We start from the raw sequence: 72,089 nt of genomic DNA, 5'->3' as shown, positions 1-72,089 counted from the left end.
TGACGTAACTTCGTTCCCCCGTGTCATCCCTCCCTGTCTAGCTTCCAGTGCGCCCGTCGGCACGAGAAAAGAGAGAAAGCGCTGGGAGCGTGCGTCAAACCCCCGTAACTCCGCTAATTCTTGACGAATTCGAGAAATTTTTGCGGAAATCGATTCGGGAGGCAGTAAACTCCGATACTGAGGTCATTAGATCATTACTTGGAAAAGTGGTTCATGACCCCTTTAAAGCGCGCCCTTTGAGCCCTTCGCACCATCTAGCTAGTGGTAACGAAAACACGCTGATGTACCACCGATCTCTGAGTACCGCCACCGGCAAATGGTGTGTATAAATAGCACGCCGTTAGTACGACGTAGAACGTGCCGTCTGTGGTGGAGTCGTTTCGCGCTGCGCGCTGGGGATCGAGGGGTCGTAAGTTCGACTCCCGGTGACGGAACTTTTTCTTTTTTTCTTTGCCATATGTTAGTCTTTATATTTTACAACGTCATATCCGTGACGGAAATGCGTCAGCGGAGCCGTGGTGGACCCCGGCATAAAACAATTTCTGTTAAAAACTTTCGCGTGACGACAGAGCTCGTGTGCGCATTTTTCTATGCTCGGAGGCCACGGGCTGAAAAGAAGGCAGCCCTACTGTGCTTTCGAGTTGCACAGATCCTTTTTTTTTTACTGCACTATTTGTTTGCGATAGCATAAAAAGTACAGCAAACCGATTCCTCGAACTCGAAGGGCGATACCGCATGCGCGAAACGAGGCAGCTCGCGAACGCACACAAGCATGAAAGAGAAGCAAGGAGAGCCTTTCGTATGGACATTCGACCCGCGCAAGCGAAAAGCTAGAGGCGAAATAGCAGCCAGCGCCTCTATCGCGTTTTGTAGTGTTCTCGTAACAGCGAAGCTGTTTAGGAAATCGTTCCTTGTTCACTCCGTACCAAAAAGCTATCATAATCATAAACGGGTATGTGCCGCAGAAACTCGGTAAATCCCAGTACACTCAATTTCCACTTAATATGAAGAGGGCAACAGTTAGCCCGACAAATCGCTGCGAAGCAACGGCGACGAGCCGAAGTCCCCGAGTACGTACAACGAGAGAATACTATAGGTAACGGGAAAGGCAACGCCGGCTGCGAGAAGACCCCGAAGCGATGGAAGGCCTAGGCCAACGACGACGTGCCCATAGATCTATCAGAGGTGCGAAGGCTTGGTTTCAGGTTCTGACTCTGGAGTTTGGACATCCGTGTCGTGTCTGTGACTGTCTGTGGTTTAACTCGAACCTCTTTGCGCAGAGAATCAGTGTAGAAACAACCTAGCATCATCACCTAGCAACGACCTAGAAGCAACCTAGAAACAACCTGCATCACCTAACTAAGGCCTAGGAACAACCTAGAAGCAACCAGATTAGTCTTCAGAATCGTCCAGGTTCGCTGTTTCAAGCCTTGCGTAGCTTAGTGCAAGCTTCGCCTGATTTTTTTTTTTGTTTTTTGTAAAGGAGTCTCTTTGGCGTTTAATGGAAAAAAGCACGAAAAAGAAGACCCGATAATCTTTTTTACTGATGCGTTGTCTCGATCTTTTCGACCTTTTACATTTATCCAATCAAAGGCGTGCGCTCTTCGTCGTGCTCGCCCTCAATAGTCAAGGCGAGCACCACTACGCGTTGATGCGGTCGGCAGCGATTTAATGATTTCATTGCGTGATTAAAATATTGAGTCTATTGATATTGGTGTTTCGACTTATGCTAAAATCATCCCCAGCCATCAGTCTACGCAACCCACAACAAGAACAACAACAAAAATGTCCCCACTTCCCCGAAGGGAATCGTGAGGAAATGCGAATGCATTTCTTGCGCCGAGAGTACACGGCGTAGTAATTTTAATGGAGTAAATTAACGAGGCACACACCAGGTACGACTTGAACGGCGCCAGACGAGGGTTGTCGCCGTTCTCGTCGTCGGGGCCTCCTCTTCCAAACTTGTTCCAAAGAACCCGAAGCGCGTTCAAACGACTCTAGTCCTTCTTGATGTTCCCTATCACGCTCAGATTGTTGTGGAACCACAACCGATGGCAAACCTTGCAGCTGTGACCAAAGCTGTGGTCCTCGAAGTCGCATCGCGGGAGCTCCGCCGAGCTCCCGCGATGCGAGCGCCCTCACACGCCAGAGCGCGCTCCTTCTCTCCAACCACTCTCCGCTACTCCGCCCGCACCACCTGCTCCGGTTGCTAGGGGCGAGGATAAGCGCGCGCGCCCACAGCTGTTGCTATGGGAGAGGGAGTGAGAGCGGAGAGATAACACCTGCCGGCGCGCGGACACTGACAGACGCCTGACATGCCCCGACTAAGAAATGCATTCGCATTTAAAAAGTTATAGCTCCAATCCACGCTGTGAAAGTGGTTGGACAGCGAAGCTGTAAACGACACCCAGGGTGCTATTCTAGACACAATTCCGCCATATTGTCAAAATTTGTAATGGCGGCATTTTAAGCCATGCAACCAGAGAGGCCGTAGCAGCTCTCTGGCCCAATCAAAGTTGACCAATGGCGGAATTTGACAGTGTCCAGAATAGCACCCCCAGAAAGACACCCTAACGCAGTCATGTTTCGGCAACTCAATTGACTCGCAAGATAGTGTAATCGCACCATAAAAGGGAAAGGGGACATTAGTTAAGCCACGAATGTGCTTGCCACGAATGTGCATTAGTCAAGCCACGAATGTGCTGCATGATAAGGAGTACTTGTCATAACTAATAAATGACATGTAACGTAGAAAATTATTGTGGTAATCCTGACACGAATGCTTTTTTTTTTTTGTTGCGGCCTGCTCTGTTACGCACGTGCGAAGAATCATGTATCTGCTTTATATGCCTTTTCTGACTAAGAAAGAACCATTTGTGAGTGTAAGCGCTGTCTTGTCCACTTCTACTGTCCACGTCATCGGCGAGTTAAATCCTAATTTTTAAATACCGTACTACACAAGGCTATGCTACGCTTTACCCTTTTCCTTTCCCTCATCCTCACTTCTCTTTCCCACTCCTTTTAATACTGTAGTGCACATGGCTATGCTATGCTGTACCCTCCCCTCCTCCTTTGCTTTCTCCCAACCCTCAATTTCCTTTCTCCCTTGCTATACCATACTATATACGGCTATGATATGCTTTACCTCTCCCTCCTCCTCATCCTCACTTCCTTTCCCACCACCTTGCTGTACTACACACGGCTATGCTATGTTCTACCCTCTCCCTCGTCCTTTCCCTCCTCCTCACCCTTACATCACTCCTCACCCTCATTCCCTCTCCTACTCCTTGCTATACTATACCACACATGGCTATTCTATACAATGCTGGCCATGTTATGCTTTACTTCCTTCCCTCCTCAGCCTCACAGCACTCCTCCCCACCCTCACTTCCCTTTCCCGCCTTCTTGCCATACCATACCATACCATACATGGCTGTGCTTGTCATGGTTTTGCCTGCGTGAAACCATACATGACTATGCTATGCTTTACCCTCTGCCCTCCTCCTTTCCCCTCCTCACCCTTACTTCTCTTTCCCGCACCCTTACTATACCATTCTATTCGTGGCTATGCTAAGCTTTACCCTCCCCTTTCTCCTTTCCTTTCTCCTCACCCTCACTTCCCTTTCTCGCAGCCAATTATTATACCACACTGCACATGGCTATGCTATACACGGTTTTGCCTGCGTGATGCCCTACATGGCTATGCTGTGCTTTACCACGGCCGCTGGATTTTTCATCCAGCGGCCGTGGCTTTACCATCTCTCCTCCTTTCCCTCCTCGTCATTTTCACTTCCCTTTTCCGCACCCTTACTATACCACACTGTGCATGGCTATGCAATACATGGCTTTGCCTGCGTGACGCCAAATATTTTTTATTTTATTTTATTTACAAATACTGCAGGCCCTATTCGGGCCCAAGCAGGAGTGGGAACAGCATTAACATAAACAATAACAACAATACTGATTACAACAGTCGCTAAATTACCGGTAAAGCAAACGCAAACTACAATCAACATATGCTTCGCAATTCCAAACACACAACATTATAACCGTGATAAAAACATGCACATACAATAATTCAACACATGAGGTAAATTCTCTATACATAAAAAAATGAACGTGGGAATCAACTGCCAACATAGCTGTTCAGCATAACATAGCTTTACATGTCAAACGAAAGGTTATTTAAAAACTGAACAAACGATTCTGTTGTATTAGCGTTAACTACTTCTTCGGGTAATTTATTCCATAGTGATATTGCATGCGGAAAAAGGGAATGCTGGTGTATTTTAAGATTACTAAATGGCTGTTTAACGGTTTTGTTGTGGTTTGTACGACCCGACCGCACGGGGGGCTCAGTTAAGTAACTTTCACGAGGAATTTTATAGTGACCGTGGTACAGCTGATATAAAAATTTCATACGAGATACATTTCTGCGATGAGCTAGTTTTTTCAATTTTGCCCTGTCGCGAAGAACGGACACGCTTGAAAAACGCGAGTATGTGGTGTATATAAACCTCAAGGCCAGATTTTGCACTCTTTCTAATTTCCCGATTAAGTACTTTTGATGCGGGCTCCATATCAGATCCGCATATTCTAATTTCGGTCTGACGAGAGTCTTGTATGCAGTTAATTTTACGGTTGATGACGTACGACGCAATTTTCGTTTCAAAAATGCGAGCTTTTTTAGCGCGTTGCGTTGTTATAACATAGCATATGGCTATGCTATGTTATACTCTCTTCTATCCTCCTTTCCTTCCTCCTCACTCTTACATCGCTTCCCCTCATGCTCACTTCCCTTTCCCGCCCGCTTGCTTTACATGGCTATGGTACATGGTTTTGCCTGCGTTACGCCAAGCGACGACATGAGATGGCAGCATACTCCCTTCGTCCTTCTCCCTTTACCCCTCCTCACCCTCACATCAGTTCTCTTCACCCTCACTACCCTTCCCCGCCCCCTTGCTACACGTGACTATACTATACATGCTATACATGGAATATTCGTGCATGTGCAGTTCACCTTATTTAATCCAAACTGTCTCCTTTGAGAACACCATTGGGAACAGTATGGGAATTTCTTGCGACAATTCTTGTGATGGCACCTTGTGACAAAGGGTCACAAGGTTCAGTTGGCATTGCTGCTGGTCATAGACGGTCAACCGACTGTAAGTGTATGATAATACAATATAGCCTCCCTAGGTGTAACCCATATGGACAGGCTGAAACAATTTCATGGTTTTTGTTTTTTTTTTGGTTTTTTGGTTTTTTTGTTTTTGTTGGTATTTGTTGCTAGCTGGTATTTGTTGAAATACCTTATTTCCCAATTTTGTAGGGCAGACATAAATAATACACATTAGGGGCATTGAGAAAACGCATTTTTAACGCACTCTGTCGCCATTGCCGTTGTCAATGTCCTTTTTCGTGTGTTGACCCTTATAGCGGCAAATATGATTTTCTAAAGCCATATTGTTCTTGATGAAGCGGGAGAAATAAAGAGCATACGGAAATAAGATGCAGGTAACACTTCTCCTTCAGTACATAGCGAGCATGGCCGATTCGTTTTTTTTTTTATCCGAAGCATTATACGAAAAGATCTCCACAATGTCACTCAGTTTTCTTCCCGTCTCGTGCTCTTCCTTAAAAATGCAGTTTCTTTTTTTTTTCTAATAGATCCTGAAAGCTAAATGTAAATCCCGAAACAAGACCAAGTAATGGCTTTTATCTCAGAATATCGGAAGGTTATTATTCAGAAGCTAATGAATTATTTCAATATGAAAAATGAATTAGAGAAATAACCTTGGTGTTATCAGGAGTGTGATGCGCTAAATTTAGGAATTTATTGTGTATGGTCACGCTAGAATTGTATAATATATTAATCTGTACTCTTGCACAGGAGTGACTGTTGTGCTGTCCTTGCTTTCCTTGAGCGTGGTTCTGCACAACGCCTTCGTCGCCTGAGCGCGGCCACCCATCGACAGTTGGACATCACTGCCAAGAACTCGCTCACCTTCAGTCAAGCTGATTCTGTACATGCTGCCTACATCTGCATGGAAGATATTCTACATTCTGTGCCACAAGATCCGAGCTTTGGGTGGCACAGGTCCGAGTACAAAAGGCTGAAACATTTTGTCTGATTTTTTTTTCAAAATTACAGATCAAGTAGATAAGAAACTGGGGCCTATTGAAATAATATCCAGGGTGTCGTAGGCAATGATGTAACAGGTTTATTCATCCTACCAGATGGAAAGATTGCTTTAAGTGCAGTTTTTTTTTGTTTTACTCGGGGCGATCAATGAGTTGGACAGGTTGTGCATTCACATTTGCGTCATCTCCTTGTGTGAACTCGTAGTGTTGTGAGACGTTGTGCATAGTTCTGGTATCACCATTCTTCTTCGTTGTCGTAGATGCTGATCTGTTTCTCTAGTATTTATTTCGTCTATTAGTGCTCATAGAACCTTTGCTTTACCGCCCTTGTGAGCCCTAATGGGACTCCCAGTCTTGCTAAGTGACACAAATGAATGTAATTACAAGTTTACAAGTCACGTGACACAGCCATGATGTGGACTCTAAAGGGCAACATTCCACAATGTCCAGACTAAGTATCTTCAACGCAGCAAAAATGCGCTGCGATGTTTACAGAATGATATTTTAACAGTTCACATCGATTTAGTGTTTGCCTTTGGTGTCTCTCGAACGTAGGTGTGTTCACAGTGCTTATCTTATTGCGTGCATTGTAAAGATTTAAAGAGACACTACGGAGAGTGAAGACTGCGCTATGCCCCAATATTGGTTTATCACATTTAGCAAACTTCAACAGATGCCAGACTTTTCTTGGGTACCATTCGTAAACTAAAGACTGGTGGCGACGCTATTAAGACACAAAACCCCGCGGAAGAACTTGACAAATTGTCACAGCGTCCTCCTATAGGGATAATGAGATGGTGACGTCACCGGAGTAACCGAATATGCGGCATATAGTGTATGTCATCAAGGGTATTTAATGTTTCCATGGTTTCGTGAAACATGGTCTTCATTTACCTACACTAATATTAGGTACGTTTGAGTATAAGAAATGGTATTTAGGACTCGTCTACTGCTCCTGTCTATCGTCCCATTAAAGTACGTCTTTGGAAGCTTAATCTCAGATATGAAAACATGAAGGTCATTCATGTTGTGTGTCACTCATTCCATTGTGATATTTTTAGCTGTGAGAAACAAAGTAACTTATAGCCAGGCCCATAGCCAGGCCCGTAGCCAGGAATTTTTTTCGGGGGAGGAGGGGGGGGGGCACTTGCTGAAAACCTTGACTTTTTGAGAAAAACGCCTATTTTTATTATTTATTTTTGGTAAAAACACTGCTACGGGCCTGCTTATAGCATCAAGCGTAACATCGCTATGTTTGCGTCTCACATTGCGTCCTTTATGCTACCAACTGAATGTTTATTTGGAAAGCATTGACGTATAAATAGGGGGCACTTGCCATTGTCTTCCGAAGTCCCTGTTTAAGTTACGCGCTCGCATTTCAAGTACTGAATTACCAACTCGCCCAATCAGCCATTTTAGCGATGGAACCTCAGAAGAATCGAAGTTGTCTGACAAATCTGTTTTGGGCCCCCCTTTTTCATAACAGTGTGTACGTGTATCTTATGAGCTTTGAAGAAACATGAAGCCGATTGTAGACGTTCACGATATGTTTCAGATTCGTAAATGTATGTCCTCAAAAAAAAAAGAAACTTGAGACAAATTATGCATTGAATGTTTGAGCTGTGATTGGAGAGTCGGTAGTCATAATTTCGTTAATGTTAGGCGCTGGTTAGGGCTCGTTAAGACTGATTACAACGGCGTGCTGTTTAGTTTCTACGGCTGTGCCATCATCTCCCTCACGTGATATGTAGCATAATATCTTTCGAGGCGCGATACATTTGTTCGGAAAATGCGCGCCCTCAGTAGGTGAACTTATCTAAACGCGCAGCTAATTTGAAGATCAGAAACGCTGGGAAACGGCTTGGCCTCAAAGGCCTCCGGCCTTCGACACAGCGCCTGGTGGCACAGACCCCTACTGAGGCCACAGCATGCAAGCATCGTCCCGCGTTCCCTTCAACTTCTTCGTGGAGGTGCAACCCTGTGGAAGCTATGCAAGATGATTCGGTCGGCAAGTTATGCAACTCCACGCGTCCAGTAGTCGGTTTTCTTCGTTGTAAACGTGGCCTCCGCGATTGGCTCCGGCTGCGCGCCACCGGAACTAATCGCGGAGGCCCCGATACGAGAAGAAAGAGACGCTAGGCAATGCAGAACAACCTATTGACAACCGTATACAAATGATTTTGGTTATTTCTAAGGCACAAAGCATCTTCATCTATTATTCAGGCTAAAAACGAACAACAAAAAAAAATCACATTACGAACCGTAAATTCACTGACCTAATTCTTTGTTCAAACGCATCTACTGCAAGAAGTCTCGCTAGCTTCCATAGCTTTGCAGCGCAGTATAGAGGTCATTCCCACAAAATGTAATATATTTAACAAAACGTAATCTGCTTTTACTTTTCACAGATATTAAAACTGCAGAGCCGTCCTGGGAGAGGTGGCGTGGTAGTTGATTGCGTAACACATGGCTAGCAGATTAATATTCATAATTTTCCCCAAGAGTTCCTATGAATGAAAATTCTTACATTTGTTAAAATACTGTACCTGGAATTGCTCATGTGTGAAAGGAAGTTTCTTGCGTACACCTTCGGATTTGTGTTTTACACGCACTGGTTCACAGGGTTTTATTGAACTGGCGCATTAAGTTAGTGTTGTTGTTGCTGCTGTTGTCGTTGTTGTTGTAAGCGTGTTTGCGTATGTACTTATGGGGAAATGAGAGCTGTAAACTGCCCTGCAATAGTGTGCATTGGGACAATCATCATCACAATCACCCCAGTCACCATCATCGTCAGCAGCAGCAGCGTACTTTCTGCCCACTGCAGCACGTAGCCCTCTTGCACGAGCTGTTAGGGATTTTTTGCCTGTAAATACTTAATTTATTCCCTCCATCTAAATCCCTGTCGTCCTCAGCTGCGTTTCCCGTTTCTTGGTATCCATCCTGTCTGTCTGACTGACTATCGGTTACCTGTCCTATGCAATCCGCCGCGATGGTGTTGCGGTTACGGAGCACGGCTGCTAACCCGAAGGTCGCGGGATCGAATCCCGGCCGCGGCGGTCGCATTTCGATGGAGGCGAAATGCTAGAGGCCCGTGTACTGTGCAATGTCGGTGCACGTTAAAGAACATCAGATGGTCGAAATTTCCGGAGCCCTCCACTACGGCGTGCCTCGCAATCGTATCGTGGTTTCGGCACGTAAAACCCCAAATACTTTTATTACCTGTCCTATTCATTACGCACCCGCCCAGATTTTTTTTTTTTGTTAACGTAAACTACGATATCGCCTACCCCTGTCTGTTTTCCGACCCTCTCTGCTGTCTTCCTATCTTTCAGTGTAGAATTTTATTTCTTCCCAGCACAGTCGTTTGGTTGCTGTTTCTAAGCAAGCTCTAATATGGCCTGCCTTCCATGTGTGCTCTGAAACAACAATGAAGCGTGCAGAGATCAACTGTAAAGAATGTTAATAAGCAAATTTGTTTTACAAGTTTCTTGTGTTAACATGGTACATCAGTATTCACGCAGGTTTTGGTGCAGAGTTATTGAGTGAAATCTTGTGCAGTGAACGTGGCATGTCGCTAAACATCGATATGTATGAACACTGTCGATAAAGTTCATTAAAAAATGTAAAAAAAATATGAAAACCATCTCGTGTCATCCATTTGCGCGCGTGTCGATGCAGACTCTTCATTCCAGTGCTGACTCATTGTAAATAAGAATAGTTACATCAGAGCAGTTTAATGTCACAGCGTAGTGGTGTTGTCACAATACAATCAATGTTCTTCGATTATTTTGTTGTTCATAAAATTGTTTGAACAATGTAATCAATAGTAATGTGTACTCGCTCATCCTACGCTATGTTTACAAATGTATACCTTATCCTTTTGTAGTTGTTTTTGGCAATAATCTCGCCCATGATTTTGTTACTAAAATTGTTTTATTGTGTGTTCTTCTATCGCAATGTATAATGTATAATTTTGTATGTAATTTTGACTTTTTTGTGATTTTAACCATATATGGTCTTGTGCAAACATATAGTATTTTTCATGTGCCTTCCCTGCTATAATCTCTGAAGAGATTGGCAGTATTGTTAAATAAAATAAAATAAAAAAATACAATACACTACTGGCAAATGTTGTGAGACCCCGAAACATCCAATGAACTCCATCTTATTAAACCTCGGCTAGGTGTACCTACACCAGCAACAATATATCACGACGAACTGACGTTTTGTTATGTACATACTATGAGGATAGGACACAGACTTGGCACACATAATTTTTTTTTACTGACTGGTAGTGAACTTCCTGCATGTGACAGCTGCGGCGAAAGGCTGACCGTTCTCCCGGAGTGTCGGCAGATGTAGGCTCAATTTAAAAAAAAAAAAAGCATTTTCAAATGGCATACCAACGGCACGTGCACTGCACCCGGCAATGTTTCTTGGCATATAACCCCTTTTCGACACACAGTGCGTTCCAAGTTTTCTTAATGGTACTCATTACTTGTGAGTTATCGTTCCTAGAAACTCGCTGCACTGCCTCGCTCTTGGGGCTGCTCTTACCTAAGGCCTTACCAGGTTAGCATTTGAATGGCACATGCCTCTCCACCTTTGTGTGCGAGGGCTTTGGTGAGGCGATGGTGCTGTCACAGACCTATTTGCAGTTTACCACGCCTACAGAAGCAATCGCTTCTGAACATGGCACACTCCATCAATCGTCACCATTATTTTATTAGCTATATGCATTTTTACGTCCTCGCCCTTGTGAATGGTTTTAGACCACTGTACAGCCATGGTTCATCTACCATGAATATTTTAATGTCTCATTGACGTCAAACAATAGTTTTTGGCGCTCTTTGGTCAAATGTGGGCCTTGCGACATTAAAACCCAGATATCGTCATCATAATCAATACACTCGACTGGGAAGGAAAAGAAGATGGCGTTCGCCTTCGAGTCGTGTTATGCGAAGGCATAAAGGACCTTGTGACACCTTTCTCTATCTTTCTCTCTCTACGCACTCTAAGCTAACTATGAGACTATCAAATCACAGAGTCAGGTTGAATTAATCGAAAACTCGAAGCAACAAAGGACCACAGGTGGCCAAGATTAATCCAGAAGCAAATACTATGGTTGCGCTGATTAAAAACGATATCGTGAACAGCCAATAAGCACAAGCTTGAGTTACAAACTCGAAAATTCGCTTTATTTTATTTGATCACTCATATGTGGCGGCTCATTTCCTTCTGCTACTAAACACCCGGACGCGGGTTCGATTCTTTGTCAAGTATGTCGCATTCCAATGGAGAGGGAACGTAGCAGTATGCTTATATTTCGGGCTTCGTCGGTGCGTTAGAGAACCACATCAGGTCAAACAAAGTAATTGGAAGCCAAGCCCAGTACTACTGCCTTTGTCAACATCCTCCCCCCCCCCCGCCCCTCTCACTTCAATTTACTTTGGTCATCGTGATAAGCATAAATATTTTTTTTAACATTGAAATCTTGCCTTTAGACATAATGTAAAAAAAACACGTCAGAAGTGTACGTTCCGAACAAATTTGAATCGAGTATAAAGTCTGCAAGGGAAACATGAGATCTTAACAAACTGAAATCAGCGCTAATAAAGGACACAAAGACAAGACGGACAAGGACAGGGACCTGTCCTTGGCTTTCTTGTCTTCGTGTCCGTCTTCATTTGCGCTAATTTGGCTTTGTTAAAATGCAGGACTAATTAGCACAACAGTCTGTCCTACTGAAGGAAACATGAAATGGGCCGTGTATTCAGCGATCAATAAGGCCATGACGTCGGCCAGGACTCAGGCCCGTTGCTCGAAGGTGGCAGTGAACCAAAGTTCCAAACTACAACCAACTTAACACTCTCGCGCCTTCTTAACAAAAGCGTTTCCGATTAGACCTCTTTTATTGCGCTGTTACCGATAAATAACGAAACTGTATCCCCAAGTTCGGCGATCAAGTCCGGTGTGCCTACGCGTCTCGCATCGAGCGTCAGAAGCGACGTTGTGCCGTAGGCGTCTGCATCGGCTCTGAGCTGGACATGGCCGTCGGACCGAGCTGCACGGTTGAGACGGGAACGAGGTACGTTGCTCCAGCTTCCACAAACTTCCAAACGACCGCACCCGTGAGCACATAGGCGCGCACGAGTTTCAAGACTTTTAAGGGAACTGGTTGTTTAGAGGGTTTCGGTTATTAGGGAATTGACATTCGGTGGTGCTCACATTACCTGCACATCTAAACAAGATCGAAATCTCTTCGTCCACCTTCTGCCAGTCCTACACGCGTAATCCAATTGCCACCGGTACAACATCGTTAGCAAGGCATTCACCGTTATAATATGAAAAAAAAAGAACACAGTACAAACCATGCATAAAATACACTGCTGAAACCTGCAAGGAGAAGCCCTCAAAGAGGAGTGTCATCTAGATTTTACTGAAGAGTGGCACGAAGTTCGGGAACAAGAGAAATGAAGGAATGAGCTGGACAGCTATGTTCATTTTGCAGAGGTCCGCAGAGACGTCCGAAATTTGCTCCAATGGTGGAAGCCGAAGAACAACGACTGCCGACGCCCCCAAAATTCGCAAGGCAGATTTTGCGTGCTCCTGCGGCTAGTACAGGCAGTTCAAGAAATTTTAGCGCGGCAGGATATCTGATGCAACAGCGCATGGCGTGCTTACAGTCGGAATCTCTTCACAGTTTCACTTTTCGCACAATAAAATGTGAAGAAGTTAACTGTAAACTATGGCACAAAAAAACCTAGACTGTGTGTACTAGCAGTGTGATATACGGAAAGAATGCTATGACAAATAGTGTTTTTCTTCCTTTCGGCTGTTTATATGTATTTCGAAAAATAGACGTGGTGCACGAAATAGGTTATAATTTTTATCTAGGTTAGCGTATGTACAACAAAGGTAATAAATTTGGCATTTTTCTTCTATTTCTCTTGCTGTGGCAAGGCGCTCTATGCTGAAGACAGGTGCTACATATTCAGACGGGTGTACGATTGGGTTTGTTGGTAGAGCATGCTTTAAATTTCGATAGAGAGCGAAATAAAAACAAAGTGAAGAGAGCGTTCTGTTCTCTGTTCTTATTGCTCTCCCTGTGGAAACTGAACTGATGCTGCAAATCACTTCTCTTGCCACAATATCTGCTGCCGTTGCTCTTAATCATTCTCATTGCATTTGCAGAAAAAAATAGGTACATTATACCACTGCCGAATAACTGTTAATCAACCCAGTATGTCCGGGCAACTGCATATTACCACAGCGAGCCCCTTTCGTAGAAGGAATTACCGTAGGTTAAAGCATACTTGTCAGCGTTGAGTTGAGTTGAATAAACTTTATTTGCCCAACGGTTGATATTGTGCCCGGGGCTAGGCTGCCAGGGATCCACCATTCGAGGAACATCTTTCGAGGTCCTCGGCGACGGCCCTGGCCCGCTGGACGGCCCACTCTTGGTCTTCGGGGGCCTCGCTGAGAAGGGCGGTTCGCCATCGCTCAGCAAGGCGCCCCGCTTCAGAGGGTTTTTCAGGTGTCCTCATCCTTCCTCTTAGTGTATCTTCATTTCTTTCGCATTCCCAAAGTACATAGCATGCGCCAACAAAACGTAAATATTTGCTACGCCTTGCTGTTGATTCCATGTTCGGGCAACACCACCTAGATTAGTGATTCGGGCCTCTGTATATAGGGCCCGCGGTCTGCGGTCGGGTCGGGTCGGGTATGTGAAAGTTTTTCTCGGGTTCGGGCGGGTAAACTTCAACATATGCCGGGCTCGGGCCGAGAATCACAGCCCGTGCAGTGCTCTACCCCCGGTTGAATCGCCACCGCTTCCGCGCCGCCGCCAACACCCGCGTCGTTGACACGTCGCCGTTCGTTGGCACGCCGCTGTCGGCTCTAGTACTGCTGTCGGCTCTAGAACAGTGATGTTGATAAAATAGTGAGAGCCGCGAAGCTGCACGGTGTAGCTTACTGGCCCCCGGCAGTGACACGGGCTAACCACTGAGGCGTAGCCGGGCGCGCAAGCAAGCGGCGGAATGGCCGTCCGTGTGTACCTTCCTTGCGTGTGTGAATACGCGAGGGAACAAAAATACGGGGGGCATCCCAGCACGCGACGCGGCGCAATGTGTGACGTCAGCAGCGTTCGAAAATGCTCAGCCTCCGACGACGGCACTACCGTCCCGAGCACATGCGTGCGGGCAGCGTTTAACGCAACCTCTGTGCAAACGTCACGGCGACGGTGACGCCAACGGCGAATTTTTCCGGGAAATTTCCGTGTGACTGCCATTGCAATAAAAGGCGCTAGCTCCAAACGCTCGCAGGAAGTGGGATGCGAATTCCGTCAAATTTTAGGCAAAGCCAGTGTGAAGCATAGCCATCATTCGGTTAAGCGATTAATACACTGACAAACGCTGCTCATGAATTCAGCAAGATGAAAAGAAAGGAGGACATCGCGCGAGGATTTCGCAACTGTATCCATACTTCTTTATGCATAACGTGATGCACATCCGCACGTACCCCCGTGCCCTGGTCCGTATTCGTGAGCCGTCTGCTCTCGACAGCCGACGGCTCGCTACTATATAGAAGGCAATTACGGCATGCACTCCCGTGGTCCGCATACTTTTGCTCACGGGTGTACGCACATCTTTGTGCTTCTTAGCGTATACACATAGGCGTGCGCACGGGGGGGGGGGCAGGGGGGGGGGCGGCCGCCCCCCCTATTCACCTAGGAGGGGGGGCGCAAAATCTGCCCCGCACATTGACCCTTCTTGTCAACTAAGAGGGGGGGGGCGCTGCGATGAACCCTCGCCCCCCCCCCGAAGGGCAACCCTGCGCACGCCTATGCTTACGCTGTCTGTCGTTTACAAACTTGTACTCGCTGCAGTAAAAAAAAAAGCAACCGCCGCACAACCACTTCATTCAGACAATTGTATTGATTACAATGACAAAGTATACCCTTAGAAAGTAATTGAGCGATTACTAAAGTGTTATCGATTACGTCAGTTTCGTTCCGACTTTTTTGTATATTATGATGCGTCAGTCGGTATATACCCAGCAGCAGTTGCGTAGTTAAGGCCGTTGGTTTGAGGAATCAAGTCCCCCCCCCCCCAGAAGTCTTTTATATATACCAACATACATAAAGGGGGGGGGAGGTCGGACCTAACTTCTAGCAAAAATTTCTAGCTACCATCCTGCTAGCACTGCCTCGCATTCTTAAAGCTTTCGGCAAGCTGCTGCACATCTTATCGAGCGACGTCTGGGACATAGCACTCACGGCTTGGTTCCGTATGGCCACCAGCACCGCCCGCACGAGCACCTGCAGTGCGCCGACGATGACGAGGCTCCAGCCGACGTAGTACACGTGAACCGGGAACTGGATTCGATCCACTGGAAGGGAGCTTCAGCCGGACAGCAGGCCCGTCGGCAGCGTCACCTCACCTGCCAGCGCCAGCCAACGTACTACGTGTTCACACGGGAGACTGAACGCGACGACAGAGGAGCAATCCACGGCGAGCGCGCGACATCACGTCGCCACCCCGAAATATCTCGAGTGCGGTGCACTGAAGATCACAGATGAAAGCATATCCCAGTACACTGCAGCCTCGCGATTACTGTCGCATGCCTGTTGTTGGTTCGTTCTTGTTCATACTATTCGCACCTTCGCACCACGGCCTACTGACCCTGCTGGTTCGCACATTCATGCAGCCACTCAAAATAGCCTTCACCTTGTTCCAACCATAGAGTAACATGTGCGTATATGCGTATGTTACTCTATGTTGCGACGTCCAACCGTGCAACTACAGCGCCGATCAGGGGCGTAGGCGATCATCTCATGACGTTATCGTACACAATGAGCAACTAGCGCGGATAAAATGTTAAAAAAAAAGAAAAAAAAAAGCTTCGTGCCGACCACGGCGGTACGGTATTTCTGTACTTACCGTACGGCAAGACGCCCAGATAAACATTTTGATGTGGCCGGAGTTGCCACCCGTAGTAGCTAGCAGGCAACTTAGTAAAGCAGCTGTTACATGGCAACATGTATGTTGTGTTGTGATTGTATTCACCAGTTTCGGTTTCCCAATTGTTCTGTAAGAATGCCAGGGGGCGCCGCTCTGGCATTCATGTTAGAGTCACTGGAAAAATTTCAGAGTATCGCATCTGTTTTCCGCGCGCCGCCGCCGACGCGATTGGCTTCCTCGCATCACGTGACCTCTCGCCGCCATATCCCTTCCAAGCGCTTTGGGTGCAGGCGCGTTCAATGCAGAGCGTGGCCGGACATTTAGCAGTACCACGGTCCCAGAAGTACTTCGTCGCTTTTTTAAACGCGTCATGCAGACAGACATTTTTTTTTGGGGGGGGGGGGGGCACGGGCCCGATGTGCCACCCCCTGGCTACGCCACTGCATGCAGATGCGAGAAGAGAGTAGCTCACCATCAATCGAACGTTACTGGTGAGCTACTCTGGGAATCTCGTTTGCCGTGTGGGAAAAATTAATGTCAAAGAGCGCCGTTCTACGTGGCTGCATAGTTGGCCTGAACGAATTCGCCCCCCTCGAATAACACTCCTTCCTGCAGTGAACCACACTAACTTTGCTGGAAAAGATCTTATGCGACAGGATACTTCACCTTTTCGGTTTGCTATGGTCAGCGATATTGAAAACTATATACCTTTCTATTTGCTCGGCTGTTTATATCTCGATCTGTTGAACAGATTACGCATGCTATCCGAGTTATAAGCGTGTCACGCACAAGAGCGAAATCAAACATTTATTAAAATAATAACTGTTTACTGGTATACCTTTAAGGCAATTGTGGCATGGTCTTTGGCACTGCACAAAACAGAAGCGTGGAACTCTGTAGATAAACTTGGCATAAGGCAATGTTATCAAGCGCATTTTTACATTTGTTGCAAAAAAAAATGCTGCTAATGGTGCATTGCACCGAGCGTACCATTAAAATACTGTATAGTTGGTGAGAAATGGTCACAGCCAGGGGCGTAGTCAGGGGGGGGGTAAGGGGGTTCAACCCCCCCCCCCCCCCCGAAATTTTTCAGTTTTGCTTGCGTATATATACACGCGCACATACAAACGCATGCACGAACATACACAAAGTATGGTTGAACCCCTCCCCTCCCGAAAAAAATTTCTGGCTACGCCCCTGGTCACAGCAAAAAAAAAAAAAATGCAGATCTTACGCATTGAGGAAGTCGATTTATGCGAGCCCTAGGTCTATATACATACTATGTTGCAGTAGCATGCGCTTTAAAAATTACGGGACGTGCTATCTCTGATCAAAAGAACATAAAGCACCGTGCCGAGGAAGTTTTAATAAGAGTGCATTATGAAAAAAAAATTGCAGCAGTGCAGAAACCGAACCCCAGCTGTTTACGCGCTGGCAACGCCAAAAAAAGAACTGTTTGTCGGAACAGAGAAAAATATTTGCAAATTCATTGGGGAATATTAGGGAGACAAGAAATAGGAAATGAAACGATTAAGTAGTGATGTCAATAATTTTTGATGGCCTCTTTTCTACATTTCGTAAGATAAGATGCACCTTACGTACCGCACGCCGATTTGCCCGTGCGTTCGGCTGCTGGCGTTCCGAATCAAGACATCGCGAACATCCAATTACCGTACACACACAATTTCTATTACACATATCAACAGTTGAACAACAAGCACGGTGCGCAAGCAAGCTATGCGTTAGCGATCAGTCGAAGGACGCAATGTTGAATGTTCTCGATGTCGTTCGATAACGTTCTCGAGTGCAGTGAACCTGAACACCGACTGCAAAGCTAGCGCAAACAGTCAAGATTCACCAAATGTCGATGTAAATGGCATCTTGCACGATGTCACTGCGGTAATGCAACTATGTTTACAGATCCGGACCTAGCGAACACGCCCGGGCGTGACACGAAGAGAGACCGATGAAGCCATGAAGAGAGTTCGCGAGCACATGGCAACATTCGCCGTACGTTCATTAGTTGCACTGCTAACTGCGCAGTCGATCCATACCTGTCGATGACTCGAAATCACTTCTAATATCCTCTTGAAGAAACACACACACATAATGCCGCTCTGCCGAGCGTAACACGGCACTGAGGCTAAAAGATCAGTCACTTCTCAACACACGCTAGCAACGCGCCGGACGGTCTGGAAGGGACATGGCCGCCGCCACCCAATGTTGCCCGCGTGCAGCCTACCTTTGCGGTACTCTGATTTTCCAGTGACTCTAATTCATGTTAGAGGGACTTTAATTCATGTTCAACAGGCGACGTGTAAATAAAGGCAGTGTGTGAAGAGTACTCGCAGAGTGCGGACGTTTCTTTTCTTCGATGCTTCGTGCCAAAACCGCGTGTTGGTGGAAGGCGTCCCCACCGGACGCGTCGGTCACCGCCGGTCTTCCTCGACTGCTGCTGCGCCGGGACTACCAGCCACAGCACAGCAGTATACGGCGTTGCAAGCACTATTACTCACGGCCAAAGCAACGGAGACCACGACGCACCAGGCGGCCAAAGGGGGGGGGGGGGGATCCCCCCCCCCTTTGGATCCGCCACTGCTTGTTATGCACTGCTTCTAGGCTTTACTGATGGCTTGGGCCGTAGCATGGGCGAGTGATGTATCATTGCAGTGTTCAATCAAAATATTCAACGATAAAGCGATAAATCCAGGTTGCGCGTACCCAACTTGAAGACATATTTTTCCCCAGCTCGCTCAAGGCTGCAAGACGTCTATAGTTCATCTTGACCAAGACGTATATGCCGGTGGGGGAGCCCCCCCGCCACCCTGGCTGGCTGCTTCAATCAAGGAAACGCACCAAGTGCTGGGGCACGTCGACAGCAGAGGTGTCATGCCGCACACATCTCGAGCTTCTCCCCGACGCCTAGAAATAAAGATCAGTGACGTCACTCATACGAACAGGTCGTCGTACGACAATCCAAGACTGCAGAGGTATCCAACCACTGTGTGCTAATCGCACCCTCCCAAGAACCTCTAATGTTACTTTACATCAGTACGACACAAAGTTGTACGTGAATGGCAAGGAGATAGCCAGATTGTTTTTGTTTTCTTTTTTTTTTGGGGGGGGGGGGTTTGTAATGCCCTGTCTTTCACAGCTGAAGGACAGGCACGCCGCGGTTCTCGCCAGGAGTTAATTGGTTTTGGTCATTCCTACGAGGCAGTGGGACGCATAGCATGGACACTGGCTTCGTACCTCGCAAAGTTCGAAGGACTTCATACTCGAAGCTTGACTGTGGACGTTTGACACGTGAAGGGCACAGCGCGCGCCCCACGGGGAGCGAGCGGCCTTGGCCTTTACCTTGTGTGCCTGCGCATCGGCAAGCCGGCGTCCTCAGTGTTGCTTTCCTATATAAACTGGCTGCTGCGCAGTGACGTTTGGTGCATTTCTAGCGTTTCTAGCGCTTCACCAGAGTCTTTCATTGCTCTGACTTAATAGAGACAGAAATACTAAACATTAAAGGGACACTAAAGAGAAACAATGATTTGGTTTAGATTGATAAAGTGTCCTCAGAGAACTCTTGTGTAGTTTATTTCACCACCATAGGTTTATTCTTAGAGGAGAAAACCAAGTTCAAAGTTTCATTTTTAAATTTCGCGCCGAACTTTGTAATTCGTGACGTAAAAGATTTCAAAGAGCATTTAACGTATTTTGGCGCCACTGGCCCGACGAAATTTCCACAAACTCGTTATGTCAAGTCTGTGGCCCCCTCAGAGGACAATGTACTTCGATTTAACCGGTTAGGAACTACGTAGACCTACGTAGACCCAAGGGGGAAAATGGTGCGCCGCGGAAATTGCAGCGAGTTGCTTCCGTTGCGTCTGCTTCGGGATTTTCTGCTGCATGTACTCAGTAATAAAGACATGTCGCGGACAGCGCCAGTGTCACGTCTTTACTAAGCGTGTTACGTGGCGCAAAACACATTCTAAAAACAGCAGCGTGCCTTGGGGCGTCATTTTTGTCCCACACGAGCAGTCGTCATCAAACTTGAGTGTTTTTCCTTGCGTTATCACCCGCGCGCTCGGTGCATCCTGCAGGAGAGACAAGGTCATGCGCGCTATCAGCGTTCAACGAGACATGTAGCATTCTTTATAGGAAAGTGGAGAGTAATAATAACTGCTGGGGTTTAACGTCCCAAAACCGCGATATGATTATGAGACGCCGTATAGTGGAGGGCTCCGGAAATTTCGACCACCTGCAGGTGGTCGAAATTTCTTTAACAAGCACCCAAGTTCTTTAACACACGGGCCTCAAACATTTTCGCCTCCATCGAAAATGCAGCCGCCGCGGCAGGGATTCGATCCAGCGAGCTTCGGGTCAGCAGTCGAGCGCCATAACCACTAGACCACCTTGGCGGGGCTAGGAAAGTGGAGAAAACCGTGTTTTCCAGAAAAGGAAAAACATGTCAGCCGGACGACGATCACTTATATAATGCTACACAAAGGGCGTGGCCTGATTTTAGATAGTATGGACTGGGGACTCCGAATCAGGCGGTATGCGAACGACCATCGTGCGCATGGGGGCGGAGGACAGGGGGCAAAGTCTGCTCTTTCAGTCAAACCTGCCCCGTCATCGTTTAAAGAGGAGGGTTATGACCACGCAGGTCTTTGGCAATAATGGCGGCCGACGGTCCCTATCTGATGTTGCATGCCTAGAACTCTCTACTCTCTACCAAAGGCAGGCCATTGTAAGAAGAACGCGATCGCTTCGTTTTCATTTTTATTATCCGTTGTGAAGCATTGTCTTTTGGACTCGACCAAAAAGGGGGAGGGGGTGCTTTGCGATGTAACTTTTCCCCTCCTTAATGGGGAACCCTGCGCTCGCCTATGCGAACGACCACGATCTCATCCCGCCTCCCCTTATCGCATGTCTGCGGCCAGCGTTCACTCGCTATCGGATGTGACGTATGGTTATAACCGGAAGTGCAGTCGGGGCAGACGGTGCTCGCGCACGAGTGTGCTCTCTGCGCTTGCGCATCACGCAGGAACTCTCGTTACTTTTCGCGTATATTAAACGCTACTACATCTAGGGGTCAACGCTCGCTCGTTTTTATTGAAGAATCGCAAGGGTGTACAATGTCGTGGTAAACATCGCAACAATTTCTGGTTGGCTGGAAGTTCGTACGCGAGTTTATAAAACTTCGATATTTGCCTTCTGAAGAATGGTTGGAAATTTGCAAACCTTGATATGACCTTTCAGTGCTTGCCTGTTATCGTCAACTTCCTTAAAGGGCCCCTAAACCACCCAGAGGTCGAAATTTAGTTGTGGTGTTGCAGTTGTGCGCGAGTCTACAACCAACAAGCAGCCGTGAGAATTTTTCGAAACGGTGCCGTAATAGCGGAGTTACACGCGTTTGGGGATACGAAAGAGGCCCTCGCTCGTTTCGCTCTTTCCCTCGCTATCCTCTGTTCGTCGGCTCTTCTCTCCTCCTGGGGTGCTATGTAGGATGGCCCGAGTTTGGCGAAACTCGGTATCTTTCCGAGCTCTGGCGACACCCCCTTTTGAACAAGCTAATAGTACGATAAAGTGAAATCCATCCCTCAGCGCGCGCTCCGTTCCATTGGTTACGATGGAACGCGGCGTCACGTCAAGGGCGGTCGAGAAGGTTGGGTGTCGTAAAACTAGAGTCACCTTCTTTCATTTGTTTGTCGTTCCACTGACTGCAGACGTGCACCCATGCAGGAAAAGTGGCAGAAAGCTCTACTAACTATATTTTTTATGTGTGCGCGGGCCGTTTGAATTCATTTTCAAGCGTTTAATGTCTGCATCAAGTATCCTTTAGAATAATCAGCACCGTGGCCTCCGAGATTAGTTCCGACCGAGCGCCTTACAACACCGCGGCTAGAGCTAATCGCCGAGGCCACGTGTATAATCACCATGGTCGGCCTGTACATTCTAGCGCGTTGCTCGGCCGGCACGCGCCCTCGTCGTTCTCTTCTTCGTCGTCTGCTCGGTCCCAGAGCACGTGCGCCCGGCTGATTAGCTAATTGGCTGGGCGGTATACCTAGCTAAGTCAGGACGTGCTATGACGAAGCTGATTAGGCCAAATCTTGTTAAGGTCGAGCTAACTAAGCCACGTCTTACTAAGACCATGCTAATGAAGTCGCGTAAAGCTAAGAACAAGGTAATTGAGATCATGATAAATAACATGACGCTAATTAGAAGCGTGTAATTAAAACCAAGATAATCAAGACCTTACTCGCCGAGATCCTGTTAATTATGATCGTGCTAATTACGATTATGCTAATTACCTCCGTACTATTGAGGACCTTGCAATTAAACCTGTGTAGCTAGTGCTGTGGTAATTAAGACAATATTAATTAATGTTAATTAACACGATGATAATTATGAGCGTTCTAATTAGGATCGTGCTCATTAGTATTACGCTAATTACCTCTGTACTATTCAGGGCCTTGCGAATTAAACCTGAGTAATTAATGGCGCGGTATTTAAAACACTATCAATTAATGCTAATGCTATCAATTAATGCTAATGCGTGTAATAAAACAAAGATAATCAAGACCCTACTCACCGAGGACGTGTTAATTGGGTTCGTGCTAATTATTATTATGCTAATTACCTATCTACTTAATTCATGTCGTGGTAATTAAAACATTAACAATTTAGAAAGGACTATTCACTATCATGTTAGTTAAGACCTTCCTAAGCAATAGCACCAATATTGAGACCGAACTGACTTGGTGATTACACCGAAGCAGACCAAGCAGACTGAGTAGACGAGCCACGTAAAAAGGTGGAAGAAGCTAGGTGATCACAAGCTCCACAGATGGCCCAAGCCCTGCACAAGCACTGCAAGCTGAACAAATTATTTTATATGCGAAGAAGCTGCTGAGTAGCGTCGTCCACCGCATGAAACACTTGACAGGCACACCGGCACTATGACAGTCACGAGTTGAACTGGGGCCTTTTCAGAATCAACGAGTTTGTGCCCGAGTTCGCGCGTCAATCAATTTGATTGACAGACGCCCGCGGCGAAGAGCGGGTCCGCCCACCGCGTTTCCTCTTGCCGAGGAGCAGTGCTCACGCAACAACGCCAGCGAGCGGCACGATTCATCTATGAGCTTAATCGCACAGACTATGCACACACGCATGAAGTACTAAAGGTTATATCACCACGTGGCTACGGTGCCTCTCATTCAATTTCACCGCTCTCACGACGTACCACTCACAGCTATGAAGCAAGTGCCCCTGGTGGGATTTGCGGCGAGAAATGTTACTATTACTTGTTTGCGGAGACACTGTTTCTACCGATTTGCTAATACAAAAAAAAAAAAATGTTCATACGTGTAATGTAAGTATAGCAGTAACCTGTCCATTTATTTATCTGTAATATTCCAGAGAAGCGAAACGAGCTGCACCAGAGTGCTGAGTGGTCGCCCTTGTTGCCTTCGAGAGTGGAAATTTCCATGCACTAGGTGGAACGAAAGAATTTTCCGAAAGAGGACAAACGCCCACGAACACGCCCGTGGGAGGCGCGATTATCAGTTGGCAAAGAGATAGCGCGACAATCACGCTGACGTCGCTGCGCTGTCAAAATATTGACTGAGTGGCGGCGCTGACGCGTTCGCACGCGGTGTTCCTTTGAAAACCGCCGCAAATGCCGCGCATGCGTTTGTGACGCCATTCTCGTTCTTGTAGCCGTTTTTATCAACGCTTCTATCGCGCGCTCCGCACTGTCTTCCTATCATGACCGTCGTAGGACGGGCTCGGAGCAAATTCGTGTGCCCGAGAAGCTTGGGCCATCCTGCATAGCACCCCTGGCCGAGTGTTCCTCCTCACGGCGAGCGCACGTACCTTCGAGCGGACAAACAGGTGTTGTGGATGACGAGCCGACGAAAATGTTTACGACATGGCGAACACTGATAGGCTGAACACCGCCGAAAGGACCGGAGAGAAGAATTAGGCGATTGTTTCTTGGAATTTGTGGGGCGCCTCCGGCTTGTAGCGCTGCCGTGTTTTCTTGAAGCGTTAAAAAATCCGGCATATCCCATGCACCATGGGAATCGATGTAATGCGAAGCAGCCAGCAAGAGCTGCATACATCGCCTTGCTTGACTTTGAGCCAATTGAAATCATCCATGCCATGGCATCTAGTTCACCATATATCGCATGTTTGCCATGCACGCATGCATCCACAATCTGGTATAGGCCATGCTAATGAGACGTCTGGTATGTACATACAATGCATGACCTGTCGTGTATGTTCATCACGCACTCGTGTCATGCCATAGCAGTTTTGGTATATATCCAGTTAACATAACGGCCGGAAGCGCACCATGACAGTGTCATGTAAATCATACCGTACATGACATGCATAACATGATTCGCATGTTAGGACCTGTCATTTATGTTCGTCATACAGTCACATCGCGCAATACCAATTTTGGTGTATATCAAACGAGCGAAATGGCCGCGAGTGCACCATGAGTATGACATGTAAATCATGCCATACATGACATGCATATCATGGTTTTCGTATTACCACCTGTCACTTATATTCGTCATACAGTCGCGTCACGCAATGCAAAATTTGGTGTATATCAGTCAAGCGAAACGGACGCGATCGGACAATGAGTGTGGCATGTAAATCATGCCGCAAATGATATGCATATCATGACCTTTAAGATCCCACCTGGCATTTATGTTTGTCATGCAGTCGCGTCGCGCAATACCAATTTTGGTGTATATCAAGCTAGTGAAACGGCCGCGAATGCACCATGAGCGTGGCATATAAATCATGACATACACGACATGAATGTCATGGTTTTCATGTTACCAAATAATATTCATGTTCTTCATACAGTAACATCGCGCAATACCAATTTTGGTGCATATCAATCCAGCGAAACGGCCGCGAGCGCACCCTGAGCAGTTCATGTCGTACATTACTAACGTTTCATGATTTTCATGAAACCTGTCTTTCTGTCTTTCCGCTTGTTTCTTCCTCCTCCTCATGTTACCACCTCTCATTTACGTTCGTCATACAATCGCGTCGCGCAATACCAATTTTGGTGTATATCAACACATCGAAACGGCCACGAATTCACCATGAGCGTGGCATGTAAATCATGACATACATGATCGATATGCATGTAATGGTTTTCATGTTACCAACAGTTATTCATGTTCTTCATGCAGTAATATCGCGCAATACCAGTTTTGGTGTATATCAATCTAGCGAAACGGCAGCGAGCGCACCATGAGCAAACCATGTCGTACATGGCTTGCATGTCATGATTTTCATGTTACCATCTCTCACTGACGTCCGTCATACAGTCGCGTCGCGCAATACCGATTTCGATGTATATCAAGCAAGCGAAATGGCCGCGAATTCACCATGAGCGTGGCATGTAAATCATGACATACATGACATATATGTCATATGGTTTTCATGTTACCACCTGTTATTCGCGTTCTTCATACAGTCACATCGCGCAACACCAATTTTTGTTGTATATGAATGTAGCGAAACGGCCGCGAGTGCACCATGAGCGTGGCATGTAAATCATATCGTACATGACATACCTATCATAATTTTCATGCTACCACGTGTCAGTTATGTTCGTCATACAGAAATATCTGGTCATACCAGTTTTCGTACATATCCATTCATTTAAACGGCCGCGAGCGGTCCGAGATCATGTCATGTAAATCATGCTGCACATGACATGCGTGTCATGATTTGCACGTTAGGACCTGTCATTATGTTCGTCATGAACTCTTGTCCCACCATACCAATTTCGGTATATATTAAATTAACGGAACGACCGCAAGAGCCCCAAGGCCGTGGAATGTAAATCATGCTGTTCATGACATGCATGTCATGAATTTTATTTTATGACCTGTCATTTACTGCAAATCAGTTCTGCGGAATCCCGCAAGGTGGCGGAAGGGTTAAGAAAGTTATGCGGAATCCCGCAAGGGATTCCGCAGAATTGATTTGCAATATGTGTCCAGTTGCTTCGAGTTGTCGATGAATTCGCCCTCGCGCTGCGAATTGCTAGCTTCCTGGTTAGCTCAATTGGTAGAGCGACCGCCCCGGAAAGGCGTTGGTCCCGGGATCGAACCCCGGACCAGGACGAATTTTTCGGCAACTAAGAGGCTTTATTTCTGAGAAATCCGTATGGATTTCCTTGTAGCTTCGGGCTACAAACGGATGGTTGTCTATTTCTCCCTTTCTTGACCTGTCATTTATGTATCCCATACCAATTTTGGTATACATCCGATTAACGAAACGGCCAGGAGAGCACAAAGTCGTAGGCGGCTAGATAGATAGATAGATACGCTCAAAGTCGCAGAAGTTCGCTAAGAAATGCTTCGCATTTAAAAGTTATCGGAGGGGGTTTAGGGGCCCTATAAGGAAAAATTTCAGATAACAAATCACGAGTGATCTCTTCAATCTGCCGCGTTCTGTTTTCTTACTGAAATGTGACAAGTCATTGTCTAATGCTCAAATTGTGAATATGGCCGATAATCGGTTGTCGCAAGCTCTAGCTTCGGCAAATATAATTAAGCCTCGCACATTGTGAGCTGAAAGGCAACTACTACCTTAGGCGCAATCCTGACCAGACTAGTGAAGTTCGTTTGCCGCCTCCAAATCGCATCCGCTTGGATTATTGGAAATCGATTCGCAGTCTTGGTATAGCGAAGCAGCGAGTGCAGGCTTGCTTGTCTGCTTGCTCCTTAACACTGGCTCCTATACCAACTATGGGCATTGGCGTAACTTCAGGGGGTGTTCGACCACCCCCTGAAAAATTTTCGATTTTACATCTGTATATACACATGCACACATACAAACGAGGCAAGCAAGCAAGCAAGCAAGCAAGCGGTTAGAGCCAGGTCTGTGTGGGTACGCCATAGCTATCGATGCATTGCAACTTTTACGATGCCTGATCTAGTTTGGAGTGATTTACGATTGGTCTTGTTGGTAGAACATAGCCAAAACAAAAATATAGGGGGAAGAGTAATGGAACAGAGGCCTCAACTGATGAGAGCTCGTATGGCTCCCTTGTTCCAGAAAAAAAAAAAAAGAAATATGATGCCAGAGCCTTTTATATTTATAGGAACATCAGCCACTGTTACAGCTGCCCGTTTGACTGCAATGCTAAACAGTGCACTGGTACATTTTGACGACGTATGCATCGGTACATTCTTGGGTTTATTTCGTAGCCTCATTTGTATTTCGCGCTCTGCGATGTGTAAGCACACGGTTTCAGGCCGCACGTTGCTCTCAGGGTGTCAATTTCGTCTTGCAGACTTTTCAAGGTACAGGTAACTTAACGGAAATTATTGGTAACGGTTCCGTGGGAGTTCACTTAGGTTTGCGTATTTATTTTACGAGAACAAGTTCGGAAAGGCCTTTCTTATTCGTTCATAAGCCGCAGTTGTTGTATATCTCGATACCGAAACAGAAACTAAAAAAAAATTGGGGGACCCTTAAGCTTCGCCTTTTAAGAGTTGAACGCGATAGCGAAATCCGGCCCCTAGTGCGCACTTCAACCACTAAGTGCATACTTATTAATGTGTATTGTTACACACACACGCACACAGACACACACGCGCGCGCGCGCGCGAATGGTACAAGTTTTTGATCTAAAGCACGAGTCGCATGGTCTCCAAGATATGCGCCGCGCGTCTGCCATCTCGGAGGCCATAAAAGGTTGAGGCATATTTCTCACAATGCCTCACAGATGACAGCACATTACCTAGCGTTTGCTGTTTTCTTGATCAACGCCTCCTCTACAAACTGGCGTTGGCTTGAAATGTTTTCCGCTAGATAGACATAGTTGTCCATCATTAGAGCTGTTTGAAAGTTCGTGTGTGTTTTTAGCGGCGATGGCTGCACTATCCCGGCCTTTTTCGACGTAGTTTGATGGCCTCGCCTATGCACCTACAAATCGCCGAATGGGCTCGTTTTCGTCGTGACACCTGCCGAACAAAATGCGTTAAGGAGACTCCTTCCACTACATGGCATTTATGTAGTGTTTTTTCCCGAAGCAGCTGCAAGTTACATGGTGGCTTTGTGGTAGGACATCTGCTTGCCACGCGAACGGCCCGGGTTCGATCCTCAGTGGAACCGAAGATTTTTGGTGTTTATTTTATTTGCTTCTGTCTCGATTTTTCGGTCACGGACGATTTTTCGCTCACAACCAACGGTGCCGACGCCGACACCGGAATTTCTGCGACACGAGCTCTCTAACGCTATCGCTTTAAAATCATTAGGGGGGACTTTTCAAGGTACAGGCAGTACAGGTAACTTTTAATGCAAATTGTGGCTGCCGGTTCCAGGAGATCTTGCTTAGATTTTGGCAATTATTTCGCGAGCACCAATGCGAAAGTCTCTTGGATTCGTTCATAAGCCGCAGTTTCTGTATATCTCTATACCGAAACCGAAACTCAAGAAATTTTACTAGGCGGCGCCACCGTAGTGGTCGCTTCGTCCAATCCCGAGACTCCCAAGCCCCAACAACTGTCAAAGACGCTACTGACGAGTTGTGCTGGTTGTGCGGCGGCTCGTATAAAAACATTGTCAACTTCCAACCGTTCGCACCTTTCGTGTTATCTCCTGCGTATTGCACCCGTGCTCGACAAACACACCGCCGATGGAGACCGCAGGTGAAGTCTCTACGTTTGACCGTTCGCGCCAAGCGTGTCAATCCCGCGTTGTCCACTGGCTGGTTTTATGCGCGAAAAAGTTCCTAAGCCTACTGCTGCTACATAAACGCTTTGTTTCGTGAGCTAGGTCGGTAGCACAGCAGCTGCGCATGAATATTCGAATGTCAACCGTACGGCGCGCGTCATATAAGCGCGTATAGTCGTGTTTCATGTCGTCGGTTGAGCACACGTCGATATTTCGTAGATTTTTGGCGATGCGAGGTAGTTTTTGTGCGCGTGAAAGTGCAATCCAACAACGGAGGGAGTGGCGGCCCGAGGCTTTTGTGGCGCAAGAGACCTCGCTCCGTCAACTTTTGAAACCATTACTTCATAAAGCTTTAACGAAAGCCTCACAGCGTTTATCCCTGTTTTTCTGTCGTCCTTGTCGTGTGCGTTCTGCAGTTTGTTGCTCTCAAGACTGAAAACCTTGCTCGGAAGGCTTTCGTATTCAGGGTTTCGATTGTTCTTTCCCGAACGCTCCTGGCGTTTTCGCGCCGTTCCCGAGTATTGCCCACTTGACACCTGCATCTGTTGCTTTCGGTTTTGTGATATCCCGTGTTATCGCTCGCTTCGAGCTCCCACAAACGTGTTTTCCTGTTTCAGATATCAAGGCTGTTGGGGGAGCCGGCGACTCCTCTGAACGTGAGCTTGTTACAACACGCATCTCGGTTTCTTTCTTTTTTTTTGTCTCGTAACATCGCTGATTCTTGCGTCAAGTACTGTGCAACACCCCTGACATCGCCGATGCAACCGAGTGGATTGGTGCCACCGTTTCTTTGTGTGCGTTTCCAGTAGATTTAATGACTAATGCTCTCGATGGGTAGTCCGAGCTAGCCTTTGTTCTTTCGTGAGAGCTTTACTACGGCGTCATCGAAAGTATCTAATGAGTCACCGTCACGTGCGGTGTTGTTGATACTTCTAGCACATTTCTCTCTCCATCTATCGCGCAGCTGTTGAGCACATGCGCCGCATCTGCGCTTCTCGCTTATGCGTAGCAACTGTTACGGTTGCAGTGGGCGTCGTGTTATCTGCGGCTTGACAACAAGCGTCACCTTTTTTCTTTTTGTCGTTTTGAGCACTTCCTGCATCGTTTTGGTTTTGAAGTGATTCAGCAGAGGAGTTGCAGATATTTATTGTTCCTTCATTTCTTTGAGGGGTTGGGTGCGCAGAGGTAGGCCCTAGATGACATTTGAATGGCACCCACTCATCTTACAGATAAAACGAATCGCGCTTGAGTGCTAGTGCAGTGTGATTTCTTTTTTTTTTAACGTAACGTCCAATTAGTATTTTGTAATCACTTGCAGCTGAATGCGACGAATGGGCATGCACATGCATTTTTAATGTGTAGATATCAGCCCAACGTGACCTCAAAGCCATGCTTTTTTCTTTTTCTATAATGTAGTTTTTCAGCTGTATTGGCCCCTGTTACATGTTAGGTGTTGCCTGGCTTCAGGAGTCAACTTTACCGCGCAGCGTTACTGCGGATGCTTGCTTTGTTTGACTTGAACACGGAGCATTTTTGATGAAACAGCATGAACCAAATAAAGAATGAGAAAAAGGAGTGCACAGGACTTGCGCTGAACCTGTGTATGTGCTTACGTGCAGTTTCATCAAAAATGAACTTCGACCAACCCTCCCAACTTACCGTCTCGCTTAAACAGAGAAGCTCTTTTCGTGAATTGGACATGGAGTGCATTTGCATGGCTTTCACCCAGCAGCATAAGCAGAGCCTCGACATGAAGTGTTCTTGCGTGCACTTTTCACTTGCAAGAGGCCTGATGGCGTAACATATTGCGACTACACGAACACTGTGAAGATTGGATTTGGGTGTTGTCTGCAAGAACGTTTAACTACGTTATTATATTTGCACCGAGGGCAGTTACCATTTCTTTGTTACTTATATCTACGAGCAAACTTCAAGTAGTTGGTTAAGCCTGCAAAAGCAGTTGAGTTGCACGTCTGAGAGTCTTGAGAAACTAAACTGGTCACAACGAATCGACCTCGGTGGGGAAGAGAGCAGCACAAGACGTCATTATCTGGTTCATGTGTACCTGATCGAGCAGGATTGGGAAACGTTATTATTGCTTCTCTTTTGGTTACGCACGCATGCACCTACACAACGCCAACAGACTGAAGGCAAATGCAGGGAGCAGCCGTAATGGTTCACTCGAAAATCACAGAAAAAAAAAGACAATTAACATGAAATGTGTCGCATTACTGTAAAATTGCTTATAAATATATGAAAATTATGCAGCTATCTGTCTGAGAGTGCACATTAGAGTTAGAAGGATGTCAGCATTGTCACACAAGGCATTTTGTTGTATTAAAAGATGAGTTAGAAAACACTGATTGAGCAAGTTTGGGCGTGGCACATGAAAACGCTACAGCTGATGCAACTGCGAACAGGAGACATGATTGTAGACTCATTTAATCCTAAAATGAGTAAGCTCAGTGTCTTTGCCTCATTTCTAGAGGCCCAATGTTAAATGTGCATTGGGCGCTTGTAGTCATAGTAAATGCATCTTCAGAGAAACTCATCATTCAAGATGCGAACGAAACGTGTCCAAACATATTTAGGTTTATCTTGGTCCAGTTAATGCTACTCCACGGACAAGAGGACTAAATTTTAACTTGGAATGGACAAGAAAAAAAAAAGTTAAAGGAAAGTGCGATTAGCATGTGTAATTTTTTTTTCTGTTATTGTCAAAATGAGGCCTAGCTTTCTATAGGAAACATTCAGAGTGGCTGCCTGCCCTCGGAAAGTTAGCCTGGAGTTGAACATTTCCAAGTGTCTATGCATATTGTATTGGAGTCGTGAATGATAACAGGCAAACAACTTGCAGTTAGTGTCCACTAAAACCCTCATCACTGCATTCCTCTTCTTATACTTTTACAAGTTTAGCTACGGATATGGCTGTTCTCTCATACACTTACCTGGTTGTATGTGTACACGATCAATTTCTGGGAGTGTCAACCAGAGCCAGTCATGGCCAGAATGGCAGGTACATCTCTTCGTTTCAATAATAAAAAAAAAAAAGACACTGGTAATGTCTCTTCTACTGCTTCCTTGGCTTGATTGCCTGTTGGCTTTGCACGTTCACTTTTAAGGGACATTTGCCACTGCATTCTTGGCTTCGTGCCATCAGTAAACTTTGTAAAGCGAAACAAGGGTGTTCAGTTGAACGTTGTTGAAGCAGCACTAAAGACAGTTAAGCTGACCACAAAGAGCCTGTTACCAAAAGAAGTTTGCATGACCAAAAGGACTCGAGAACTAGTAGCCTACTAGCCGTGATGTATCGGAGTTTCAAGGTGTCTAGCTTATTGTTGGAAACGGACGACACCATGCTTTTAAGAAGCCGAAGACTAGACTTTTCTTAGTTTCATGAACCTTACTGTGCTGCGACAGCCCAAATACGAAATGTGCTTTGAAATTGAGGATTACACACTTAACTTGCATGTGCTGGGTATGAAATTCGTACGATGGAAAGCCTGGCCATTTCTTTGTTCCAGTAATCAACTTGCATTGAAACTATAGTCTGGTACAACTTTTGAAGTCTGTGGCATTTACACCTCAAAGGCGGATGCACACAAGAGAGAGAAGAGGGAGAAAGGAAAGACGGGGAGGTTAACCAGAAGCAGTCTCCGGTTTGCTACCCTGCGCGGATGCACACAAGCCTACAACTATGGGCATGCACCCCAGGCTGATGTCGTGAGCCGGGCGGCCGGTGACCCCATCATCGGAGAACATAGCTGTGTGCGTGAGCCAGGCACGTAGGCAAGGGGGGGGGCCCGGGGGGCCCGGGCCCCCCCCCCCGAAATTCGTCCGACCTTCTATATTCCCGGGCAACTTTTGTTTTATTTTTGCCATGGAAAGACTTTCTTTCGAACAATTGGGCCTTGGGCCCCCCCCCCGAAAAAGAATCCTGGCTACGTGCCTGGCGTGAGCACGACTGTTTCTTTAGTCGCGGAGTCGATCGGTTGCTGCGCTTCGATCGTCTGGGCGGTGCCTCTTGGGACTTATTAAGTTGTATCCGACTATAGCACTGCTGACGTTTTGAATTACTTGAAGCATGTTAATTGTTCAAAAAGCTGTGTAACAGAATAGTGCAAGTATTTTCTAATTCTTTGTCAAGGATGGAGGTGTTGAATGCATGACATTCTATTATGCTCCGAGAAGATCTTGCACCACTTGTTGTGGCACAGTGATGGATTGTATTGACCTACTGAAGTCGTTTTGTTCGTAAAGATATGAAACGCTTTTGCGAACTTGTTGGCTGTTTCACTAGTGGTTTTACAACAGTAAAATCCCCAACATGGTACACCTATCGCAAGAAATACTTCTGCACATTCTTGTGCACACTAAGCTGAAGTGATGCTGCCTTTCTGGCACAAAGCCATTGGTCTTTACGCCTGGAGCAATGTGAGGAATTGGTTTGCGGAAAAAAAGATTTATTGAAGATGAAGCTTTGTGTCCATCTTCACCTTTGTTGATGCTCTCACTTGTCTCCCTCCTCCATTGTTTATTTACTAAGGCAAAAGAGTTGGATGCCTCATCAAACACTAAAGGTGGCCGTCGTCGTCAACACAATTGATGCAAAAATCATCATGTGATGACTTCATCCTACGACCCCACAGATTGGCAAAATTTGTGATGTCATGATATCGCATAACGTGATGTCAATGAGAACTAACAGACAATAACGCCAAGGAAAGTACAGGGGGTGTTATCTGTAGTATTTAGAATGTAAATGTGAAGAAAGTAAAGTGGACGAAAAGATGACTTGCTGCTGGCAGGGACCGAACCTGCGACCTTCGAATAACGCGTCCGATGCTCTACCACTGAGCTACGGCGGCGGTCATCCTCCCGTCCACTTTCTGGGGTATATATGTTGATTAAACCTAGGAGTGTTAGTCAGCGCCAATCGCAGCCATGGCGGCGAGTGTGGAACACTCTTTTTTTGCCTCTTGGCGTCACGTAGCACGTGATCTTTTTACGAGTTGGCAGCTGACCAATAATCCCTCGCATACTACCTGAAGGCATTAAGTCTGCCAGGACGAGACCCTCGCTATGAATGAAGGAAAGCTATGATTTTTCAAGGGCTCGTTTATCTTTGTTAGACACAATATTAATGAGAACTAACAGACAATAACGCCAAGGAAAGTACAGGGGGTGTTATCTGTAGTATTTAGAATGTAAATGTGAAGAAAGTAAAGTGGACGAAAAGATGACTTGCCGCCGGCAGCAATCATAGCTTTCCTTCATTCATAGCGAGGGTCTCGTCCTGGCAGACTTAATGCCTTCAGGTAGTATGCGAGGGATTATTGGTCAGCTACCAACTCGTAAAAAGATCACGTGCTACGTGACGCCAAGAGGCAAAAAAAGTGTTCCACACTCGCCGCCATGGCTGCGATTGGCGCTGACTAACACTCCTAGGTTTAATCAACATATATACCCCAGAAAGTGGACGGGAGGATGACCGCCGCCGTAGCTCAGTGGTAGAGCATCGGACGCGTTATTCGAAGGTCGCAGGCTCGGTCCCTGCCGGCGGCAAGTCATCTTTTCGTCCACTTTACTTTCTTCACATTTACATTCTAAATACTACAGATAACACCCCCTGTACTTTCCTTGGCGTTATTGTCTGTTAGTTCTCATTAATATTGTGTCTAACAAAGATTAACGAGCCCTTGAAAAATCATAGCTTTCCTTCATAACGTGATGTCGCCACATGACATCGTCGTGTAGTCATAAGGTGGGCCAATCCTGGAGGCATGTAAGGCACAGGAAGCTTGTAATGCGCCCCATTCTGGAGGTGGCACAAAACCACGCTAGGTGCAGAAAGCTTTTGGGGACGGGGTTATCAATACAATTGAATTTACAGAGAAGGAAAAGACTGCTTTCGTCTTCAAGTCATCTTAGGTGGATGAATAAGGGACCCTGTGAGCTTTTGTGATGTTGCAAGTTTGAAGATAGAACATGATCGACTCGCTCACATCAAAGTGTCGTTACCACAAAGGACCAGTTACATGGCGCCGTTTTTCATCATGTTGGCATCATTTGAAATGAAGTGACTCTTTTACCTTTGAATAACCTGTGTGTGTGATGGGGTTTTCGTTTTGACACGCTTCATTGAAACCTCCCGTTTTGTTTTCTATTTTTTGTATATTTGTGATAGCACAAATGACATGCATTTCAGAAGTGATGAGGAACTGTTGCAACAGGGCATGCCGCTGGAGTCAATGTTTCAACAAGTGGACTTGTCTTCAAGTTGCTGCCTTGTCGAGACATAGGCTCCAGCGATGCGCCCTGTTCAGCAACGGATTTCTGATCGCTTCAAGCCGCCATTTCCTCCCTGAACTTCTGCCTTGTTTGGATTTCTACAAAATTTGGAAGAAACTTGACGGTTCTCCACGAAAGTACGCTTGCTTCTACTTGCACATCTGGGGCTGCTTACAGGAAGCATTTTGCCCATGAATAAATTTACCAAGTTAAAAAAAATTGTAGGATGTTTGACACTTGTGCTTGATTTTTTTTTTTTTTTTTTTTTGCATTTGAGTGCGAAGAATCGGCAGGGCCGAAAAGGTCAATTTCTTAGCTTCCATGTGAAAACACAAGTGATGCTGTGCAAAATGCAAGGAAAAGTAACTTTTCATCGAATAGCAGCGCAAGAATCGATTTGGAATGAACGCCGAATTTGCAGTAAGCTTCAACAAACTAGGTTTACCGAGAGCGGGAAAAGAAGTTGTTCTTTCGTGCTTTGATTTTCCTTTTGATTCAAGCATATGAATTCTTTGCGCTTGTTCACCGATTTATTTTCCGCTGCATTGTGTATTGGCCTCATATGGTTACACTTTGTCTTAGTCGTTTGACAGCCTACCATGCATGCACTACAGTGAAACAATGAATCGGCTTGGATTAATAAATTGTACTCTGAGAACTCTAATGTCGTGAATTTCGCCATGTATTTACTAAGAGAGGAGAAAAATAAGGTCAGTTTCATTTTTAAATTTAGCGCCGAAATCTCGGCACGTGACGTCACGGATTTCGGAGTGTTTTTGGTATTTTGGCGACATTGGCTCGACGAAATTTCCTGAAACTTCGTACGTTAGGTCTCTGGCGCCCTCAGAAGACAGCGTACTTCATTTTTACCGATTAGGGATTACGTATGACCTAGTAGACACTGTCAAAATCTATGACGTCACGGTGTTTGGTACGGGAATTTCAAGGGGGCGTTGCTACCGGGGCATTTTCTTTTCGTGCGTTTTCTCGCTTACCTAGCGTCTTCTCGCGGTAAGAGTGGTGTTATTGCTATTGTGAAATTGTAATTTACTAATGCGCGAAAAATCTTTTTTCTCTTTAGTGTCCCTTTAACGTACACTGTTCATCTTTTAACCGGCGTTAGAATTTTAGGCACGGTGCGCCTAAACGGCACCATGTGCAACTTCAGCGTTCTCTGCACACATGCTGCATATTGTGGTAACCATGACAACAACAAAAAAAAAATGTACCTGTTTTTATTCTCACTATCCTGTTTGCCATAATGCATCTAACATAGCGTAGCGCGATTAGGCACGGCAAACAAAAGGCGATGATAGGCTCTCAGCCTATCGTTATCTTGCTTTCAGGTTGCCAGTTGCGTGCACCGTTTGCGCGGCAGACAAGAATCGCTGGCTTGCTTTCTTTTCTGTAGTTAGTTGCGTGCAGTGTAGCGGAATACGCGACTGAAGGAGTCAACACTTCGAAGTGGGAAAAAATTGACCTGTAGTTGTATGCAGCGATACAATGGCTAGATTAGTGGACAGTTAACGTATCCTTTGAAAAGAAATGCCGACGCTGACGTATCGTCGGTTGCATTCCCTCGATCGTGTGAAATTCTCGCTGCACGCTATTCGTCGACGCTGATGTGTGAGCCCCGCGATTTATGTACAGGGTGTCTCAACTAACTTTGGCCAGGTATTTTTTTTTTAAATTTCACGCACCTTGAAGTAAAGGCTGAAAGAAAATTGAGCAGGCCAGCATTGGTGAACTACTCCGACGTTTCTGAACAAGTGCTAAAGCTTGTGATTTTTCGCTAGTTGGTATTTTAAAAATTAAGCAGTGTTTGTTAATTACCCAGCGCGGTAGATTGACAGTCAACTTAGCATAGATTAAATAATCCGACGTTTATCAACAAACGCCACAACTTTTGTATTGGAAGATTTTTCGCTAGGGTTACTATTTAGAAAGTACAGCTATTTTTGTAAGTTACCCAGCATTGCGGATAGAAAGCATGGCGTGCTGCATATGACTGGGAACAATACTGGGCCAACTCGACACGCGTAGCGCATGTGCTTGCTTTTTTTTTATGCCTTGCTAAAGTTAGCTGAAACATCCTGTCTAAACCGCCGTAACATTCATATTTTGCCGTATTTTGTTAAAACTGGCATTCGAATGCTAGTTTATAATTAGAATCGTCTTAGATGGGAACTGCGTATCATAACGTGGCGTTTGTTTGTTTTTTATTGCGAACTAGTTGCTTTTATTGTTGTCTTTTGGTACGTCTGTACGTGTGCGCCCTGACTCTGCCACGGTGGTCTGGTGGTTATGGGGCTCGACTGCTGACCGCGAACGAAGGTCGCGGGATCGCATCCCGGCCGCATTTTCGATGGAGGCGAAAATGCTTGAAGCCCGTGTATTTAGATTTAGGCGCACGTTCAAGAACCCCAGGTGGTCGAAATTTTCCGGAGCCCTCCACTGTACGGCGTCCCTCATAATCACATCGTGGTTTTTGGACGTTAAACCCCCAACGTATTATTATTATTATTATTATTATTATTATTATTATTATTATTATTATTATTATTATTATTATTATTATTATTACGTGTGCACCCCGTTTGGACCTGGAGGCTGCAGTATGTAATAAGACGAAATTGATATGAGCGCATGCGTCGATGCGGCCGCCCGCGAGTGGACGTGCGTACCCATTGGCCGAAGTGGTGGTGGTGCAAGAGGGGGAGAGGAGGTGGTGGTGGTGGGAGGAAGGGGTTAGTGTATGGATGTCGATTCCGTGTAGCGGTTACAAAATCCAGATGGACGGTTGCTTGGCTGGCTGGCGGAGTGGACTCTCCCCCTCCTCTTCGTCCTATAGTCGTTAGGTTAATTAGGTCCGCCCTCTCGACTATGACCGCTGTCCGGCTGGAGCGGCGGCGCCTTCGCGCTGCGGCGCCTCGGACGTCCAAGTCTGTTGTTGTTGCCCGTCTCTTCAGCGGCTAGCGGTAACGCCTCCTCTCCCTCTTAACACGTGAACCCCTTCGCCCTTTCACTCCGATTGGGGTGAATGAAACCATCGGGGATAACGAAGGAGCTAGAGCACCCGACCTCGGTCGGATCCTCGCGTGCGCGAACCCCCAGAGGGTTTGGTTTGTTTGGCGTGAGCTTGTTTATGTCGGGGTGGTACGTCGTGCTTATGAAGTATTTCGTAAACGTATCCCTTCTTGTAGTTATCTATTTTTATGTCGGAGTGAAGGCGATTTGTCAAGGCGGCCGTTGACTTAATACCGTATTGACTCAGTTCCAGCGCGCGCTTATTTTTTCGTAGTAATTAACCGAAATATGACTTGCGTTTCTTCTTTTTTTTTAATGGAGCACTTGTAGTACAGCACATGTTTCGCTCTCTCTCTCTCTCTCTCTCTATATATATATATATATATATATATATATATATATATATATATAGTGTGTGTGTGTGTGTGTGTAACGCCGTATACACCAATAAATCAGTCTCTGGCTTGATCAAGCCAGAGACTGATTATGCGGCCTAGGCCGCATAATACGTGTCGTTTCGTAACGAGTCATCTACTCGGTCACGTTGGGACTGTTCAACTTTTAGGTAAACATGCCAAGCCACGAGTTGCCCTGTTCCACTCATCCGGGCTATGATTTTGGCAGTCCTGTTGTCTGTTTCTGCTTAACTGTGGGCGGGGTTACAAATCGGGCTAAGGAACAGCTGACCACTTCGCGCAGTGTTGGTCGTCGGCTTGCGAAAGTTTTGGACAGCCCTTGTTTCGCGTTTTCTCTCGCGATTCTTGAACTGAGCTTTCGGTACCCCTCTCGGGATATACAGTCGAATGTCTTCGTACAACGAAACGACCTATTGAGCGAAGGATTCCTTTTTCGCCCTTTCCGCATCGCGAGCGTTGACGGTGCCCGACATGTACAACGTAGCATTTTCAAGGTTCCGAGTACTTGTTTATCGAGGCCCCTCATTGTGGTCGGTTTTGTGTTGTTGCTGCGAGTGCGTACCTAGCGTACCCCCTTTCTCCCGTCAGCGCGGTTTGTGAACGGTGGTCGGCAGTGAGCGGCCGATCACGGTACCAGCACTGGCTAAGTAGTGGCGAATGTTGGCTAGTATTCTCTCACTATTTGAAAATATCAGGTAGAGTTGCCGTAAGTTGGCGAAGTGCAAGCAACCAAGCGTTCTAACAAGAACATTTGTATTTATTCAACCCGATGCGCTGCGGTCGGCTATCCGCTGTAATGAGTGGGACATTTTATATCCATTAAATCTCGATCTGGTGACGCTTTTTAACAAAATACGAAACCATATCATAAAAAGCCTTCACGGGAGCCTTGTTTACAATCAAATCGAGTTCCTCGATTTCAGTGTGAAAAGGCTCCTGTCTGGGGAGCCGAAACGTCTTTTCCTTTCCTTTGTTGTTGTTCTTTTACATTTTATATTACTTCCCGACCAGACGGGCTTCCGTAAAAACCTCGACTTCAATACAAAAACAACTCTGGTTCCTTCTGTCTGACATCAATGTTTTTCGAAAGCGGCGCGCCTGTTCTCGGGGGCGGCACCTCGCGCTAGTGCCGTTCTCCTCCGCTAGGCGTGTAGCGCTGACGCTGCTGGCGTCGCGTCCGTGATTCCCCAATCCCGACTGGCCCCCTTCCCTTCCTCCCTCGGCTCCGATCCCCCTTCTTTCCCTCCGCGAAGCCAGCGTCGCGCCGGAATCCCACGGGGGAAGCAGCAGCGTCTGCGCGTTGGTCGTCGATTTGGGGATTTGCCAGAGAGACACGGCACGGCGGTGTGGCACAGACGGGCTTGGTCAAGGGCGCGGTTTCGAAGCTCATCGAAGGGACCGTTTTTAAACTTATCTGGTCGAGTAGCTAGCTAACCGGCTAGGTGTTTCCCTTTTTCAACCCACCTTTTCTTTCGGGAGTTCGCGGTGTGTACAACCACCTTCGAGCTACTTCTATTCGCGCTAGTCCTTTCGTTGACAACATAAGATTCGAGGGAGAAGGCTCCGTCCGCGCAGCGTTTTCCAACGTTCCCTCCCCCACTTGTGCTTTGCAGCGGCTTACCCAAACTGCGTCGGTGAGTCCTTTCCTGCTCGCCGTGTTTCACCTCTTATCACCATTCTCGTGAGCATCGGTTGACGAGTTAAGAATTTAGGCACTCCTCCGTACACGGCGCAGCACTTTCTCACAGTTCCAGAGTTCCCCAGCTGCGAAGCGAGTTAGCTGAATATCGTGTCTTTCCCCGTAGAGCACGCGATTAGTATTCACTGATTATCGCTCTGGTTGTCGCCCCACAATTTAGGACAACCACGACGACGACGGCGTCGTCTCTTTTTGCCCCGATCGAGGCGACTTTAAAAGCTCGTTCGTTTTGACGTCGTGGACGACGTATAGACCCACGTAGAGGCGCGTCTCGTTGCGCTCGCTCGTACAGACACCCCCAACAAAATCTTCACGTCGCCGCGACCTCAAATAACCTTTCGCGATGGTGATCTTCGGTTCTCCGACCACAATCGTGAGCGAGCTCGTGAAGGAGGCTCTCCTGCGCTGCTTTTGCAACACGTGCAGGAGCGCACCCACCCTCGGTGAGTCATACCCACACCTACCGGACTTCTTCCTCCTTACTTTGTCTAATTCGTTATTTTATATATGTGTATCATAGTGCGGAGTGCAATCTGTGCTATCGAGTGCCCTTGGATCTCAGACCTGTGTCTGCTTTGTGTCTGCTACGCTTGGCATGTTTTCTTTGTTCCCTGCAACACCCTCCCAGCTCGAAGCTTCTTCGCATGCGTGTTGTTTCTCTCGCCTCGCTGACTGTCTTAGCGGCCGTCTCACTTCCTTAAAAGGCAAGAGGAGCGCATGCTGGGATTGCCCACTCCGTCTGGAGCAAGAAAGCGGGTAGAGGGGGGGGGGGTGGCATCCTCTGGGCGTGGCACTTTCTCGGCGATGTTTTTCGAGGCTCTTCGCATCCTCCTTGCCTCGTCTTTTGGGCCGTCTCTTTTTTCCTCTTTCTTTCTTTTGATAAGGCGTACTTGGTTTCGGCAGTTTATCGGTGGATGATTTATTATGCAGCGTAGGGGAACATACTAGTCGCCCGCCTTCCTTCTAATTGCGGTGCAGAGTTCAGTTTTGGTATTGTTACGCGTTCGCGTCGTCTGTTTTGCAGAGCAGACGACTACGAAACGAATTGGATTGTGCTAAGAAAAGGCATTAGAGATCTTTGTTCGCGCCGTCTTATTCCGAACGCTAATGCCGTACCGTCCAGCAAAAAAAAAAAAAAAAAAAAAAAAAACGGATCTTGCGGGGCAGATTTCCGTATAGAAGCTTGAAAGAGTTAAAAAAAAAAAAAAACCTTTATTTGAGCCATCGGCAGTGCCACGCTTCATGTGCGCGGCGTCTGCATTGTTTCGGTCCCAGGCATTCCACTCAATCTATGAAACGTATTACTGTGTTCAGCACTGCAATATCGACTGCTACTGACAGGAACACGCTAGTGCATAATTATCACTGTGCAGCACTGCTCACAGTTAAGAAAAAACCTCGTTGTACAGTAACAACTGTGCTGAACGCTCTCCTGTAAAGAGGAGCGGTGAAACGTGTAGCACGTACTTTTTTTTATGGTTATGCTAAACCAAAATTCACCCGTCCTATGTGCGCACAAACTCCTAGCGCGCTTGTTCCACAGAAATATGTCAAGTTCCACTACTCACCACTGGTCCACTAAAAAGAAAGGGACCACACGGGCGGCAGAAAACACCAATTAAGATTTCTCGACAGACCTAACCAATAATTGAGGGAGTCTTTAATGAACCGTCGTGATCAAACGAGTGACAAGCACCGTGGCCGCACGTTTCAGTTTCGGTGGTTAACCTTCTGCACGGAATGCTTAGGCGAAGTTTTTTTTTCTTTTAGCAAGTTGTGCAGGTGCCGTTGACGTCAATGGACGCTGGGGTGCCTAGAAAGGCGACAGGCGAATATAGCCGTTCTCTTTAAAGGGACACTAAAGAGCAAAACGATTTTTATCGCATTAGTAAAGTAGTCTTCCGCGATACCAAAAACACCACGCTTGCTGCGAGAAGACGCCTAATAAGCGAGAAAACGCGCAAAAAGAAAATACAGGTGGCGACGCCACCTTGGAATTCCCGCACCATTTGCTGTGACGTCACATATTTTTGACGGCGCCTGCTTGGGCCTACGTAGTTCCTAATCGGTTAAATCGAAGTACATTGTCCTCTGAGGGGGCCAGAGACTTGACATAACGAGTTCTTGGAAATTTCGTCGAGCCAGTGGCGCCAAAATACGTTAAATGCTCTTTGAAGTCTTTTACGTCACGAGTTACAAAGTTCGGCGCGAAATTTAAAAATGAAACTTTGAACTTGGTTTTCTCCTCTAATAATAAACCTATGGTGGTGAAATAAACTACACAAGGGTTCTCCAAGCACACTTTATCAACCTAAACCAATTCATTGTTTCTCTTTAGTGTCCCTTTAACAATGAACCGCACTATGTGTTCGCACTGCTCCCATGGCGTTAGATTCGTGGTGCGTTGTCCTGGCAAACTTAGCCATGAACATGCGCGAAAGGTTGGGTAAACGCACACACAGCACGCCTCTGGTACTTTTATCATGCATGCCTGCCCCGTGGCCGTTGGAGGTTCGTGGTCAACCCTTTTTTTTTCTTTATCGGCCCGATTGATTGCTACCGTTTTTTTTTTTCTTCAGTTTTTTTTTTTTATCAAAAAGAATTGATAAGCGGCGCATGACCCTCCTTTATCTCTACGTCGTTGTCGCAACTTAGCAACTTTTTCTCCCTTAATGTTTACAGTGGGCATTGTTTTCGGTGTTTTGCTGAACTGGCGGCGTCCCTCCACCCCCCTCCCCACCAAAAAAGAAAAAAAAATGACGTCCTTCTGTTGCACGAACGCGGGAGGCTACTTGCGCTCCGGGCATAATAACGCGGTTACGCTCATGATGCCGATTCGCGCTACATGTGCAGTCTTTCATGCCTCTACAGCGAACGAAACGGTCCGCACAACTATTACTTACGTACCGGTTATGTTGCGAGCATTACAGTGTGCGACCTTTACAACGAAGTTCCGCGTATAGCGAGCTGTTTTTTTTTTTTTTTTTTTGGAGGTCCCGGGCGTTTCGTTATAGAAGGCGTTTTACTGTACCAAAGGACACTAAAGGGGTAGAAAAATGATTTCACTCGCATTAGTAAACCATCCTATCCTTCCACATTAGCAAAGGCTGTTGTGGTATTACAGTGGTTACGGTGCTCGGCGGCAGACCCGAAGGTCGCGGGTTCGATCCCAGCCGCGACGGCCGCATTTTCGACGGAGGCAAATTGCTAGGAGCCCGTGTACTGGGCTATGTCTGCATGTTAAAGAACACCAGGTGGTCAAAATTTCCGGAGCCCTCCACTACGGCGTCTCTCATAATCGCATCGTGGTTCTTGGCGCGCGTAAAACCCCAGGTTTTATACACTTTCAGTTGCGAGTCGGCGCTCGGGTCGTGGTCCTCATCTTTCCTCTATCCTCGTCCGTTTTAGCGATGTATCCTGTCAATTAGGAATCTCCACCAACTCGACCGTGTTTCTCTCTCAGCATTTCCCTTTAAAACTTCGTACACTGTGCGGAACGGGATCGCACGTATCGCTTGCAAGGCGCTAACTGGCGAATAGAGTACGTAGACGACCTAATGCGCGCGTCCCCCCCCCCCCCCCCCCCCCCCCACCACCACCACCACCACCACCACCACCATTCCCGCCTTCAGAAGGAGCACAGGAGCTTTGGGACGAATGGACTCAGTCGTATTCTCCCAGCCGGTGTGTGTGTGCGCGCGAGCATTCGTGGACGTCCAACAGCTATACGGCGCTGTCGTTAGATAGATCCGTGGGAGGTAGGGGAGGGAAGGAGCCTTCGCTCCGCGGTCCTTGCTTCAATGTGAACGACCTCGTTTTCAGGCCACTTTTCTCGAATACTCCTTTTTTACTCTTTATCTTACTTTTTTTTTACTTTCTCTTACTCTCTTTCCAACGCCTTATGATTCTGTAATGGCTCCTTTTTTACTCGTTGTCTTGTTCTTTTTTTTTTACTCTCTCTCTCTCTCTCTCCAACCCCCTTACGATTCTGTAATGGCCGAGCGTAGCGTGTTCCAGCTTTCGCCCCCCCCCCCCCCCTTCCCTTCTCCTCACTTGCACCCTTGGTCTCCCACGCAAAGTGTCTCGACGTTGTGACGCCCTGTTGGCCGGTTTTTCCAGCCACCCGAACTTCCGAGATGTCTCGGAACGACTTCGAGAAAAAGAAAAGAAAAAAAGAAAAGCTGTCTGCGAGAGGTGTCTGTCCGAAGTTCGTGTCTAGCTTAGCCACCGCCTACGCGTTGTCCGACACAGGACGTTGGAACAGAGATTGGGCCGTCGCGTTTTGTTCGTTCCGTTTTAGTTTTTCTTTCTTTCTTTTTTTTTTTTACCCGTTGCGGTGGTCTGGTGGTTATGGCGCTCCACTGCTCACCCGAAGGTCGCGGGGATCGAATCCCGGCCGCGTGGCGGCCGCATTTCGATTGAGGCGAAATGCCAGAGGCCTGTGTTACCTAGATTTAGGTGCACGTTAAAGAACTCGAGGTGGTCGAAATTTCCGGAGTCCTCCACTGCGACGTCCTTCATAATTATATCGTGGCTTTGGGACGTAAAATCCCTAAACTTGTTATAGTTTTTTTTTTTTTTTCAAAGTCTAACGGGAACCGAATAATTACCCTCTATTTATGCGAGCAAGTTTGCATCATGTAATAATGCGGTTGGTGCATCCGTCGGAAATGTAATTTTGATCCGGATCGAAGCTCGGCTTGCTTGCGTTCGTTTTTGTACGCCGGGCATTTTGTACAGCGGCTTACTTCGAGTTACCACCATCATCATGTATGTCCTCTGCAGCACGAAGGCATGTCCCCAGTGATATCCTATTAACTTTGTCGCGCACTAGACGACCGTATCTTATAGCTCGGGATTCCATAATTCCATTATGCGACTTCCCCAGCTACTCTTTTTCTCTTGGGAACCTGTCATGTAGTCTACCCGTATCACAGCACCCGTACCCGTAGCGTAAGCCGTAGCGCCGCTAAGCTCGAGAGCGCGGGTTCGATTCCCGTGCACTGGATACCACGCCCGAAATTTCTCGATCTTGCACGCGCACACACACACACACGCGCGCGCGCGTTAGCATACGTACAGTACGGTCCACTGTTAAAGGGAACACTCCAGTTAGCGCCTTTCATTTTGCTGGCCCTCTAACAGCAAGTGGACAGGGAAACATTGTTCATGCACTGCACGAGTTTGTCAAAAAGAGGCAATACTGTCAACCACCTGTAGTCTTATGCAAATCTAAGCCACTGTGTTTTTGCAACAGCGAAATCCAAGTGTGCCCTGCACGCAAGTGTTCCCTTTAACAGTGGATCCGTCTGTACATAAATGAAATAAAGGCTTCCACGGACACCCGTCTGGTCGGGGATCATTGAATGAAAAGACGAGGACGCCGACCACAAGAAAAAAAATGTATTGACGTTTAGAACGGGAGCCTTGTTCACAATCTCTTGTGGTCGGCGTCCTCGTCCTTATTCAAACATACATAAAGGGTAGTTGAACACCCCCCCTTCCCTCCCCTCTGCGCCCCTGACGCAGGATGTAACAATCTAGATGCTTTGGCTTTTGGCTTCGTGGCACCACCTTGTGTGTCATGAGTGCACGCACGGCTACTCAAGTTTTCGTCCATCGAATCTCCGATGCTTAACGTATTGGAATTTGTTGCAGATGTTGTTTCGGTGTTGCGTTTCTTTACTGAACTGAACATTTATGCAGCATCATTGAGATGTCCTGTCTGTACTATCACTGCGAACACGCGAGACAAGTTTAGCTTGGTCGTAGAAGTATTCAACAAGACTTCAGTAGCAGTCATGTGTACAAGAGTTTCTCCGGAGAGAGAAACGTGATTGAAACGTCACCTTGAACCTGGTGTATTCATCGGTTGCATTAATAAATGTACGGGCTCGCTTTCTTTCATCTCGGTGACTGTTGTACCGTACGGGGTGGAGTGAGGCACTTTCGTATCGGCGTTATGGATCGGGCTGGTTTTTGTGACGTCGGGTGCCCGAACCGGAGTTGCCCTTCTTGCCGCTGCTTTTATACAGGTACGGGGTCCCTCTGCGGCGCGCACGCAGTCGTACTCTCTCTCTCTCTCTCTACTGTTACCCTCCTCTGGCGAGACTATGGACGGGCCGGGGAGCCTTTCGGACAATCGAATGTATCGATTCCTCTCTCCCTCCTTCGCGTCCCTTTCTCCTCTGCACACAGACGCACAACCTCGCTGCCCCCGACGACCGTGCTGCACGCTGTTTTGTCGTTACTTCGGGCCGCTCTCATTCTGATTGTTCCCGTTTTTTTTTTCTCTCGTGGCTTCTTTTGCGTGCGTGCCCCATCAAAGGCGTCCTGCCTTCGCCGTTCGCTGCACGATGACCTTGAGCTTGCCCCCCCCCCCCCTTTCCGTTCCTCGTTTTCGTTTTCTGTTTGCCGATCGTCTATTAAGTGTACATGTTGTGTAAGCGGCTTCAAATGTACTCGAGTAACATTCTATTGAACAAGGTACTGGGCTTGCAATGAGCATGCGCGAATGCGTAGGTTGATTTCTTCTTAGCGCAAAAAAACTTATTCCATAACAAGGGACGAAATCAATGCGACAGACACAAGCACTTGCGTCTCTCATATTCATTTCGTTCGTTATTAATTAAAGAAGGTTCGCGCGCTGAGTAGTCATCGACTGATAACTAGCCCGAACGTGCACATTGCGAATGCGTACCTTTTTTTTTTTTTTTGAAATCGATAGTTTCTCGCTTATGGGCTCAACCACATTCACTATCGCAACTGTGTCGTTTTTTGCGTAACTTCGTGCAGCAACCTCGTGCGCTTCAATAATTATGAACTTCTTGATTGAGTGTCCGTGTCTGCGGTGTCCTCTCTCTCTCTCTCTCTGTCTATCCTCCTCCTCCTTTCTATTTGCTGCTCGCTAAGACCGCAACAAGAGTCAGCCTATGATTCTGAAGCCTCTGGTGAGGACGCGGCCTCCTCGCCGGACTGGCATGCTCATGGGTGAGTGTGGACGACTTTACGGATGCGCCTTAAAGGGACACTAAAGAGAGAACAGATTTTTCTGGTATTAAGGGGTAAAGTGATCTTTCACAGTACCAAAAACACCACGCTTACAGCGAGAAGACGCTTGGTGAGCGAGAACACGCGCAAACAGAAAATGCGGGTGGCGACGCCACCTTGACGTTCCCGCGCCAATTTCTATGACGTCATATGTTTTGACGGCGGCTACCGGGGCCCACGTCGTTCCTAATCGGTAAGAATGAAGTACATTGTCCTCTGAGGGGGCCAGAGACTTGGCATACCAAGTTTCAGGAAGCTTCCTTGGGCCAATGTCGCCAAAATATGATGAAAAAGTGCACTTTGAAATCCGTGACGTCACCATTAGCGATTTCGGCGCGATATTTAAAAACTAAACTTCGACCTTGATTTTTCTCCTCTATTAATAAACATGATGGTGAAATTATGACATGAACTCATAATTTATCAATCTAAAGATTCATTGTTTCAGTTTAGTGTCCCTTTAAAGGTGCCAGCATCTTAGATTTGTTGCCGTTACAGTTTTGTGTATGTATAAGAGAGCGTTACTGCTGTGTCGACTCGTGCGCATGAAATCGGCTGGAGAGGTGCAGTCGGCGCTCCGTGATCTTGCTATTTTGACTTTATGACCTTGAAAACCGAGGCATCGTTCATGTAACGAAAATAAAATCGTGTATTGTGGACGATGCGGCATCCTCGATTGAACTCAATTCAGCGCAATTGAACACGAACAGAGTGCGCAGTGCTTGAAGTTCACTGCCACGTAGCAGCAGTGAGAATAGCGCGAGAGAATACATTCAAGCGTTGTCTTGTCGGGAATTCGACATCATCTAGGCGCTGATTGGTCCACAAAGCCGCCACGACGACACTGATTGGCCAGTACGCTGCCATCGCGGTATTTTGGACATCCTGGCCAATCCAGTAGCGTTGGTAGTGGCTGAGTGTGATCGTTTTTTTTTGAACTGCCATATATGCTACTCGCATGCTCTAGTAATTTTTGTAGGAAACCTTTCCCACGTCGTTGCATAGCATAGCCCGTGGTTCGCCGTCAGTGCCGGCGAACGATCGCTGAGTAGCAAGTACTACTACTACTACTACTACTACTACTACTATTACCACTATTACTGCTACTATTACCACTACTACTACTACTACTACTACTACTACTACTACTACTACTACTACTACTACTACTACTGCCACCGCCACCACCAACTAGCCTCCGTGGTGGTACAGTAGTGACGGTGCTCCGCTGTCGACCCGAAAGTCGCGGGTTCGATCCCGGCCGCGGCGGTCGCACTTCGACGGAGGCGAAATGCTAGAGTTCCGTGTACCGTGCGATGTAGGTGCACGATTAAAGAACACCAGATGGTTCTAAATTACCCGGAGTCCTCCTCTACGACGTCTCTCATGTAGCCAGAGCCTCTATGGGACGTTAAACGCCATAACCCGACCAACCAAGCAACCTTTCGCTAACGTCGCAGTGCGTCGCCGTGTGGGCGCGCAACCTTCCAGTGGCGTTGGTCGACCGTTTCGTTTTTTTTTTTTTTTCCCTCGCTGTCATTGCCTTTTCGCGTGTTTCTTCGTGTCATTCGTGCATGGGTGAGTGCGTGCGTTAGGGTGTTGCTATGTGGGACAGCAGCGTGTCATTTGCTCGTGATGTGTGCGGCATTGACATCGCAGTTGCTGCGTCGTTTTTATTTATTTATTTATTCTTTATTGCGGCCGCTTGGTCATCATCGTTGTCTGAGCTCATTGCGGGAGAGGATATATGGTTGCGCCGCGGCGTCGCCTGACTCAAGCGCGCGGGGTGCATGGAAGCGGGAGGAAAATGGAGAATCATCCGAAACCGCGCATCGAGTGATGAAACTTTTTTTTCTTTTTTGAAATGTCTCCGCATCTTCCTTTGTTCTTCCGCGAACCGTCCCGATTTCCGTTGCACGCTTGATCATTTTATTTATTTTTTTCGCTTTCTTTGTTTTTGCGTTACATAGGACGATGAAAAGCGCCATTGTCGACGCATCGTTTGTTTGGGACTGTTTTCATTTTTTTTTTTCTTTAGTCCTTGGTGAGTCATCTCGAGCGGCTGTTCTCGTGTTTACTAGGGAAAACGCATGACTAGAAAAGAAAGTGCTAATGCGCTTGTCGCTGCCACGAAATCCGCGTTCCTTCAGCGGCGAGCGACCTCGGCTGCTACACTGTATAATTACTAATTTCGCTCGAGTCTGTTTCATTCGTGTCCACCGTTAACAAGCCCATACATACCCCAGTGATGATAGGCTTGCCGTACAGGTAACTACAGTGCAACTTGTACCACTGACGAGGCTTGAAATGGATGGTAACAGTCCGCCGCGGTGGTAAAGCATTCACGGTGCTCGGCTGCTGAACCGAAGGTCGCGGGTGCGATCCCGGTCGCGGCGATCACATATGTACCGATGGAGGCGAAATGCTAAAGGCTCGTGTACTGTGCAATGTCTGTGCACGTTAGAGAATTCCAGACGATCGAAATTACCCAGAGCCCTCCACTGTACGGCGTCCCGCATAATCATGTCGTGGTTTCGGCGCGTGAAACCCCAGATATTATTATTATTATTATTATTATTATTATTATTATTATTATTATTATTATTATTATTATTATTATTATTATTCCAGTAATAGGCTTGCGGTACAAGTGGCTGGAGCGCCAACTCGTACGAATGACGAAGCTTGAAACGGAAGATAACATCGGAGCGGAACCGTAGCATTACGTCAACCGTTCGTTAATTTATTATTTCATGGTTCTAACTTCATCGCTGAATTAACGTCGCCATCGGCGTTGTAAGAAAGCGGCACGCGTCATTGATTCCTAGCCCGACAAAACTCGGGGAGTTTTGTTTCCATCAAGGATGCGTTTGATCTTGCACCAGAAAGGATGTCTTCGTCGTTACTTTTCTACACTTTAATGCGATATCGCGTCGCTTTTATTTCGGGATTTATCGAACGACGCTACGACAGCGGACTTTCCATACTCGGCGCTCGGTTTGCCGAAACGCAGCCTCTATATTAAGAAGCGCAGCCTTTGCACTGCGTGCCGCGTGCAGTGGCACTTACTTCACTGAGTGCACACTTCGCCCGCCGCCCTGCCCGCTTCGGCAAGTCGATATAAAAGCATGACGCAGACCCCCTATCGCGTCAAGTCGGGGACACAGAGGGTGTGTTGTCCGTGTGTACCCCCCCCCCTTTTTTTTTTCTTTCTCCCGCGGCTTTTGTTGTTATAATGAATAAAAAAAAAGTTACGCAGAACTGACAGGATCGCGTATGCGGGAATGTCGTTGGGTTCAGATTGAATGGAGTCGCTGTTCTGTAACAGCAGTTGACTAGCATATGACACTTGCCGACATTAGTAATCATTTAACCAGCATTGGCCAACATTTACTAACGTTTAAACAAAGCTGGTTGTATGCGAGTAAATACGGTAGGCAACATTGGCGTAACCAGTGTGCGGGGGGGAGGAGGTTCAACTCTCCCCCTCCCCACCGAAATTTTTTTAGCTTATATGTATATATTATGCATACACGCACCACACGAGTATTCTCGGAGAGGGGTCTGACCTTTCTCTATCTCTGTCTCCGAAATAGATATCTGGCGACGCCCCGGGAAGCCAGGACTTGTACGCCACTTGCCGTTCACTAAACGCGGGCACATGCTAAGGCATGTGCCCGCGGGCACATGCTACGCTAAGGCACATGCTCTCCCAGTGTTGAGCTGCGCGCGGCGGCACTCACGCGTGCCACTGTTTCGGATGCACTTTCCACCGGCCGGCCGACCGACCCCCGTGATGTTTCTTCGCCAGCAGTCGATAAACGAGCATGACGCAGCCACCCTGTGGTCGCGTCAATACACCGAGGGTCTACTTCACCACCCCTCAACGCAGCCCCACGCACAACTTGCCCCCCCCCCCGTTTTTTTTTTCTTGCAAAGGAAAGAAGACAGAAATAATAACGAAACTACCGCGCCGCAGTGTTGTAGAGCCGCATCCCCCTCACCCCCCACTCCCACGCGCACAAATTTCCCGCGTCTTTTGTTTTTTTTTTTTCAAATGAAGAAAAGAAAAAAAAAATAATACCGCGCGCCGCAGTGTTGTAGAGCCGTGCAAATCGCGCGCGCGCCGTACGCGTGCCGGTCGCCCGGCGCATCTACTGCTGCCGCCGCGCCTCTCTTGGCGCCGCCGGCGTCTGGCCGGCGACGTCCCGTCGGCGCCGTGGGGATGAGTCACACCAGGGTGCTGCCGGCCGTAGTACGGGGCCGGTCGGCCGGCCCGCGGTCGTCGACTTGGATCGATTCGATGGTGGCGACGAGGCTCCGCCGGTGCCGAGACACTCACGCTCCTTACCACTACCCCCCTCCCCCCTCTTTGCGTCCTGCGGAAAGACTGGACCCCGGCTGTGGTCGGAGGGTCGGTGTTGACACTCGCACCCGCCCCCCTCTCTTCGCATCCTGCGGAGAGGACCCCCCCCCCCTTTCGACGATCAGTAATCGTCGGAGGGGCGGTGTTTGGGCCACGGGCTTCTTTTTGGAGGCTTGCCTCCGCTTCCGGGTCCTCCGAAAGGAACGTTTTTCTGTTCGTTTATGCCGAATCGTCTGCGGCTTTGCAGACATTGCAAAAGCCGAGCATTGTTTGGTCAGGGGCGATGAACGTTCTGGCACGCCTTTTTCTAGATCTTCCATTCTATGGACTGTGTAGATTCATCATTCAGTGCGTAACACTAGACAAGTTTCTTATTTTTCTTTTTTTTTGACTGTGTGTAACTCGGCTGCGGCAACAGTGAAGTTTGTTTTTTGATGCAGCACAGCGAAAGCAAATCAGTCTAGACCGTACGAATTCGCACATTTTGTTCGGGCAGCACTAAAAGTGTACAAAGGAAATTGGGGTGCACAAGCAAGTCCGGTGCCTATCTATTCTTTCGAGGGTTGTATTTTTATCTGCTTTAGTGCATAAGAGAAATGCTTATGGTATTAATGAAATGACCACTCAAGCTGTAAATATCTGCATTGAATGAAAGAAAGGAAATTTTTCCAAGGGGCTCATTTCTTTGTTAGACATAATAAAATGAATCCAACAGACGTTTTAAAAAGCCAAAGAAAAGCATAGGAGACATTAGTTGTTGTCTTCAACTCCAGTGTAGTAATCGTTACGTAAATTGAAAATAAAGTGTACCATAAAATCCCAAGCAAGCACACCCCCTTATGGTGAAAGATAATCAGAGAAGATTCAGAGGCAGGAGGGGCTTGCTCGGATCGCGAATCAAAATTCAACATGGCGGCGGAAGAGCCCCAAAAGATAAATGTATTCGTGCTTCTAATGAAATGCTGTCCTCAATACGCATGCATTCACTGTTTCCAATACAGTGAATGAAACGGTGAAAATGGTGGGTGGGGGGGGGGGGGGGGGGCACTTGCTTTGTCATTTGCGCATATTTCAAATCTCTTGAAAAAAGGAGGGGGAGCTTCCTCAGGATTTTACAGTATGAGAAAAAGCAGCGATCACTAGGATCCGAACCCACACGTTTCCAAGCATCTGTAGTGCAGTTTTATTACAATTGCTGCATTCCAGGTGCACTGTGTCAAACGGTGCAACCTTCGTGACCTGCATGTTACGGTATGTAAAGGACCAAATGCTGCGTTGCATTGCGGTGTCAGAGGTGTTCTCAGCCTTGCGTGTTCTTGAACTTGCTTAACCCTTTGAGACGCTTTGTATACAATTGTGGACACCAGTTGTTTTTGCCAGTTGTGCCGACTAGTGGCTAAGAAAGCACAAGATGCATTGATCTTTTGATGAATTGAGCCTCCTACGGTACAAATGTCTTCATTTACCTTAATGTTGCACTCTGCTGTTAAATATAGGTCACTCTGCTGAAGGAACTACCATGTTCGACGAGTAGTTCGACGTGCCGCTTACCTCGAGTAGCGACAAAAGTATAATTTTCCTTTGCTCAGAATGAACATAGCCGAAAACGAATTTGCTCTGTATTTTTATCCTAAGAGCATGAATGACTTCAGGATAAATAAATATTTAATTACAATTTAATTACGATTAATTACTATAACACATATAGATCAACGTATTATGACATTATTATTGTTAAAATATAATATCGAGTGCCTTGAAATAACGTGTCAATTTGATGAATTTACAGACAGTTTTTCATAGGTGGCGTCTGAATGGGCTAAAAACCTGCAGTTCTGAACCAACAGGGTTCAGTCATTACAGTGACTCTGTGTAGCGAGTGAGCATTTGTTGCTAGAAGTGTGCGAGTTCGTTTACGTTTTATAGAACAGAAACATGCCTGTGGAAGTAAGACTTATCTTTTTACTTCACATTGAAATTGTCAAGGGCTTAGATTTCTTTTGTGAAGAAAAGGCAAATAATTTTTAAGCTCTAAGGCCACTGAGCTTTTTGTAACTCGTCTGGGTCAGCACAGTGGAGTGAAATTTGCTGCCTGCAAAAGCAGAACTGGTTGTGTGATTGGTGGCCTAGCAAGCTTTGAGAACTCATTTGTGTAGAGTGAAACATTTACAAACATATCGAAAATTGAAATGAGCGTAATGTCGAAAAATTCATTTCATAGCAAACAAGGGATTCATTAACAGTTCATTAAAGGAAACACTGCAGATGAGTCTGCTTTGTGCACTTCAGCTGGAACCACTCCTTTCCATAAGTGTTAGTGTTTAGTGCTCTGTGGCTTCAGGTAACAAATGAGACGTTTAGATTTCGCACAGTGAAATCAAATATGTCTGATTTGTGTGAGGCCACTATGTTTGTTCACATCTAACGAGTGGCATAGCAAACGAAACATTGTCCTTAAATCTTGTGAATGCATTGAGTGATGGACTTGCGTGGTTGTGCAGTGGGGCAGCGCAAGCCTTAGCATTGTTTTTGCATAGAGCAGGAAACCTCAACTTTCCGATGCATGATGCGTTGTCTTGACGAAGGCCATCTCCTTGGCGCTGCTGCGTTGCAGCGACGGAGGTGCGCTGCAAAGAGCAGAGCAAGGGTGGCCTCAAGTACGAGCTGGTGCTGGCCGACCCCTGCATGGACTCACCACTGCGCAAGCCCAGCACTAGTCCGCCCAAGAGCATCTCTGCCGAGGACATCGAAAAGAAGCTCAAGGAGGCCGAGGAGAGGCGCCTGGTGAGGACGAGTACACACTCTCGGGCACCTAGGGGCTGGTGTAATGGAGCAATGCCTTTTGCTCAAGTCTATTCAATTATCATGACCAGCTGATTATGGTGATGTTGTACAGTGGAACACCTCTACAACAAATGCCTGTGCAATTCAGTGGCCTGTATAGAACAAAAATTCCTTATATCCCGGATATGTTTTGTGTGTTACAGTGTGTAATGTTCTTAGCGAAGTCGCTCGTACAGTGAAACATTTTGAATGTGCAGAGAGCCTCATTATAAATGTAAGCAGTGCTCAGCCCGCTTAATTGTTGAAGTAGGAAATGTAAAAATGTTCAAACAAAATTGCTTCTGTAACACAACCCTGAAGAAACCAGGGAAAACATTTTGGCACCAGTGGACAAGGGCAGAGGGAAGACTGATGATATGATCTTAACTTCAACATTCGTAGGAAAAATTCACATTTATAACATGAGCGGTCGTGCCACACCTGATCAGTATATCGAACTGCTGTCTTCAGAAACGTCACCCTCCTCCTGTCCTTATTCATAAGCTGGTGCAAAGGTGTTTTGCAAGTTTGAGTACATGCATGTTGAACATACAGCAGCGCCTAAAAAAAAATATCTCTCACCAGCTGCACATGACAGGCCAGCTCTCCCAAATTTTTCACAAAGTTCACGGGCTTTACAATTTTGCCAGATATGCATGATGTTTTAGAAAAATGCAATTCTGTGTGATAAAACCATCTCGCCATCCTTCACTTTTCGTTTGAATTCTCACAATGGTGAGAAGGTGTAAGAGAGGCACTTGTTTCAAGCATGTTTGTACTGACAAATTCCTGGAGCAGTTGACATCGATGACACCCAGGTCAGTGGGAAATTCACTGCTATGTAAGAACAGTTTGCACGGTAAAGAACCCCCCCAGGCTGCAAAAGTTTGTGGAGCCCTCCACTATGGTGCTCCTTATAATCATGTCGTGATTTTGGGACGTGAAACCCAACATTTTTTATTAAAAACAATTTGTTGCATCTGTCGTTCATTTTTCTAAGTGCCTGCTTGCACATTTTTCTGTACATTTCACGGTGCATCTACTTGAAATATTGCACAGATGCTGCTGTACTTCTAAGTGCTGTTTGTAATTTTGTGGCCCATTAATAGAAGTGGCCATGCTTGTAACAGGTTTGTAACAGGTAAGAGCAAATTGCCAACAGTGTTGTCTGTTCTTTTTCTGTTTTGCTATACATCTTGTCTGTAGCTTGTTTAATTGCTTCTGGTGGCCACTGCGCAGTCCTTGGAGGCAATGAAGCTGAACCAGCTGAATGAGAAGCTGAGCCGGCTGGCCGAGGTGAACCAGAAGAAGGAAGGCCTCACCGAGGAGTTCCAGGAGAGCACCCGGCAAAACTACGAGAAGAAGATTGAGGCCTTCAAGGAGAATCGTGAGGCACACATCAAGTCCATCCAGGAGAAGCAGCGCGAGCACGTGAGCACTGGCCTCATCTCTCTCTCTCTCTCTCTCTTTTTTTAAAGAGAAGTTTATGTTCTTCTTCCCCCACCTTGCAAAGACGGTTGTTAGGCCAAGCGAAGTGGTGCAGCTCCTGTAATCAAGTATAGTGAATTAATAGGCCAAATCTGATGCCAGTTCGGTATGTGTCACATTGTGATGGCTTTAATGTGCGTTCTAATGCTGGCAGCTGAACCTGGAAGCGCAATTGCAGCTGCTCTCTAGGCCAGGTAGCCTATAGACCTACTCCATGTGAGTAAACAATGGTAGGCACTGTCGATATATTTAGGTACTTGTAGTGACGTTGCAGCTTGTAGGCTCTACTGAGTGCTCACTGCCCTCTGTAGTCACTCAACAACTGGCGCAGCAGCTGTGAAAGCTGCGTCCGAGCTACGCACATTGGGGTGCCTCAAGCATGTTTAGAAGGGGCGGCCGCGGCAGAGGAATTTGCAGTGGCACTATGGACTTTTCACAAAGCTAATCCATTTGTTAAAGCAGGCACTCGAACTGCTCAGCTTTTGCCGCATAATCGATGATTCAGCGTAGAAGATGAGTTTTCATGTTTTGCAGCTGCGGCCAATTTCTTGTGACAGTCTGTGTAAACCGGAAACTAACAAAAAATTGATTCCACCTTTCTTGTGCCTTTCTGAGCAATTAACAACTCGGCTTGCCAGTACGCTGACAAGCTGAGTGCCGTGGCTACCACAGCGGCAACTGTAGTAGGCAGGGCGGCTGATGCCTACCGCGTTTTCTTGACATAGGGACGGTGGAATATGTTTATTGGGACCATGGCGAGCATCACTTTGTATTGCACTATTGAGAGTGCGTCAAGATGTACAATGTATATTTTGTTGCTATGTTTAACCTGGATATAACGAAATTGACAAATTCCCGAAAAAATTCGTTTAAACAGGTTTTCGTTAATCCAGTTTCAGCATGAAAATTTGGAAAAGAAACGCACAAGTTAAACACTAGAGGAATTGAAGGTAGAGCTCACCCAAGGCAGTGTGCACACGCCCGCGGTGGTAAGAAAGCCGGCTCGAGCAGCGCAGGCCTTGCCTGCCTCCTCGAGCCGCATCTTCTGCGGGGTAACCGCAGAAGATGCATGCAGCTCCTGGTCGTGCCAAAATGACAAAATTCGGGACAAAATTCCTAGGTTGTCGGCGGTGAAAATTCGTTATATCAAGGGTGTCTCCCGCTGCCACTTCGTTACATAGAGGTCGCAAGCACATGTGCTTCTATGGAGTAACGGCGGGGAATAGAAAAACTTCGTAATGTCAAGGAATTCGTTATAGGCAGGTCTTAACTGTATTCACTGGTCAAGTTGGTGCCTCATAAAGCCATTCCACGCCACCTAGCTCGGCCAGACGAGCTGAAGAATTGCTAAAGTGTGCCAATCGTTTATTCTTGTTTGTGCAGGTGAGCCGAGTGGAGGAGGTGCGCAAGTCGCTGGATGCGCAGACGCAGGAGATGCTGGCCAGCATCCAGAAGAAGATTGAGAATGCCAACGAGGCACGCGAGGCTCAGATTGCAGCACTCCAGGAGCGCCTGAGGAACCACGTGAGTTGTGGCTCCCTTTGTTTACTCCACCCTGCCAAATGTGAGTGCATTGGTAGTTTCAGCTTCGTTTAATAAAGTCTAATATCGTGTCAACATGTTCACAGTGCACAGTGGTTTGCATTGTAAATTCCCACTTTGTCTCCCTGTTCTAAGAGATGTCTGAAGGTGAAACTAGGTGTGGGAATGGGCTAGTTGGTACTCTGTATTTAAAAGGTTCGGCACAAAACGTGCACAGCAGACACAGCATCCTCGTCGCTTATTTGTGTGCTGTGTACATTTTGCGCTGAACCTTTTCAAAAGTTCTCAACTACTGACCCGAAAGTCGCCGGATCGAATCCTGGTCGCGGCAGCTGCACTTTCGATGAAGGCGAAAATGCTTGAGGCCCGTACAACTAGATTTAGGTGCACGTTAAAGAACCCCAGGTGGTCAAAATTTCCGGAACCCTCTGCTACGGCGTCCTTCATAATCATATCGTGGCTTTGGGATTTTAAACCCCAACAATTATTCCTTTTCAAAAGTTGTGTGCGACTCGTAGTTGTCATTATTTTGTGTGAGGCACCACTGTTTTTTTTTTTACTGAAGGTTTTATTCTCGCCGGTATTCATTGATTGCTGCTAACTTAACTACACATGATTATGGGGATGTCTTTTTTGGCATCATGGCCACTATCGTCCGCATTTATCCACCCACCAAGAGTGCGACTCATGCACCAATTGTGAGATTTTGGTACAGGCGAAAAATTCCACTCCAAACTGTGCCATAAATGGAAAATTAACATAAAATCTAGCCACGTGGCATCACAAGGTCTGGGAGTGGCCACAAACAACAAACATACAGCAGGCTCTCTTTAACGGAACCTGAAGGGACCAGAAAAATGTGTTCTGTTTAACGGGAGTGTCATTTATACTGAGAGGTGAACAGGGGTGCAGAATTCAAGTATGAAAGGCAGTTGTTCCATTTAAGCAGTAATTCCGTTTAACAGATTTCAGTTTACTGAGAGTCCACTGTACGTCGTTATGGTGTATAAATCAATGGGGACTGATTTAGTGTTTCGTTTTAGTGTCTGTTTACCGGCAAGCTCGGATGTCTTTAAACTCTTCTGTCGCCACTGGTTTGTAGGACAAGCACATCGCGGATGTGCGAAAGCAGCTGGAGGACCTGGTGGACGAGAAACGGGAGAAGATCCAGAAGAAGCTTGACACTGCCCAGGAGAACCGCGCGGCCATCTACCGCGAGCTGCAGACGAAGCTTCAGGAAAAGGTCGGTAGAGTCGTGGCTGTCGGGGGTGACACCGCACTCCTCCTCTCTGCTTAAATCCTTGCCATTGCACAGCCTTGTTGTGAAATTTTAACGGCACTTACGTTCACACTGTGGTAGCAACGGTCAAACCTGGACGCTGTGTTGTGCACATTACTATGGCAGTTTCGCTCTCGCTCACTTTGTTTTGTTTTAGGACACTTCCCGAGTAATGTTACACTGTTGCCATCTTTTTTTTTTCCCTCCAATGGCTCTCTTTAGTCTTTTAGCAACTTACGGAAATACCCTACACAAATACGGTAATGCTGTCTGGTAGCAGTCCTCCTTTCCTGCTCATTGTGCTTTTCCCGGTGAAGGCATCCCGACACCACGAAAGCTTTTCCAAAAATTGCTGTGGGGTTGCTATGCCTCATTGTTGCCTGTCAGCCTACACATAACGAGGAACTTGTTGTTTGGGGGACGCACTGTCACTGGAACTGGGGCCGGGTTAAGCACAATGAGTGAGAAAAGAGGAGCGTTGCCGTACTGCCTTACCGTATTTGCGTACCGTATTTTCATAACTTGCTAAAAGACTCTTTTATTGCCGCTTACGTCACGTCGTACCCCTGTTGTCTTGCGTAACACACGCGTGACAGCGAAACTGGAGCTGGAAGCCCCACGGTAGTACGAAAGAAGACGGTAGTGTGGGTAAATAGTGTGTGCCGCTGCTTGCACACAGCAGTGTCGTAGATAAGCGAGAGCTTTGAACCGCCTCGCCGAAGAGCGCAGAACACCGTATGGGGCATGCGCAAGCGCTGGAGATTAGTCAAAACGAAATTACTGTGTACCACGTATGCCGCAATTGAAAGTGTGGTCGTTAGCGGTGTGGTCATTGGTAGTGCCCTCTTCTCTTTTGAAGCCATGCATGCAGCTTCACGCATGCAATCAAGATGAAGCTATCATTTGCTGCAACTGCTGCAGGTTAAGGGGAGACGCGGGTCTTGGAACGGTCAAAAATGGTCAAAAAATCGATTTTTCGCAAAGCTTATTTTCGAGGCGTTTGTACTTCTGAGCACCTACTCTCAAATTGCTAACGCTAAATTCGGTCGGGAAACGCGATAAAATCGGCTTTCAAAGCACCCCGGCAGCACTAAAATGTCCCCAAAAGGACGAAATTTGTTCGAACTTCCCGCGCACGCCATGAGCGTTGCAGCGGGCCGAGCGCCGCCATCTTGGGCTAGATTTGAAGCTGTTTTCTTTGTGCACATTTTGCGCCATCTCAAAATGGCGTCGCTCAAGCAGAACGGCCGCCGTCGCGGGTTTTCTGAAGGTCATTTCCAGGCCACTGATTGGCTCTCACGCGGCGCGCTTTTCAAGCGCGCCTTTCCGAGTCTCCCATTGGCTGGCGCGACCGACACGTCATTTTTTTTTCTTTGTGTTTGGTTCTCCGCCGTGGCTGTCCGTTTGTGTGCGCCTGCTTTTGCGATCGTGCGTGTTTCTCGACGGACCGTGTCTCTACTTTGTGCCGGTAGTTTTTCCACGCGATCGAGATGCCTGGAGACTCTCGTCTGAAACCATCGACGCAACGAGCTTTTGGAAGCCGTAAAAAACGGGCTTGGAACAAGAAGGCGCCGGCTACAAGTGCACCGTCGGCAGCGGAGTTGGAGTCGCGGCCGGACCCTTTGGACCTGCCGGGAACTTCAACTGACGACACCGTGGGACCAAGTTCGACTAGCGAAACACTTCGGGTTGATGCCGCGTACTACTCAACGGCGGAGCAGGCGCAGCGAGTTGAGAGATCGGCGCAAACGAAGACCGTTCTGTCTGGAAAGTCGGCTACCCAGCGCAAGTTCGACCTTCTTGGAGTAAGCGCGGAGTGCCAGACCGGTGACGCCGGGACCGATTTTTTGCTCGTCGATATGAAAGTTTTGAATAACTTTTTTGCACAAGCGAAGTGCGACAAATGCGACGCAAAAAGTCTCAGCGTGAGGAAGGCAACGGACAAGGAGTACGGCCTTGCGGTAAAGCTTATTTTTTCTTGCAGCAGTTGTGATTTCGAGAAGAAGCAATTTTCTTCTCAGAGAGTGAGCGGAACTGCCACCATCACTCCCTTCGAAGTCAACATGAGGGCCATGAAGGGGATACAGATGATAGGCAAAGGTGTTACTGCCCTTTCGGACTTTTGTGCGTGTATGAACCTTTCGCACCGAGGCTTGCACCACAAGACGTTTCAGGGACACCTAAAAAGTTTAGTGAAAGCCTGCGAAAACACAGCGACTGAAAGTGAAGCTGCTAGTGTGGCAGTAATAAAGAGCTGTATACAGACTTCCTGAACCCCATAGGGAACATCGATGTTGTGTTCGACGGCTCATGGATGACGCGAGGTCGGAGCTCACACATAGGTGTGGGCTGCATCATTGAGCTCTACACTGGCCTTGTAATTGACCATGTTGTTTACTCAAACTTTTGTCTCGGCTGTGCCCTGGGACCACAGCCGCAAGACGAAGGGTACACCGACTGGCTGGCAACCCACGAGTGCCAACGAAACATCGAATGCAACTCTGGCCGCATGGAAGTAGAGGCTGCGCTGACCATGTTTCAGAGGTCCTGGGCCAAGCATGGTCTGCGCTACACGACTGTGCTCTCTGATGGAGACAGCCGCACTTTTCATGCCTTGTCCGAAGCCGAGGTGTACGGCTTTATCCAAATAGACAAAAAGGACTGCATCAACCATGTCCACAAGCGAATGGGTGCAGCTTTACGGAACCTTGTGGACAAAAAGAAGGCTCAGGGTGAGTCTCTTGGGGGTAGAGGAAAGCTCACACAAGAGAAGATCAAGAAGATCGCGAATTACTACGGATATGCCCTGAGGAGCAATATCAATGACGTGCCAGCTATGAAGAGGGCAGTCGAAGCTACACTGCTGCACATGACATCGACAGATAATGCACCAAAGCACTCAAAGTGCCCCGAGGGTGCTAGCTCTTGGTGCAAGTACAATAGAGCCTTGGCCAATGGGGAGAGTCCACCTTCACACAAGAATGCCCTGCCGGCTTGTGTTGGGGCTGCTCTGGAGCCAGTCTTTGCGAGGCTCAGTGATGAGAGCCTGCTGGCACGGTGCTGTGAAGGGAAGACCCAGAACGCGAGTGAGAGTCTTCATTCGGTCATCTGGACCCAAACTTCAGAACGCTTCGCTGGAAAGTGTGAAGCGAGCTGCCGCTGAGGCTGTTGCCATCTACAACCAAGGAAGAAGGGCAACCAACGAGTCCATTGCTGCAAGTTTGGGCTATATTGCTGGGGATTGCCTTGTTCGACGAAGCCTAGAAAAAGACTCTCTGCGTTTACGCAAGGCAAATGCAACTCATCTGAAGAGCACCAACACAAAAAAGACTCTTGCAAGGAGACACAAAACGGGTGCAACTGAAGATTACAGTCCTGGACTACTTTGAAGGTATTCTCTCAAGCATAGCAACCTATTACCCAGGGTAACATGCTGCCTAACATCTAGAAGGTTCTTCCTAAAGACTGAAAAGACATGAGCAGCCAGTCGCTTGAGCCTCATACCCCATGGCTTTTCCAGGACCCCCCAGCCGCTTGTCATGGTGGGGTTTTGATCATGCTTTGCACATTGGAAAATTTTTTTAGATATGATTCCTTGGGTGGAACAAGACACTTTCTGTTTTGTTTTGAAGGGAAACAGATGGGGAACATGTGAATAAAATTTATGGTTAAAGGTTCCTTTTAGAAATTTATACAGTGCGTGTCAATCTTCAAACGCGATTTTCTCAGCTTCACATTTTTGCCAACTTGACCAGCCTTACGGATCTTTTCATTATGTTTTTGTAAGGTAATTTTGATAAATTTTATACCGTTGAATTCGTAAGAAATAGGACTGTGGAGCTATGCTATTTTTTGTGGCTAAGATGAACATATGAAATTTTGTGAACAATAATGTGAGCTAATTGCATTTCAAGATTACACAATGTCAATACAATTGAAAGTTCTTATATGATGATATATCTCAGTGACAATATAAATAGCATAGCTCCACATGGCAGGTCTTTGGCGACAGCTGCATCTTAAACAGAACCTAAAAATACTGAGGGAAAGTGTCTTAATGACCCGTAAGAAATTACCTAATTAGATTTCACTTATGCTCTCACAATTTGATAACTAATTGAAGTACATGAAAACTAATTATATTTTTGAAAACAGGAGGAAGAAATACATATACACACCCAATTTCATTACAATATCTCCAATAATAAAACTTTTCGTTTCGAGACCAGTGTCTCCCCTTAAACTTACCTTGCTAAGACCGTGACTGGATGGTGGCCAGGCAGTTGTGACGGAAAGCAACCACTGCAATACAGGCAAAAACAAAACTACTGTGCTGCCGATGCTGTGGATGAAATCTCGTTCTCTATTGATACAGTCGTAGAAACAGTTCAGCCCAACTGTAACGTTCCTTAGTTCAGCGTTTTGCCAGCTGTTGCATCGTTCTCTGCCAGTCCCGGCATAGCTCCTATAGGATCCAATGTATTGGGAACCCCGCTTCTACACTGCAACTATGGGACCGTTCCCGCGCGATGCGTTTTAAAGTGCACTCGGAACCGGCTGAGCAGCCTTGGAAAAAAGTGGCCATGTTGGCTTTTCACGCAGCTTGGCCTACCGCAAGTGACACCCATGAAGTTCTTTCAGTTCCCGTGAGCAATAGCGTAGCCATTGAAGTTTGTATTTGCTATGCAAATATGACTTATTTTCGGCACTCGCAAAGTTAAGGCCATAGAGATTGGTGTTTGTTCCTGCTGTCGCATTGGCTTGGACTCATCATTATTTGTTAGTTATCCGCGGGCTTCTTGCACTGCATCTGTGTTTCTTGGAAATTGTCGCAGGGGCCGTGCAAGCGTGCTGCCTGTGCTTAGTTCTTTCACGCCTTCAACTGCTGGTCCCAGCAGAATCGTAATGCATTGATTACATTTCTGTGGATGGTGCCGTTCTCATATCCACAATTCTATCCGATAACCAGATCATCGACTAGACACAGTTATTGACAATTACCACTCGTTTTGTGAAGGCCGTAACATCGTGAGCAAAAACAAAGCTATATGTTTTGTGCTGCTGACATGGGTGAAACTGTAGTGGCCACCTATGCGATCATTGACGTTGACCACGCAGCGCTGAAGGCATGCAATTAACGCAGTGGTAAATGCAAATAGGCACTGACCATTTCGTTACCGCACTGTTCGTACTCGTCACTGTGGCGATGGGGACTGCGTCGCTTCATTTCATTTGGACACTAACACCATTTGTGATGCAGCTTTTCATGCTATTTCTAATAATTCGAAAGTAACATAATTGAAAATTGGTTTAAGACGGCGAGGTGGCTGTAGGATATGCTTTTAGTGGAAATGCTTGAAAATTCTTTACAAGTTATTCAGTTACTGTACTCCTCTGTTTAATACATTAGGTGCTACGCTCTGGGAGCTAGAAAGACTTCTTGCAGTAGGTGCGTTTGCACCAAGAAATAGTTCCAATGTCTTTACCATCTGTAATGTGACTTTTCTTTTTTCATTTTTAGACTGAGCAACAAATGAAGTTTCGTGCCTTAGAAACCTCGTTACTTAGTCACTGACAGATTTTCCGGACCTGGCGGTGAAAATAGTCCGAAGAAGTTGTAAAGACATGAATAGGAAGTTTATTTGAATTATAGCTGCCTAAAAATCTCCAATAATGCCCTGCTTCGTGCTACGCTTGGGGATGAGCAGGCTGGTTGTACAGTATAACCTCATGACAACAGACCTTCATAGTGAAGAGGATTTTGGTCTGTTGTAAAGGGAGTATGTAAAATCCAAGTACAGTAAAAGCTCGTTAATTCGGATTTCTAGGGACCGGAAAAAATGTCCGAATTAACCGAATGTCCGAATTATCGAATGGTCGAAATAAACACAATAAATGCACGAGTTTTTTCAACATACCTTTACTTAACAAAGTAATTGCGGATGCTTGTGTTTTCGAGCAGAAATTCGCGCGGACACAATTTTTCTGAGTCCTTCAAGGTGCTCAGCAGCTCGCATGATGTCTGCAGTACCGCAAAAGTTTCACCCGTCATCCACGCTTTTCGGTTGGCACGGTAATCCACGGGAAGATTGTTGATGTTCTTAAAGCAGCGTGGCTTTTGAACCTTTCCGATAACGAGAAGCGGCAAGCGCTCTGTTCCCGTCACGTTGGGGGGTTAAAGTATGGTTACTCGTTCCTTGCTTCTTGCCGCCGATTGAAGGATCCCCTTTCATCACTCTTCATCACTTCTTGTTGGGAGAGCCCGTTATTCAGAGCACGCAAAATTTCTACTTTGGTGGTGAAGTCCTTGGCCTCGTACTTGGGCTGCTTCGCCGGCGTTGCCATCGGCGGAGAGTGCGGTCGCATGAGAAATCGGCACAAAAGCACCAGCAACGATCAAGCTAAAGGAGCCGTACTGAAACTTTCCTCGATAAATCGGCGATCAACGATGCAGCACACCAACGGGAACAAAGCAACAAAACCCACACGCGAAAAAAAGGCGTTCAACCAGTCTCAATCCAAGCCAAGTCGATAATTGATGTCCATGGCGATGCTGCATTTGAGCTTCAGTTTTGTTCCGAATTGTCCTTTTTTCGTTTTCGAGCCTTGCCAGCGGCCCGAAAGTCGCCGAATTATCCGATTTGCGGTCAAATCTGTCCGAAATAACGAGCGCCCAGTCTCATAGAGTGATGCGTATATTTACAGGGACCAGATGACTTGTCCGAATTAACCGATTTTCCGAATTAACGAGAGTCGAATTAACGAGCTTTTACTGTACTGTTACAACAGACTTATATGTAAACGCTCAATGGGTCTGTTATAACCGGAGAGAATATACGAGTCACAAGCATGGTCTTAATTTTAACGGGGGACCCAAAAAAAATTCGATTTTTGGAAAATCGCATTTTCAGTTTCTGTAGCCCATTTTCTGATTCCAAAATATATTCAATGAAAACTACGTAAAAGTGCTATAAAAATTTTTTTTTTCTTTTTTTGCGTCTGCCGACTTGCCGAAAATTGCGGAAATAGCAAAAAAAAAGAAAGCGTTTTTCAAAATTATACCTCGGCAACGGCGCAACCGGGCGCCACCATTTTGGGCTCGTCGTAAAGAGCATTTCTCGGTCTTCAGGTTCTCTGTTTCAGCTGGCTCCTCTATTCAGTAACAAGCGTACAAAAAAGCACATGTTTTGGCTGCTTCTGCCGTGATGCTCGCTTCGGGATCGTCGTCTGCTACTTGTGCGTCGCGAGGTCGTGGCTGTCGAAAATTGCGCTACTTAGTGACGCGTTCGCACTCGTTCTGTGTTCACGGGTCGACGATAATTTAGAACGCTTTAATTGGGCAGCTGCAAGGGGAAGCTCAATCATCAGATTACGATAGCGCGCCGCACTCGTCGCGAACATCGCAGACGTGCGACTAGTAGCGTTGACTCGTCGGACCCGTTGTTCGAAGTTCTTATCAGCACTTCGGAGCTGATGACGAAGACCACCGTGGAAGAACTCTTTGCACTCGCAATCGAGCATGACGTACTTTGAAACGGGCACCGCCGCCACGCACATCGCAACCGCGCTTTCTACTCGATGTCGTGGCTAGGCCTAACTCCATTCACGGTGCTGATGTACGAGACAAATCCGAACTTTGCGGGCGAGAACATCGCGCTAGCGGACATGCGAAAGCGAAGAAACCGCAACGTCCTTCGTCGCAAGCAACGCATCACATCGCCCGCTGGCTCCTCAGAACCGCGAATGGGCATTTTGCGCATCGGCAGCGGACCTCCCGGCCAAGCTTGCCGCGCAGCGACCGCTCGGAGAAGCAGTGGCAGCGGCTCGCAATTTCGCGTGTCAGCGTCCCAAAACGCAACACCAAGCACGCTGTGCGCCGATTTTTTGTCGCTACAGCTAGGCATAGCTGCTGATCATTGACAGACCGGAGATCGGCGGCCTTCGTTCTTAAATCGGTACGTCGATATCTGCGGCGCGCTGTTCCCGTCCCGAAAGTATGCTCAGCGATGTTTGAAGTCGGAAGTTATTCAATTTGGTATGTCCGTGGTAGAAAAGTCCGCTCTAAAGGAGTCCTGACCACCTTGCTGGCCTGACATTTCAGTCAATTATATCCGAATGTCCGTTGTACCAGAATCCGTTAACGAAGCTCAATCAATGGAACAAATATGGAGGTCGGCATAACGCCGCAATTGGTATGTAATATCCGAATGTCTGTTGTAAACAGATCCGTTGTAACGAGGTTATACTGTATTAGGGCTACAGTAACGTCGTCAGCGTGTTGGCGATTGTTGCCGCCGACTGTTGCAGACGGCACAGTTAGTGGCCCCATGGCACCAAGCAAACGAAATTTGGCGCCGGTCACAAAAAGATGCGTGCTCGTCTGGTGGCATTTAATGACTGTGGTCTGGGGCTCTAACCTGTGCTGACATCGCCCAGTATGCGGGCCTCCATCATTTCGCCTCCATCGAAATGCAGCCGCTGCGGCTGCAATCAAACTTGTGTGTTTCAGGTCAGCAGCTGAACACCGTAACCGCTGAGCAACCGCAACGAACATGCGACGCGCACGACGGCTCAAAACACTTCACGCACCACCAACACGACCACGTGCGGAACGACAACTAGAAAAACAAACGCTCAAAAAAAACCACTCTATGAAAAAACCTACCAAGTATTAACCATGATGATAATAAGGCTCACTGAAAAAATATGTTGTGTCCCCTAGAGCGTTTTGCCAGCCAAGGAAGAGCGGGCATGGCCTCCAAAACTGGAAGAACGTGCGCACTCCCAATCTTTGAGGCAATACAACTGGCCACTGGAAGCCAAACTTGACCAAACCAACGGAAGATCAAACATCACGGCTTTCTAAATCGAGCGGCGTGGCTTAAAACGAGCGATGTAGTCTGAAAAATCGATTTTTAGGGCATAAATGCATCTGAAAAACCAGTCGCGATAATGTATTAGTGCTATGGGAATCGTGATGGTACATTTATGAAGTCCGAATTTTCGGAGTCCAAAAAATCCGTCAGCGCCTGTATATGGTTGTCAGTAGGTTGTTCTGTATCGTTGTTTCAGGTGTTTTTGTTTTCGTATCGTGGTCTCCACAGCTAGTTCTGGTAGCGTGCAGCCGAAGCCAATCGCGGAGGCCACGTTCACAACCATGAAATCTAAGCGCAAGATATGCGGAGTGACACATTTTGTTGACCAAACTTCTTGCATGGCTTCCGCACCGTTGCACCTGATGTATGAAACTCTGCGCACGATAACTATAATTGTCGGCAACAAATGTGAGAGGTCGTGGTTTCGGTAAAAGGATGGCCGACCATATTTTTAAATCGTTGCATTTTTTGTTCGTTGCATTGAGGTTGAACTGCTGAGCACACTCACCTGTTGCGTTCACGATTGCTGTTGTTTCAGGAGAAGCATGCCGAGGAGGTGCGCCAGAACAAGAACCAGACCGCGGAGTCTCCCACCCGGGAAGGCGCCCTCGAGACTGCCGTGTCTGGCTAGATCCCCCCCCCCCCCCCAAAGGCTACTCTTATTTAGAGCCCGGTTTCTCACCGTTCATTCTTCGTTTTCCCGTTAAATTAAGTTGGACGTTTGTAGTTTGGTCTTACGAGAGCTCTCCCCGTTTAAGCACGACCATATGCGTGTAAGCAAACGCTTCAAACCAATGATTTTTTTGCCCCTCGCAGCATGGGCATTGTGTCCTTCCCATGCATTTTCGTCTCTTGCGTCTTTTTAACGAGGGTTGTGCCTACATGCGAGCGTTTTAGATAATTGCTGCACAGTCCGGGCCCGAGGACTTGCCCGAGCCTGTTGTCACTGCCTTACCTGTTTTTGTCGCCTCATTTATACGCCAAGCGCTGCAGATATAGGCGCGAGATGTACTCGTAATATTATAACCCTTTCTTGTGCAGTCATTCCTTTTTATTAGTTTGTTTTTGCTTTTCTTGAGCACAAAGTTGTAAACAAAAACTTTCAAAGGACATAGTGCGCGTTTCTTTCTAATGATGAGCGTTTTCGATGGGTTTCTTGTCGTTTTTCGAGAGGTGCCGGTCGCGGTACAGTTTTAACGATTGCCAGGCTTGGAAAAGGAATTGCTGCGTGTGTGCAGGATAAGCGTGTTTCCAAGCTTGAATCTGAGCTTTTCTTCAGATAGCCGCCGGTATGTGATCTGTCTGGCAGGGTGTTTATAGAACAAAAAAAAAAGCAAAAAAAAGTGCCCGCAACATATTTTGCAAGCTTTGTAACCAGACTTTATTCTCCCGTGTGTTTGGCCTTGCACTGATTTCGACGTATCCTCCCATCTCTCTGTGAAAGCCTTGCGTGCCATATGCTATCTCGTAGCCTGCCTTGTTGCCTTACGTACCGTAAACTGGACCAAACGTGCTTTTTCTCTTGGCTGGGTCTTGGCCGACGCATTTTTGCGAAAGACACTATGCCTTTTAAGTTCCAGTTGCTTCCATGAGTTTGCTACACTGCTCGTCGTCAAAGCTGTGGAGAATGGAACGTGATCAAAAAAAAACAAGCCCCCTTCCAAGGTTCTGGCCAGGTTATCCAGACATGGTGTGTGAGAGTACGGAAAATGGTGCATGGGGTAGATGTAAACATATAGCGTAGCATCTGTCTCTCTAGTTAACATTACGGAGGGACGTACTACTATTTGACTGATGTAAAATATACTTTTTATTAGCCATATATCCAAGGAGTTGTAGGGTGCCTCCCATATCTTTCCGGGGCAGCTGTATTTTTCTGGCTCTCCTTTACGACAAGAGCTTGCGAATCCACGTAAACTTCTAGCAGATCTAAGGTTTTAGAGTAATATTTGCTCAGGGTGTCTCGATGAAACGACTTTGACTCTGCCTAACTATCGCAGAAGTATTTAGACGTTCGGGTGTTGAGCAAACAGTCGACTCTTCGCTCGGATGTCACGCAAATGATGTTGTAAAGATGTGCGAATGTGTCCCGTGTCGGTAACTTCAAGGGGGAAAAAAAAATGTGGAACAACTTTCCTTTTCTGAAATGGGTGTCGTGCGTGGTCATTTCTACGGAGGCTGTAAAAAAAAAACTGCCTTGTGATAACTGGTGTTCCCTAGTGAACAGCGGTGTTTGTCCCTGCGTGTGTAAACTGCTGTAGCTGTCGTATCTATCTCAACGAAGATCGGTTTATCCCTTCATTTTTCATTTCGAATTTTGTTCTGTGTGAAGCAAAGCCCCGTATGCGAAGGTGTGTCAATGTCACATGCCTCTCTCTCCTTCCCTTCACCTGCCCTGTGAAGTCGATTAGTCATTTTTCGCTCACTGTCTTCGCGACTTGGCACTTGTGTATTACTTTTGTAAGTTATGATCAATAAATCGATATGTTCGATCTCCTGTGTTCCATGTACTTATTCTTGAGCACAGCAAATATCAACCCATATTATGCCCAGTGTCCTACATATAGGACGCTTCTTTGATGCACTCTAACATCGCTATTTCTGTAGCTGATGACTAGCGCCACCTACAGCACATCAAGCAGGCCTCATTCTCAACGTGTGCAAGCCTAGACATTGCTTGCTTTTCATGCTGCCACGTGCCGACCGCTTTCTCCGGGCAAACGCGTGATTTGTGTGAAAGACGTCATGGAAAGGAAGAAGTGCGATGTCGGTGTGCACGTGAAATGTTTCAAGGCTTACCACACCCGCACATAGCACCCCTAATGCACAGGCTTGAAAAAACAGTGTTGCGTTTACCTGGCAGTAAATAAAGAACATGTGCTTTCTTTTGAAAATAGAAGCTACACTTACTTTTTTTTTTGTGTGAAAAAATTGTTTTGTCATTTTTTCTGAGTTTGGGCATATATGGGTTAAGGCGAAATGAAAGCCTTAGGGGTATCAAACACGAAAAGTGACCGTCGGTGGCGGCTTCAAACACGGCGTCAACCTAACGATGCAAAAAGTCACGTGGTCATAGATTACGCCTTGACGGCACTAGACTTCTTCGATTTTCCCTGTTCGGGCAGCCAGACGGCAGCCCGAGGACTCCTTTCTGACAGGAAATGACGTCATTATGCGTCACTGTGACGATGGTCAAAATTTTCGGGCAAGCGTCGGGCAGCCCGAGGGCTGCCGCCACAGCATCATCATCATCGTCAAGCTAGCGCAGCGAGCTCTGTGTCGTCTGCTACATCTTCGCCCTGTAGACACAGCGGCTTCGGCAGACGAATTCGTTGTGCTGCTACAAGCAATCGCAGAACTGCTACACGCTTACGATGCGATTGAAGAGGAAAGCGGTGACGTGGAGCATCGCACCATCAGCCTGTTGTTGGCCCGGCGAATGAGGTAGGATCGGCACCGTGTTCCGTTATACATCGAGATGGTTGTGCCAGCGTATGTGGACCTGGAGTTCAGAAAAATGTTTCGACTGTCCAGAAGCACAGCTGCGGCTCTTGTAAAAGAATTTGAGAGGTCCCCATTTTATCCGCAGGGCTAGAGTCGGAAGAACGAAGCTGTCAGCTGAGAAGACCGTGCTGATCAGGCTAAGCTATCTCGATCGGCACGTAAACTACAATGTATGAAGTTGCGGACAAATTCGACGTGAGTGGGTCGAGCGTGCACGGCAAAATTCGGCGTGTTCTTGACTTCCTAAATGCTATCAGTGCGACGGAGGTCAAGTGGCCGGACAGCAACGACATCGCACGAAGCAAGCGTGCATTTTGTGCGCTGTATCAACGCCAAGGGGTAGAAGCCGGCCTTCCAGACGTCATCGGGGCCCTTGACGGCTATCACATTCGCATATCGCGACCATCAGAATCGGAGGGGAGCTACTAAAACCGAAAGAAGCTTCGGCGCTGCCCGAGGACACGAATTAAACGTAAACAACACGAAGATTACTCGCATGACACTGAAACGTCTTACCTTTGATCACATACACGAGATTTCCACCGTGCAGCCCAACGCATCCGTTCTTCTAGAGAGGGCGCACTTCTGTCTGCACCTCGCTTAAAATAATATTTTCGTGGCGTTAGGACAGACGCAGGCTACAAAGGAAATGCACGTTCAACCACCGTGAAAGCAGCGAACCGAAAAAGACTCGTCAAACGGAGCGGCGAACTTCTGCTCAAAGAAATCGCGAGCAGACGACGCGACGCAAAAAAAAAAAAACACGCAGAAGAGCGCGTCGTCTGCTCGCTGCCAGCGTGCTGCCAGCGCAAAATCGTTCCGGCAGGAGAGCGAGTCCGCGGGCAGCCCGCTGGCTGCCGGAGAGGGAAAAACGAACGCGTTTACGGCAGCCGTCGGGCAGGTGG

General features: G+C 47.0%; 1 protein-coding gene across 2 annotated transcripts; it reads left to right on the top strand.

Moving 5' to 3' along the window:
• The first annotated feature begins 28,650 nt into the window (after positions 1 to 28,650).
• On the top strand, positions 28,651 to 70,173 carry LOC119407136 (stathmin). 2 transcript variants are annotated; one of them, XM_037673998.2, is made up of 7 exons: positions 28,651 to 28,798; positions 29,441 to 29,479; positions 54,287 to 54,456; positions 55,735 to 55,926; positions 57,367 to 57,507; positions 58,628 to 58,768; positions 68,219 to 70,173. In XM_037673998.2, exons 1-7 carry the CDS (start codon positions 28,786 to 28,788, stop codon positions 68,309 to 68,311), a joined length of 789 nt encoding a protein of 262 aa, XP_037529926.1. In that variant the 5' UTR covers positions 28,651 to 28,785; the 3' UTR covers positions 68,312 to 70,173. The 2 variants fall into 2 exon arrangements, with proteins under 2 accessions (XP_037529926.1, XP_037529924.1); XM_037673996.2 differs by lacking the exons at positions 28,651 to 28,798; positions 29,441 to 29,479 and adding exons at positions 40,477 to 40,699; positions 47,169 to 47,246.
• The last annotated feature ends 1,916 nt before the right edge of the window (positions 70,174 to 72,089 follow it).

This window comes from Rhipicephalus sanguineus, chromosome 10, assembly GCF_013339695.2.
Source record: "Rhipicephalus sanguineus isolate Rsan-2018 chromosome 10, BIME_Rsan_1.4, whole genome shotgun sequence".
Lineage (NCBI taxonomy): Eukaryota > Metazoa > Arthropoda > Arachnida > Ixodida > Ixodidae > Rhipicephalus > Rhipicephalus sanguineus.
The sequence above is the reverse complement of the archived record's forward strand: the minus strand, read 5'-3'. Positions and strand labels throughout refer to the sequence as shown.

Bases quoted from the DNA above. Each gene is read 5' to 3' on its own strand.
- LOC119407136 (XM_037673996.2), top strand. From the start codon at position 40,600: ATGGTGATCTTCGGTTCTCCGACCACAATCGTGAGCGAGCTCGTGAAG. The intron at 54,457-55,734 runs GTGAGGACGAGT...GCCACTGCGCAG, and splicing joins AGGCCGAGGAGAGGCGCCTG to TCCTTGGAGGCAATGAAGCT. The intron at 57,508-58,627 runs GTGAGTTGTGGC...ACTGGTTTGTAG, and splicing joins AGGAGCGCCTGAGGAACCAC to GACAAGCACATCGCGGATGT.